Source organism: Notolepis coatsorum, assembly GCF_963971535.1.
Source record: "Notolepis coatsorum genome assembly, chromosome: 19".
Classification (NCBI taxonomy): domain Eukaryota; kingdom Metazoa; phylum Chordata; class Actinopteri; order Aulopiformes; family Paralepididae; genus Notolepis; species Notolepis coatsorum.
In genome coordinates this window covers 47,125,592-47,197,680 of record NC_140183.1, presented here as the reverse complement: position 1 = coordinate 47,197,680, position 72,089 = coordinate 47,125,592, and the positions used below count along the sequence as shown (strand labels likewise).

The 72,089-nt window shown below is 45.2% G+C and overlaps 2 protein-coding genes across 4 annotated transcripts; both read right to left on the bottom strand.

Moving 5' to 3' along the window:
* Positions 1-25,165: 25,165 nt before the first annotated feature.
* Positions 25,166-26,305, bottom strand: irgq2 (immunity-related GTPase family, q2; the record flags this gene model as incomplete). Its single annotated transcript, XM_084336963.1, is given in 2 exon segments — positions 25,166-25,483; positions 25,487-26,305. Coding segments are annotated over 2 exon segments (1,137 nt in total).
* Positions 26,306-41,825: 15,520 nt separating this feature from the next.
* Positions 41,826-68,936, bottom strand: mag (myelin associated glycoprotein). Of its 3 annotated transcripts, XM_084336050.1 has the most exons (13): positions 68,812-68,936; positions 63,600-63,710; positions 61,251-61,373; positions 60,467-60,542; positions 58,818-59,186; positions 57,492-57,788; positions 53,463-53,720; positions 52,774-53,034; positions 50,871-51,173; positions 45,520-45,619; positions 44,880-44,982; positions 44,489-44,542; positions 41,826-44,162 (listed from the first exon to the last, which is right to left on the bottom strand). In XM_084336050.1, the coding sequence occupies exons 4-13, from the start codon at positions 60,510-60,512 to the stop codon at positions 44,004-44,006; spliced, it is 1,950 nt and encodes a 649-aa protein (XP_084192176.1). In that variant the 5' UTR covers positions 60,513-60,542; positions 61,251-61,373; positions 63,600-63,710; positions 68,812-68,936; the 3' UTR covers positions 41,826-44,003. The 3 variants fall into 3 exon arrangements, with proteins under 3 accessions (XP_084192176.1, XP_084192177.1, XP_084192178.1); XM_084336051.1 differs by lacking the exon at positions 44,489-44,542; XM_084336052.1 differs by lacking the exons at positions 44,489-44,542; positions 44,880-44,982.
* Between the last annotated feature and the right edge of the window lie 3,153 nt (positions 68,937-72,089).

Sequence of the window (72,089 nt, the reverse complement as noted above, 5' to 3'; positions counted from 1 at the left end):
ATGAGGGAGGAGGGGGTGGGGGGGGGAGTGAGGAGGGAGGACATGGTAGCATGCAGTTTGCGAAGATTCTTGGCAGAGGCCTCGATCCTATGGTGAAAGAAAGAAGCTTTGGCATTAGTAATGGTTTTGGAGAATGTTAACAAGAGGTTGTGATATGTGTCGGCGTGATTTTCTATACTTCCTCTCAGCCGCTCTCAGGACCTGTCTTTGTTCTCTCACTGCATCCGTCAGCCATGGACTGGGTGGGGAACGGCGGGCAGGTTTCTCAACGAGGGGACAGAGCTTGTCAAAGGAGGTTGCAAGGGCTGAGAGGAGGGTGGAGGTTGCCATCTCTGTGGGGAGAGCAGAGAAGGTGTCACTCAAAGGTAGAGCGGATATTATGTCAGAGGAGAGGGTGGAGGGGGATAGGGAGGCCAGGTTACGTCTGAGTGAGACGGTTTGAGTTGGGGTGAAGACCTTTCGGTTAAGCATGAGAGTTAGTGAGAAGGATATGAAGGAATGGTCAGATACATGTAGGGGAGTTACCGTGGTGTTAATGATGCTGGAGTTACGGGAAAATATGAGATCCAAGGAGTTGCCTGCTTTGTGGGTGGGAGGCATGGCAGTGGGAGTCAGGTCAAATTGTTGTAGGAGGGAGACCACTGGGACCGACTGAGATGAGTCAGGCAGGTTGAAGTCGCCCAATAGAAGGAGCGGGGTACCATCTTCTGGTAAGGAGCTTAGAAGCATGTCCAGCTCATCTATGAAGTGATCGAGGGGACCTGGAGGGCGATAGAGTGTAACAATGGTGAGATTGAAAGGATTAGAGACGGATATTGCATGATATTCGAGGGAGGAGAGTGACAGTTCTGGGAGTTGTGTTAGGTTTGTAGCCCATGAAGGAGATGTCATGAGGCCAGTGCCTCCACCCCGTCTGGAGGGTCGAGGTGTGTGAGTGAAGTTATAGTTTGTAGATAATGCTGCAGGTGTTGATGAGTTATTGGGAGTTATCCAGGTCTCAGTTAGAGCCAGGAGCTGCAGATTTAGACTGGGCGTAGGCAGTAATGAAGTCAGCTTTCTTGACTGCTGATTGACAATTCCATAAGCCTCCCCGTACTGTGACAGGTGTATTAGTGGCTGTAGGAGGGTAGGAGAGATTTGCCGGGTTGCTAGCAAACTGGCGTGGATGGGTAGAGTCAGTTCTGGAGGAGCAGATTGTGGATATAGGTATGAGGCACATTGTGGTGTCAAGAGTGGCAGGGAGAAGGTTGTAGGGAGGAAGCGAGATAGTAGGGAAATAGCAGAGTGGGAGGGAAATATAGGATTATGGTGTGCTTAGCACACCATTGTTTAAGGAACAAAAGCTAAGACATTCTGTTTGCATGGTGAAGGAAAATAAATACCAAGTAAAGCTGCCTGCATGTATCATTGGGACAAGGGACTGTTTGGTATCAGACCAGACAAATAGAACGGCGCGTCAGCCAGTCCATCTACGGGATCAAACTGCTCAGTAGCTCCGTATAGACGGGAGCTCCTTTAATAACCGGCTGGACTGATCTGGTCCGGCGCGACCAGAACGAGTCCTGGGTCCCCAACGCTAAACCGGTTACCGGTGGGGGAGATGCACGTTTTGATCAAAAACCACAGGGGGCGCCACCGAGAACGGACTGTAAAAACAGCTCCACGGTGGCCCACCCGTTGGGTGTGAAGCCCCCCTGTGATGCTTGATCTTGCCCCGTCATTTCCCCCCGGAAATGTAGGGAGCCTTCAAGCTACAGATACATTGCACGAGCAAAGCCCGACTGCCACTTGGCAGAGATAAACTCCCTCCTGGCTGACCGCATAAACGCCGTTATGCTGCTCGGACAGACTAGGGCGCGCCGGTCCCTAAGATGGCTAGTTCAAATTTGAAAAATGCCCGGGACCAGACGCTGATATCGGTCCCTAAAGACCAGGTGCTGATATCGAAGGACAGGGAACAGACCCTTACATTATGCCATTCAATGGGCTGTAACTGTCCCGGTTCGAAAAAAGGAAAGAACGATCTCTCCCTGGCCGGGGCTCATAGCCGTGGCCCCGATAACGCTAGGTTCGTAAAACCCGAGAACGGTGTTGGGTGAGTTTCAATAAGAAAAAACCCCAACCCATTGTCTCTCCCCCCCATTCGGGTAAAAGGAGGGAGACCGGTCCTCGCAAGGACCCTTGACACGGGATTTATACACAGAACCTGGGGAAAAAACCACCCGTCATTACCACCTCGAGAGGGGGAAGACACCTGTTTATCCTGCAGAGACCTCATTTGACAGCGTGAGTTGGGATCTGGACTACGCAGGCCCCAATTCACGGGCATACCCCTCAGGGCAATTAAAAACTTGAACCCTGTGATGTCGTTATGTCAGGGGATGGAGGGAAGGGGACCCACAGATGGTTTAGGCTCGGTCCCATGCCCATCAGCTCCTGCCACGGGACACGTCCCATCATATGGGGGTCCCCGGGGCTTTAAAAAACTCTAAGGAGGAGGCTCTGAAACTCTGAGGAGGCTCTCTCACTGAGGGGGAGGCTCTGAACTCCCTGAGGAGGAGGCTCCCCACGCTTATAATGTCATAATCCTGTGGGGTCATAATCTCGTGGGGTCGGGGTTTCGAATCCTGACTCCGCCAGTGAGCTGACTCTGCCACAAACCATGACTCTGCCAGCGAGCTTGCATCTCGTGGGGTCGAGGTTCAGAGAAGGATTTTGATATAATTGACAAATGCCATAACCTTGTGGGGTCCTAATCTCGTGGGGTCAGGGTTTCGAACCCTGACTCTGCCAGCGAGCTGACTCTGCCACGAACCCTGACTCTGCCAGCGAGCTTGCATCTCGTGGGGTCGAGGTTCAGAGAAGGATTTTGATATAATTGACAAATGCCATAACCTTGTGGGGTCCTAATCTCGTGGGGTCAGGGTTTCGAACCCTGACTCTGCCAGCGAGCTGACTCTGCCACGAACCCTGACTCTGCCAGCGAGCTTGCATCTCGTGGGGTCGAGGTTCAGAGAAGGATTTTGACATAATTGACAAATGCCATAACCTTGTGGGGTCATAATCTCATGGGGTCTGGGTTTCGAACCCTGACTCTGCCAGCGAGCTGACTCTGCCACAAACCCTGACTCTGCCAGCGAGCTTTGTATCTTGTGGGGTTGGGGTTCAGAGGAGGACTTTGACATAATTGACAAATGTCATAACCTCGTGGGGTCATAATCTCGTGGGGTCGGGGTTTCGAACCCTGACTCTGCCAGCGAGCTGACTCTGCCACAAACCCTGACTCTGCCAGCGAGCTTTGTATCTTGTGGGGTTGGGGTTCAGAGGAGGACTTTGACATAATTGACAAATGTCATAACCTCGTGGGGTCATAATCTCATGGGGTCGGGGTTTCGAACCCTGACTCTGCCAGCGAGCTGACTCTGCTACGAACCCTGACTCTGCCAGCGAGCTTGCATCTCGTGGGGTCAAGGTTCAGAGAAGGATTTTGACATAATTGACAAATGCCATAACCTTGTGGGGTCATAATCTCATGGGGTCGGGGTTTCGAACCCTGACTCTGCCAGCGAGCTGACTCTACTACGAACCCTGAATCTGCCAGCGAGCTTTGCATCTCGTGGGGTCGGGGTTCACAGGAGGGATTTGACATAATTGACACAAGCAGTGTTAGCCCCGTGATGTTTACAATGTTTATCGTTTTGAAAACCCCACACGAACCACCACGGCTCCACTTCATAAGATAGACAATCGCATACTTGTCATGAACTCATATAACTAGGGTTATAGGATAACCCTCGTTATATTCCGTTTCGGGTACACGTTTAAACATATTTGAGTGACATCACTGCATGTTTGTTTCAACCAAAAAAAACGACCTGGGTATCAGCCTCTGTCATGAGAAGTGACATGTCGGGCTGCTTACGCTTCCCCACAGGAATAGTAACACGGCCCAACGGCAGAGGGGGAACAGAGCCCTTATTTTAGTATCGCATACGAGGGGGTGAACAGAGAGCTTTGCTAGACACAGTGAGATGATGGCGTCGGTCTACTCCCCGGGGGGAGCCACGCACTTCAAATTCGCCTGCACCTACGCCAGGGTGTCTCGGGCAGGGGTCACAAGGCCACTGGTCGGGGGTCTCGCAGAAGCCGCTGACGAGACAATACTATCACCTCTGGCTGTAAGGTGTGGCGCGGCATGGGGGCCTGCTATAGGCTGCCGGCGCCTCCGTTGACAAACCAAAAGGTTCATCCTCTGAGAGGGGGGCCCTCCTCCTCCAGGGGAGACTGCTCCAACCACAGATGTCTGTGCATCAATGTTGAAAGCGTCATCCCTTTCCCGGCTTGCAGCTGTGTTAGATGCTGCATAACCTCGAAACCCTGCGCGAGGGTCTTGGCGTCGTACGGCCCCAAGACCCCACCGCCTGACACCATTTTTGACAGAAAAACAGCTAACTGAGCAATGTTAGTTGTTGCTGCCAGGTTCTGTACTGCGGCGGTATAGGCCTCGTCGGCCCACTCAGCCATCTGCCGGGCCGACTCGCCCCTCGGCGTCTGCTTCCGGTCGGGGTGCCACTCTACCATATCTAGGCAAAGGACAGAGGCAAGTGGCTTATCTAAGCGCGGCATGCCGGTCCTAAGCCCCCCCACCAGGCCGTCTACCTGTGTAAAAGGTATATAAGCCTCGGTTAGGCCCTTAACACTAGACACCATCTGTCCTTCAGCGATATAAGGGTTAATCGGGGGAAACCCCGGACACAGCCGGCCGGCCCGCTGCTTGGGTCCCCCCTGACACACGGGAGTGGAACCCCATTAGCTGCGGCCGCGAACGCCATGATACTGGGAAAAACACGCAATAACATTGCTTGTTGTCTGCGTTCACCCGAGTACAAACCCCACTGCGCTGTGCACATGCCGCCCGGTTGCCTCACGGGGCAATGGGCGACAATGACAGCGTCAACGCCGCGTGTTGCCGTTGCCGGCCCTACCTGAACACGGCTCGGTTCGACTACCGCGTGACGTTCTCCAGTCCTCTGCCAAGCTGGTGACGGGAATCTGAAGAAAATCCAGCGTCAGGCATCCAGCGATAATCTGGACGCACTGGGGAAGTCCTGGCGGTAGTCCAATGTTCTTTATCTTCTCTTTTCTCTTCATAACGTCTGTAACAATTCAATGTTCTGATGGCGCATGTGAGCTACCTTTCATGCGTGAAAATAATGAGGAAGGGCGTGGAGGTGACCACGTCCTGTGTTTTAAGGAAACACGGGGCAGGCATGGCCACAGGTGAATGCAGGTGCATGGATGTTTTTTCAACACGCAGGTGCACGAATGACGAATATATCCCAATAAGGCTGAAGCGGAAAACGCTCAGACAGATGAAACATAACTTCATTGCGCAATAGCCTACACCTGTGCCTATATCCAAAAACCCATGCACTCCGCGCTGCCACCCAGTGATGAATTTAACCAACTACAGACATAACACAAAACAATCAAATTGCTCCTACAGGTACGTTAAATCAAATGTAACGTTGTCTGTGGAGTAGGTCATGTTGACAGTTTCCGTTTGATGAACTTTCTACAACATGCTAAAGCCAGCTCAGTGGTATATTCATGGTGATTTAACCTTGAGTGTATCATGAATATACTCACGGTTTAGAACGCTCACGACCAATCACAATGCGTGTTGTATAATTAAGAAATAATACACAAGAACCAGTGGAATATCAGGAATATTGCCACGGCTGTGATGCGCCCGCAGCCACAAGAGCAAAGCTTGAGTGGCGTAGGCATCACAGAGTGGCAATATTCCTGATATTCCACTGGTTCCACTATTATGTTTCGAGACTGGCTACACGTTCTGCTTCGCCTTACTGGACTAGCTCGTTATACATATTGTATACATTGAAAGTATTTCTCATTTAGTTTAGTTTACTCAGTTTATTTGATCAGGGACAGTGCATATCAATCAACAGTTTATACATTTATAAATTAATACAAATTAAAACTAAATTGTAAATATGCCAACATTAGCAGGGTTGCTAGTTGGGGCTAGATGTTTAAGCCAGAAAATAAACAGAAAAATAGAAGGATATTAAAGCTAATATAAAAACAGTTTAAAACATATTCTGTACATTCACTCTCTAGGCATTCGTGCATCTATAAAAAAAAAAAAAAAAAAAATGTACAGGGACAAATCAAAGCTATACATGTATAAACACTGTATAGGCAGGCATACATATGGCAGGCACACATATACATAATCATAATAGGTACAGTCAGGCTAGTAGGCAAGCATACGGGGGCTGGGCAGCTGGACTGCGACGTGACTTGCTAATGGTCATGGTCACAGACCTGATTTTGTAACAGCCATGATTTGAGTGTGTGTGTGTGTGTGTGTGAAGGACCTGAGTGTATTAGTACTGCAGATGTGTGATGGGATGGTGTTCCACTCTGCAGCTCTGATCGAAAAGGCTGATTTGCTAAAATGCGCTTTTTTCTCCCTGGGATGATGAAATTTCCCTCTAGCACTGTTCTGGTGAACCTGCTGCTTTCTTTTTTTAATTTCTTTTTTAATCTTTTTCCCCCTTCTTTTTCCGTTTTTCTCCCATCCCAATGTTAGTCGTTATGCCAATTCCCAATCCCCTTCCTGGTCGTTGCGCACTCTACCCCCTACCGTCGGTCTGGGAGGGCGGAGACTATCACATGCTTCCTCCGACACATGTGTAGCCAGCCCACCGCTTCTTTTCACCTGGCAGCGCAGACTCTCACTGGGAGAGTGTAACGTGTGAAAGGTCACACTACCTCTCCCAGATCCTTCCCTTGCTGTGCAGGCGCCCCGACCGAACTGTAGGAGTCGCTGTTTACAATGACCAGGACCCACCCACGCCGGCTTCCCACCCGCTAACACTGCCAATTGTGTTAGTATGGACAGTCGGCCAAGCTGGAGGCACCACAGCCGGATTCGATCCCACTGGCTCTGTGGTGGTAGACAGACGCTTAGTCCGCTGCGCTACCCGGCCGCCTGAACCTGCTGCTTTCTGTTAAGAACTGTGAGAGAGGTGGTGGGGCTAGACCGTGTTGGATTTTATATATCAGTCTGGCATCTTTTAGTTTCAGCATGTTTTCCCAGCTTAGCAGGGCATGTTTTTGAAGGATGGTACAGTGGTGGTGGCGAAAGGGTTTCTTGTCCAACACCTTCAGGGCCTGTTTATGAACTGAATGAATTGGTGTCAATGTGGTTTTGTAGGTCTCATGCATCTACCCAGCCACGCCCACTCCCGGTCACGTATATAACCTGCAGGGGCGGACCTAGCACATTTGGCGCCCTAGGCGAGATTCACCACTGCGCCGAAATTTTTTGTAATTTTTTTTTTTTATGGCTTTTGCCTCTTCATAGTTCTCTAACGTTAGTCTTTCTTTCCTCAACGCTCAATTCTATAAACACTTTACCCATCAATGCACAGCGCTCTAGCATGTTCTGACTGTGAACACCTAAAGCTGAGGCTCAGACCGACCGACTGTTTTAGATTTTTGGCTCATTTTCCCTTATGTTAGAATTTTTTTATGTAAAAATAATGGTTGCAGATATAGAGGGGGGCGCCAAAACTGCACAGAGAAAAAAAAATTTAAAATTTAAAATTTAAAAAATCAATACAGGGCTAAAAGCACTGCTCCTCAAGGTTCCATTTTCACCTCGTATGTTTTTGCTTTCATGAAATATAAACCCTTTGGGTGTGCTATATCAATTTGGTGAAATCCTGACAAGGGTGCGTGTAATAAGTGAAAGCCAGGTGCGCTCATCACGTAATGACGTATGTACGTGGGATCCCGCCCTGTCAGGATGGACTGACGTCCTCAGCGTCAGAGCAGATATTAACATATCCTGCTCATCTCAGAGGGGGGGGGGGGAGTGTTTCCCCATACCCGCAGACTCGGAAGAGTGGGGTTATGTGTGGGTCGCGCCTAAAATGTTATCACAGGGTCCCAGTTCTGAATTAATCCGAGGGGAGGTTATGCTGGTAAATTGTCGTGCTGCTTAGCTGAAAATCCCAGCTCATGCTGTCAAATGGATCTGGTTCTGTGGGATAAACTAACGTCGTCCCCCTCTTAACCCTTTGGGTGACGTTAACGTAGATCTACGTTTCTGTGCCCCAGCGCTTGAGTGCCAGAAACGTAGATCTAAGTTTTTGCTTCTGTATTTCTTTTATTCACTATTGCCATTCATAATTCAGCGGGGCACCTTGTGCATGCTGTACTGAATGTGTCTGAGCTGGCAGCCGGTCTTATACCGCCGTCTAACGCATTCGGCCACTATTGCACTAGATTAGAAACTATGTAGTTTCTTTTCTCTACCGAGCTGCGGCGTGGGGGCGGGTCCTAAACACTCTGGCAAAACATGCGCTTATAGGGATGGCTTGGACAACTGACCCTGCCCGCCCGTTCTTGTGCAATGCCCCATAACATCGGAGACAGGATCGCTGTGGATAACTGGAATGGCGATCAGATAATTGGAATTTTTTTTTTGCATTACATCAGAGACCAGGTAAAGACTCTATATCCAATCTTGCGTTGATCTGATATTTTTTTCTTCAGCGATTGAGGCTGTCTGTGTGTGTTGTGTGTGGCTGTTTACCGTTGGTGGCGGTAGTGGGGGGGGGGCACGCTATGATATGAGGCCTCGGCCACGGGACCCGAACGCCACAGGGGGGTCTTCCCACCCAACGGGTGGGCCGCCGCGGAACTGCTTTTGAGCAGTCAGCCCCGGTAGCGCCCCCTGTGGTTTACCATCAAACGTTTTATATAATATATATATATTAAATTAGACTAGTAATACGTCATTCGTTTGCGTTGCCAAGCTGGTTGATGGCCTACTCCATTTGAAATTCCATAGCAACGATACATCTTTAGGAAAAATAATTCTACGCCAAGTTCATTGAAATTGATATAAAAGACCCTAGAATTGTCTGTATTGATCCTATATTTTTCCTGACTGTGCAACTTGCTGTATAAAAGCAATAATACACTTGAACCAGTGGAATATCAGGAATATTGCCACACTCAATCTTGTGTATTATTGCTTAAATATCATGACATTATAATGATAAAGTACAAGTAAAGTATTGTAAAAAGGGGTGGGATGCAAGTCCGGAATTCAGCAAAGAGATTGCAATATTATGGGACTTAATGAATACTTGAATCTGTTAGTGGTAATAATAATAATAACTTTATTTGTATAGCACTTTTCATACAGAAGTTGCAGTTCAAAGTGCTTCACAACAGTAAAAAATACAGGCATAAGCGAGCATAAAAAAGATAGAGATGTAGCAAGGTAAGGTAAATCACAGTGTTTCACATTAGGATCTAGCATCCCAATAGGCCTTTGTGTTCACAGTTTCATTCAGTAATACAAATAATTTTTTTTTTAAATGATTCCGTTTAAAAATAGGCTAAAAATGATAAAATAGAACGGACATACAACAGGGTATTTAACATACAACAGAGCAGTGCATCAGTAAGAAGCAAAAAGTGTGATAAAATAGTTCAATTTTGAATTACAACAGAGCAGTGCTCTTAAAATTACAGTGCATAGGAGGTAGTGAGATAAAATTTGCATAGAACCGACACATGAATTTGATAGGAAGTGTATAAAAGTAGGTAGGGTAAGAATAGTGCAGGTAAAGTACAATTTGTGTCAGGATATCCCTGATGTTTCATTTAAATGCGTGAGCAAAGAGATAGGTTTTAAGCTGTCTTTTGAAGATGTCTAGTGAGTTGGCTTCCCTGATGTTTTGGGGTAGTTTGTTCCATAGTTTTGGGGCATAGATGATAAAGGCTGCATTACCGATCGTCTTTTGACTGTTTCTGGGAGCCTCTAGTAGTCCAGCAGCTGATGATCGCAGTGTTCTTGCTGGCCTGTAATTTATTAGTGAGTGTTGGCGATGTAGCTAGGTCCCTGTCAATTTAGAGCTTTGTATATAAGGAGAAGGACCTTGAAGTACATTTTAAATGTTACAGGAAGCCAGTGTAGAGCAGCTAAGACTGGACTAATGTGCTCTCTCCTTTTGGTTCTAGTAAGCAGTCGGGCTGCAGAGTTTTGGATTAGCTGAAGCCTTTCTGTGGTTTTCTTAGGGAGACCTGTAAAAAGTACACTACAGTCTAACCGGCTAGATATGAATGCATGAATTAGCTTCTCAGCATCGTTTTGATTAATAAATGGTCGTACTTTTGCTATATTTCTGAGAATGATGTTTTGGTCACTTTGTTAATATGAGAATTAGAAGTTGTTAAATAGAAGTAGTTTTTTAATCCTGTATTATAGTCTTATCTTTCCTTACATATCGTATTGTAACATAATTTGGGCTAGCACTCATCCATCTCATCTTCAAAAAGTTATTTTACTTCAAAAAAGATTTGTTAGACTGGCAACCCTCTCGGATCGATTTGAACCATCTGCTCCTCTTTTCAAGAAATTAAACATTCTGACTGTCTGAGGTTAATTCTTTACAGATATGTATATTTGTGTACAAATGCATTCATGATCACAATCTACCAAATGGTTTTAATAGTTTTTTTTCTTTTAATTCATTCATATGCTACACGTCAGTCCAGCGACCTGCATATACCTTATTGTGGTACTTCACTTAGGCAGTTCTCAGTGAGGTATAGAGGGTCCAATCTTTGGAATGCAGCTGATCCTATGCTGAGGAAATCTCCATCTCTGCTTATTTTTTAAAGCAAACTACAAAAAAATTCTCATCCAAAAGTAGTAGATAGATAACAGGTCATACATGTAGGTATGTATTTGGTTATGTGGGTGGGTAGGTTTGTAGGCAGGTGGGTGGGTTGTTATATATTATTATGTACACAGTATATGCATGTATGTACCGTGTGTATGTATGTTTGTATTAACACAAATCTTTTAATGTATTCTGGTATTTTATAATATGCATATTTTTGTATTTTTGTATGTTTGATTTTATAAAACAGGGGACGTTCTTGATAAGCCTCTAGGCTTCTAACTTCTCCTTCACAATCGTTATAACTTATTATGTATTGTTTTTACTTCTGTTTAACTGTGTTAATAAACAAACAAACAAACAAAGTTCAGTTCTGAATCTATGATAACTCCGAGACTTGTGACCTCAGATTTGATCCAAGGAGTCAGTCCTCCCAGGTTTTTTATTAACGTTTCTTTTTTTGTTTTGGGGCCGATAATTAGAATTTCAGTTTTGTTCTCGTTTAGTTTCAGGAAGTTCTAACTCATCCATTTATTTATTGCCAATAAGCAGTCTGTGATGGAGTTAATAGCTGTATCATTTGGTTCAGCAGATATGTACAGTTGTGTATCATCCGCATTGCTATGGAAACCTACATTATGTTCTCTGATGATATCACCCAGCGGTAACATGTAAAGGGAGAAGAGTAAAGGACCTAAGCAACTCCCTTGTGCAACTCCATAGTTGTTGTCATATATCTCAGACATGTGGCCTCCTAGTTTAACATAGAATTTCCTCCCTCTGATGTATGTTTTAAACCAGCTTAGCACATAGTCTGAGAAACCGACAAGGTTTTCAAGACGATTGATTAGAATATCGCGATCGATTGTATCGAATGCTGCACTGAGATCTAGCAGGATAAGGATGGAGACCTTATTCTTGTCAGTGTTTAGTCTGAGGTCACTGATTATTTTGGTGAGGGCAGTTTCAGTGCTATGATATTTTCTGAATCCCGATTGAAATTCTTCTAAGATTTCTTCAAGAAAGGAATTCATTTGACCTGAAACTATCTTTTCAAGTACTTTACTAATGAATGGTAGGTTAGATATTGGTCGATTGTTTGACAGTACATTACTATCCAAGTTTGGTTTTTTAGTAATGGCTTTACAACTGCTGTTTTAAAGGCATCTGGGAAAATACCAGTTCTAAGGGAAGTGTTGATGATATCTAGCACAGGGCTTGAGACACTATTAAACACCCGTTTGAAGAAAGCTGTAGGTATTTCTCCAACGGACTTACGACAAAAAGGGCTTTCTCTTAGGGCCATTTGAGACATTTTCGGCCAAGACATGAATATAGACAATATATTATAATATAATATTAATTATATATGTTTTATTGGGATGGTTGGTGAATCCCAAAACCGACCCGAAAAGGTCTCAAATGGCCCTAAGAGAAAGCCATTTTTGTCGTAAGTCCTTGGTGAATGAGACCAATGTCTGATGTATGACAAATAATAAAGAAACTTGAGGTGGAGGAGTTACATTCTGAGACAGTTTTGCAGAGTTCATCTAATGTGATGCATGTGAATCTTCTCATGGTTACATTGCGCGGTTTGCCATAATCAGCTTTATTTCCATCATGAGTAATGCTGGCCCTGATCAAGGTTATTTTGTTGTTAAAGAATAGTGCAAGTTCTTCACACTTAACCGTTTATGTAATGACTGAGGAGGTGTAGGGGCAGTGTTGAGTATAGTAGATTAATAGTGGAAAAAAGGATTCTGGAGTTGCCAGCGTTTTCTGTAATGATTTTAGAGAAGTAGTATTTCCTTGCTAAGTGGACGGTTTTATTATAGGCAGTTAAAGCATCTTTGTATATATCACAGTAGATAGTGCTTTTTGTTTTTCTCAATTTTTTCTCAGCTGCACAACATTTATTTTTTTCTTTGTAGACCGCATTATAGTTCAATCAGGGGGAGGGAGGCTCTGGTTTTCTTCTTTTTCGTTTTTAGTGGGGCGACAGAATTTAATACAGATGCCAGTGCATCATTGCGATTTTCTACCATTTTATTTAGAGAGCTGTCATGATTGTGTGGTTCATGTCTGATACGATGAATGAACTAATATGTCTATAGTGAGCCGGATGACAGCGATAGGAAGGTACTGTATGGCATAATGGATGGTCACCGGCAGATAGGGTGGAGCTGGTGCCATGAAATGGATCTGGTAGGGAGGATTCCTCTGTGACTTTGCTACATACAGTACATCATTTATTTACAGTAATTTATATATTCCCATAATTGAACCCTTGAGATGAAGAACCTTATGTCCTTGTGTTTTGACATTTCTTTGGAGAGCTCATGTATTTGCTGTCAATCAATCCAAATCACTTGGGAGTGTGAATGTGTTCCATCATCTGAACATACACAACCTCTACTGTCTTTAACTATGAATGTGTACGACGCTACAACTTACCACCTTTAGATAATGAAAATAAAAATACTGTTCATCTGAAAACCTAAAATGGACTTGTATGGTTCTTTGTCTGAGCTCTACAGTTGTGCATTACATGTTATTTCGTTCCCCCAGTTTCTCCGAAGGACACCTCAGCTGAGGTTCTGGAGCTCTCTCGTCAGGGGCCAGGGGATAGCTCTGTGACGCTGCGCTGCAGCAGCAAGGCTAACCCGCCAGTGGAAACCTACATCTGGTACAGAGTCGATGGAAATCATGTAACGTTGGTGGGGTTCAGGATGACTTGCACCACTGAAGTCACAAAACACGACAGCCAGTTTTACTGCGAGGCCCACAACCAACTTGGTAAACAACAGTCATCCGTCATCCAAGTACTGGAAGACACACAGTGTAAGTGCAGACACAGCAAATCTTTGATATCTCTTTGGTAGTTACTCTAATGTACAATATTAGGGTTGGGGGGAAAAATATATACAGCAATATATCGCAAGATTTTTTGTGCTGATATTATATCAATACAGTGATGTCAAGTATCGATATTGTTTTTTGGGGGGGGAGCTGACAATCCCATTTTACTGGAACGGAAATTATTGGAATGAGGTGAACAGACTGAAAACATTATCTTATTAGATAAAACATGATTTTTATTGCAGATGGCAATACAGTTTTCCGTTGAGGACATAATTAATAGTTAATAATAATCAAGTTGCAGTCAGTGTGTGTTAAAGAGGCACCGCAATTTGTTGTACATTGTTGTCAGTTTGTGATGCACACTAAAGAATGCTTTCATGTCAATTCTGTGAATAAATACATAATTTTTGCTTTTTGCCTTTTTATGGGTATTGTTTCTTCTTCAGTTACAGATATCGTGATATACTGTATTTAAGCATTACATCACGCGCAGGAGTGGTTTGTGAACAATAAACCATGCCTAGGGGTGGTCGTTAGACCCCCCTAGGCATGGTTTATTGTTCACAAATCACGACTGCAAGTGGTGTAAAGCTTTTATACAACTGCCACATTCATCCAACCTTATTTCTATACAATAAACACACATTAATCGAAGATTTATTGAAAAAACCATCCGCCAGAAAAAGTTGTTCCCACAACTACAAAAAAGACAATTTGCCTCCATGTGGAAGCAGATCGGAAGTGCATCCAACCAACTAACACATCCAACTGTGTATTATTGGAATGATTGAGAGAAGTTGCCTCATGTGGAAGCAGCTTGAAGTGCATCCAACCAACTAACACATCCAACTGTGTATTATTGGAATGATTGATTGAAAATTTTATTACCAGATGCAGAATGGGTACAATACAGTACGGCTCAATACACACAATTGTTAAGGGAATGCAGACCTACTTTCCATATAACTTCATTCTTAGATGCTTCTATAGAAAGTAGGTAAAACAAATTAAAACGTTTTCTTTGCCCTATAGGAAAAAAAACGTTTTCTTCGCCCTATTCTTTTATTTATTTTTTTAAACCTACTGTAGAGGGCCTAACTTAACCAGTTGGAAACCAAGCGTACAGTAATAAAATTAGCAATCAATCAATCAATCAATCAACTCAATAGGCCATGCTCACTTAGAACAGCGCAGCACCCAGCTCTCTCTCAGTCTGACTATCCCCCGCGTTGCAGGCAGAGTGTGTGTGTGTGTGTGTGCGTGTGCGTGTGTGTGTGGGGGGGGGGGGGGGGTGGCGGTGGGTGGAGACTAGAGCGAGCGCTGACAGTCGAAAGGAAAAAAAGAAATTGAAAAAAAAATTGAAAATTTTATCAATCAATCAATCCGCGATTTTCTTTTGTTACAGAATGATTCAAGACCCATCAATTACATCATCCAACATTGTTTAAACGACTAAGACATTCGCTGTGACAGAATCGCTTGATATTTAGTCGTTTAGTCGCTATCAACATATCCATTTGTAAAGATTATTGTCCACCTTCTTGTGATCCGGTGGATTGATGTGATGTGATTCGGTTGTGGGCGGGTCCTGGGCCAGCAAGCGTGGACTGATCGCAATACATACGTGTAAATGGACTGTTTCAGCCAATCAGAATCGAGAAATTTGCATGCCGTTGTATAACATAGATGAAATGTTATATCAATGATTGCATATATCGTGTATTGTGATATTATCATCATTGAGGGCCAAATATCAGTATTGTATTGTGAGTTACTCGTATTGTCCCACCTCCATACAATATGTCACTTTTATTCTCACTGTGTTCCATGTTGTTTCGTTTCCCAGATCCTCCTGGGAACACTGTGGTGTCAGTCAGCTCCTTTGGTCCAGTACCAGAAGGTAGTTCTGTGACTCTCACTTGCAGCAGCAAGGGCCGCCCACCAGTCAGCTACACCTGGTACAGTGTTGATGGAGATCGGGTGCTGTTGTCGGGGCACAGGATGACTTTCACCACTGAAGTCACAGAACACAACAGTCTGTTTTACTGCGAGGCCCGCAACCAACTTGGTGAACAACAGTCACCTGTCATCCAAGTAGCCGTGCAGTGTAAGTGCTCTTATAGTTACTATAATATACATACAGGGTGCTATTTTGGGCATTTTGGCCACCCAAGGTACAATGAAGGCTATGAAGGAAAAAATGTCATTGTTGCTTAATTTAATAGCTTGATCTCACACTCAAAATGTGAGAGCCCTCTATCCTTTAATTTAGTGAAAACTGTTCAATATTTTTTTTTCGTGTCCAAAAAACTGTTTTGTGATCTTTACAAAGTAAAACCTTAATTGAAAGAAATATTAATTTAAGATAAATTAATTGTTTATTGATTTAACCCTTTCACTACCACACTATAGAAGGTTTAACCCTTTCACTACCACACACACTACAGTAACCCTTTCACTACCACACTACAGACAGTTAATATATACATAAATATATATATATATTTGAACAATTTAAGATGAACAGTTTAAGAAGCTGATAAACAACACCATTTTTTCACTGCTTTTTTTGTGTCCATATTTAACCAGGGTGCCAATAATTCTCCAGGACACTGCATCACCTTGATTCTCACTTCCATGTTGATTGATTTCCCAGATCCTCCCAGGAACACCTCAGTGTCAGTCAGCTCCTCTGGTCCAGTGGGTGGTTCTGTGACCCTCACATGCAGCAGCAAGGCCAACCCAGTAGTGCAGAACTACACCTGGTACAAAGTCAATGGGAGTGAAATTTACCTGATTGCTGAATCGCAGTCATTGATACTAGAGGAGACCAGCGATTTTGGACTTTTCTGCTGCGAAGCGAAGAATATGTACGGGAGAGACAGATCCGACAGCTTTCTGCACGTGCGTCTTTATTCGTGTGCTGGAGGTACAGGCATTTTTGTTGTTTTGAGGTGGTATGTTATCCTTCCATGGCCTATAACCACACTTGTTGTTATCTACTCCTTGATTAGCTTAGCTGAACTACAAGAAAGCCAAAGGTCGGTCTATTATAACTTTGGTGTGGGTATTTATTCCTCCATTCCGATACACAATTACAATGGCAATCGGCCAGGGTAATGATATCTTTAACATTAGCTGGGATACTTTGGTACAAAACGTAAATGTAGGATATGAGCTCTCCTTCACTCTTCTGTTACTCCAGAACTCTACCAAAAACAAACTAAAAACTCCACCATTCTCGCGTGAGACCCTGTGCCCGTCATACAGCAGTAGAGTATACAGTATCCTTCACAAAGATAATTTCAACATGCTCCTTTGTCCTAGTGTAATGGTCATTACTTTTTGTACGAGATGATAATTGTTTTTATTGGAGGATCTTCTTTGGAGATATGTAACTAGTTACTGGAGAGATCAATTGATCAGTTTTGAAGGTAATCTGTGAACATGTGTCTTTCAGGTGAATCTCGTGTAGCCCTTCCATTTATAATCTGTGGCTTGGTTATTGCTTTGTGGATACTCTCCATTGTCTTTGGAGTCTACAAATACACCAGGTAGGATCTGTTATCAGTAGTCAGTAAAGATATATAAAAATATAGATAATTTACTGTATGCTAGATGAATGTGACAGACACTTTTTCTCTGCCTCATCCTAGATTGTCCAGAAGAGTGAAGGTATGTCTGATCTAAACATTTTGTTACTCTCAGCATGTGTCTATGTTTTGAGGCTGTTTTGCCCAAGGATGATGAGGGTGGTGTGGGGGTGTCTCAAGCTCTGACCTTTCAACACTGTTACCTTTACCAACGCACCCAAGCCAACCTTTTGATGCTCTATTGTTACTACAGGCACAGTATAATAGATTTCTGGTTGTAATTTCTCAGACCAAAGGATGATTAAAGCAGAGCAGAGCCCCATTGATATTTTCCCATGCTACTGACCGTCATGTCTGTCTTATTCTGTGGTCTGTATGTCTGACAAATAAGGGACAGGGAGCCAGAGAGGAGACGTACACCACACTGCAGATCAGCACTGTTACCTCTGAATATGATACCATACATGTGAGTGTGTGAGGTTTACTGACCAGAGATCTGTTTTAAATGTACTGTATTTGGTTGATCTGTGTGTGTGTGTGTGTGTGTGTGTGTGTGTGTGTGTGTGTGTGTGTGTGTGTGTGTGTGTGTGTGTGTGTGTGTGTGTGTGTGTGTGTGTGTGTGTGTGTGTGTGTGTGTGTGTGTGTGTGTGTGTGTGTGTGTGTGTGTGTGTGTGTGTGTGTGTGTGTGTGTGTGTGTGTGTGTGTGTGTGTGTGTGCTTCCAGAGACAAGTAAATGGAGACCAAGGAAGGAGCAGAAATCCCAATGAATATGAGAATGCAGTGTGCTACATGAACGAGGATTATGAGTTGGACTGATGGTTGCTGCTTGGCTGACTATTTGTCAAATAAGTTGATCGTGGCACATACAGTTTATGATAATACAACCTGTTGTGGATTATGGGAAGATTCAAAACAATGGGAGAATAATCAAAACTTTCAAAGTTTTCAAATGTTATAATTTTGATGGTTATGATCTTTCTCTAATCTATTCTGTATGTACATATATATTGGCACTGGTAGTTCTCTGCCATTAATTGTATTTTTGCAAGAGTTTGTACCTACTGTTTTGTTATTTCATATTAGTCATGAAGGCAACTGTATAACTCTATAATGTATTTCGCTATAATGTATTGTAATACACACTAGTAATCAGATTTATTTAAAGCTGAACTGAAATCAAATAAATATGTAATTCAAAAGGCAGAATATAATCTTGTTATGATGGATTTTACTGTAAGAAAACAACAACAACAACATGTACCGTTGTCTCCTCTGTGGCACTGCATCTGTGGAATTTCTCTTCTGTAATATTAAGTATAATCATTACAATAAACTGTAAGTAATCATCAAATCAGACTTGTGACTACATAGCATGAATGAGACGAAAATGCTCCCTATCAAATAAGAGTATGGTGTGAAAAATAGTGCAAAAGAAGAATCTCAGACAGACAGACTGATATGTTAATTGTCAACAGAATGACCACCAACAATGCATTTCTTCTGCTTACAAGTATGGTACATTCAGCCAACACCAGATTATAGCTCGTATCCAGAAGTCATGAAGGGTCATCTAGGCTGTATTTCATAATTTACTACTGCATGTACATACAGTACATCTGAAATACTTGCACATAGACTTATAAATCACTTGCACATACATGCATACTGACTATATATAGACATACATAAATGTATACACAAACTTACATGAAACACACACATACACATTTGGAACAGTGTAGTTACTAGTTAGAGACCATTGACCGGAGGTAGGCGGGAGCGGTTCCCTTTGCCGCAAGGTATGCCAGGTTGAGGGCGTTGAAGCGGATTCGTGCAGCAATGGGGAGCCAGTGCAGGTCCTTAAGAAGTGGGGTGACATGGGCAGACTTTGGTAGGTTTGAGATCAGGCGGGCCGCTGCATTCTGAATGAGTTGAAGAGGCTTGGTGGCAGTGGCCGGGAGGCCAGCAAGCAGTGCGTTGCAGTAGTCGAGGCGGGAGATGACTGTTGATTGGATGAGGAGTTGGGTGGCTTCTTTTGTCAGGAAGGGGCGGATCCTTCTGATGTTGCTCAGGAGGAATCTGCAGGTTCTGGTTATCGCTGCGATGTGAGCAGAGAAGTTCAACTGGTCGTCGAGGAGAACACCAAGGTTCTTGGCGGTCGGGGACGCGGTCACAGCTGCATTCTCGACTATGATGGAAAGGTCGGTCAGGGGGGAGGATTTGGCCGGCAGGTGGAGCAATTCTGTTTTGCTTAGGTTCAGTTTGAGGTGGTTGGTCGTCATCCAGGCGGAGATGTCAGACAGACAGGCCGAGACCCGCTCAGATGGATATGGACATGGATATCTGAGGGAGGGAAGGAGAGGAAGAGTTGAGTATCATCGGCATAACAATGATACGAGAAGCCATGAGACGTGATAATGTTACCCAGTGATTTAGAGAAGAGAAGGGGTCCTAGGACCGAGCCCTGGGGGACACCCGTCCACAGGGGGGCGGGTGGTCGACAGGGTGCCTCTCCATGACACTTGGTAGGAGCGGTCATTGAGGTATGATGTCAGCCATGTCAGCGCAGAGCCAGCCACACCCATTTAACATCAATATGGAGTACAGTTGGAGGGTCAGTTCCGTGTTTGTTGTCAGCTTGACATTGGTATTTTCCACTGATTGCGTTGCAGTGATGGAGTAAAAAGCATTAATTCTGTTCCATTAGCTGTATGCTGACCATCTTTATACCAGGAGATGGAGATACTAGGTCGCCCTCTACTGGAGCAAGTGAGAGTTACAGTGTCTCCTTTTTTCACATTTAGCAAAAGACAACAAAAGACATGCTTAGTATTGATGGAAATATGTTCATTTTACATCAAAAGGTAAGTACAAAAATGAGGCACGTGATTCATTATGACACAGATCAAGAGAATGAACACAAATTAAATTGAACCTTTGCATCGATACAAATTTTAAGATACTTTTATGATTAATTAGTATTGATCAGTGATCAGTGGCTTCGTCCAGCAGTGAAGACTTCACCTTAAAGCATCTGGCGGCCCAGAGAACAGAGTGACACCGAGGCAGAGTCACAAGGTTATTCTGAAGTAGGACTGGAGTACATTGCAGAATATATATGTTTGAATGGCACATACAGTATGTCAAAGGTTGACATGACCCTGCCTTTTTTCCTTATTAATATTGTGGATTTGCCCTGTAGAAACAGGATTATTCTGTGGATTACCCCTTTTTCTACCAGGAATGCTGGCCCAGAAACTAGAGATGGTTGTCTGTGTGATGGTGCATGTGAGCAGCTGTGAGGCATGTGAACTAATCAAGGGGGAGACACATGCTTTCCCCTGAGGATGGGCTGGGCATGAGTCTGGGTCTGCCTCTATTCCCTCCCTCTCTGTTCTTCTAAACTCTCCTATAGGAGCGCAATGATGTCATGGCCCAGCACCTGGTCACAGAATGGGAGAGAAGCTTGGAAATGGCAGACTGGTCCTAGGAGGAGGTCTCATGTGCGCTGTCCATTCCACCTGCTACTGTATCTACAATGTCAGATTCTTCACCACCTGCAACCTGAAATCCATTATCTCCAACCTGACTACTCTACAATTGGATTTGTGAATGGTTTGGGTCCAGCTCCATGTCATCAAAAAAACACATAAGTTGTTAGCATGGCATTTTAGTCAAATGTAGTTACTTTCCTCAGTTTATATTGTGTTTAAGCCACATTATCAGATACAATGGAAGCCAATAAATAACTACCACATTTTTCAGTAACTGTACAAGATTGTTAAAGTTAGAGGTTCTATGTAGGATTGCAAGTAACTGTCTAACTGTATTTAACTGTTTCCACTGGCTGTACATAACTGTTTCCACTAGAGGGCGCTCTAGGCGGAGCCACTAATGCTGCCACCAGGTGGCGAGTATTTAAAGAGATGTCTCCTCCCCCTCTACCTCTTCCCCACCTGCCTCTCACGGAGAGGAGAACTCATGTGCTGCTGCTTTACCATGCAAATAATAAACCACGCTGATTAATGGCTGAAGATAGAAACCATGCCTCTTGACCACATTATTGTCGCCCCATAGCCAGATTCTGTCAACAAAGATTATGAAAAAAGATTTTTTTTTTTTATCAAAGCAAGAATGACTTGGAAGTGAACCCACATGTCAAAAAGACTGATATGGTCCTTTAAGGTTCTGCTGTTCTGTCTCTAAAGCACTGAATGGGCAGGCTCTCCCCTCTTATATGAGAGATCTCCTAAGCCCTTATACCACCTGCAGGTCCCCTAGGTCGTCTGACTTGGGGCTCCTGGCTGTTCCTCGATCAAAATGTAATCTCTCTGTAAGATCTGTCCCCTGTCCCAGCTCAAAACATAGCTGGATCCTCCTGATCTGTCTTTGTTTGCTTGTCTGCTCTGTGTGTTCCCATATTTCTTATGTTTTTGTGGATATCAGTTTCCTCTCTGTGTGTTCAGTAGAAAGCTATCCGGCTGCACAATGAATGGAAGTGGACAGGAGTTGAAGCTAGGCTACCGATACTGTCCGCTTCCATTTATTGTGCTAAGCTGGATAGCGTGCAGCCAAATACTGTAGCTTTCTACTGAACGCACAAAAGAAAACTGGTATCTATAGCACCTTTCTGCTTCACTGGCTAAGCAGATCATATGAGGCACACCCATTAATCACCACACCCTAACACATCCATCCATGTACAATACAGCATATAATATAATATACAGTACAAAAACCGCTTAGTTCATATTAGAACAATAAAAAAAACACCATGTTTCAGCCTCTCTATCTGCCTTCTTCAGGGCATACAAACAAATGAGTGAACTGAGCTATATTCTAAAGGAGGCTGTCCTAATTTCTCTATCAAGCTCAGGTGTGAGCACTTAGTCATCCTGAGCCCTGAGGTCTAGCTGTCATAATTGCATATGCCTCTAGAGCAGGGGTTCTCAACCTTTCTGCTGCCAAGGCACCCCTGTGTTCAATAAAATATTCCAGGGCACCCCTACATACGATAAAGACTTTTCAGGTCCTGTCTTCGTTGCTACAATGATGACAAAAGTGCTTGCTTTCAAAATAATGTTTATTTAAGAAACCGGGAAACACATTTGTGTGTATATGCAGGCTATATAATGCATTATTAACAGGTGTTTCAGGTCTAAATGGCTTAGTACGGTTGACATTACACTGCTTGTAGTAGTAAATCAAATAGCATATTTCTTTAAATAAAATTACAGAAAATTATCACTAAAGTGCTATCTGTTGCACCTGCACTGTTCTCCATAAAAATAGCATATTTGGATAAGCGTGACCATTTCTCAAAAACAGAAAATCGTGTATTTTTTTTAAATACAGAAAAGGATCACCAAGTTACCATTTCTCAAAAAATATAAATAAATACAGAAAATAAGCACTCGTTCACTCAGTGGACATTTCTAGCTCAATGCGAGGTCTGCTGCTGGCTAATAATATACAGTGAATACGTGGGGAGATCTTTGACAAGGCAACACGCATGTCATCCTCAAGGCTCAACTTGGCCCTACATTTTGTTTTCAGAGCTGTCATGGATGAAAAGCCAGCTTCACACAGATATGTGGTGCTGAATGGTATCAACACCTTAACAGCTGCATCATGAGATACTTGGTACTCAGCACCACACTATGAAACTAGCTCTCCAGGTGGTATCAGTTGAGATTTCAATGAGTTCTTTCAAGAGTTTGGATGGAGATGTGTCAGGAAGCTTTGTCTCAATGTTGTCTGTAAGGTTTATTTTATCCAGAGTAACTTGGTGATCCTTTTCTGTGTTTTATTAAATAATGATTTTCAGATTTTGAGAAATGGTCAAACTTATCCAAATATGGTATTTTCATGGAAAACAGTGCAGCTGCAACAGAATTATTTTTGGATTACAGAAAATTATCACTAAACTGCTATCTGTTGCAGCTGCACACTTTTCCATAAAAATAGCATATTTGGATAAGTGTGACTATTTCTCAAAAACTGAAAATCATGTATTTTTTTTTAAATACAGAAAAGGTTCACTAAAACTTTTTTATTTATTTATTTTTTATCTCAAGGCACCCCTGTTGAGAACCGCTGCTCTAGAGGTCCTCTAACATCTAGACTCAAGACCTCCTGCATTATATTGCACTTATACTGCACTTAAATTGGAAGCTATATACACATTTTAAAACTAGAATAGCAAAACACCAACAAAAACAGGTAGAAAAATACTCTCATATTTACAAAAAAGAAACCATATCAATTGTATCATTTATCCCTGGTTAAGACATGGCTATGGCTCTATATCCTGCGACTCTCTATTTGATTCAGTGCTCTCTCTCTATCCCCTCTTCGAGGATTGAGGGGGGCATGGTAAATTCCTAGAGCTGTAAAAGAAATGGAACTGTCAGCATGTTTATCCATATAATGTTTGACCATAGCATAGTTTTGAACCTTGTATGCCCTGAAGAAGGCCGATAGAGAGGCCGAAACATGTTGGTGTTTTTTTATTGTTCTAATTTATTTATTATTAAAGCTTTTTTTATATATGAAGAGTGCCTGGAACTTCTTTGTTTTTTCAACTGGCTCCCCTATATCCAAAGAGCACCCTCTAAACACTGGATTCACACTACAAAGATGCTGCAGCCCTCCTTCTTGTTAAAAAAATATATATATGTACATTGAATGTTTTCGGCTTAAAATTACATTGTTTGTTCTTATTTATTACCAACAACAGATATCCAATATTCCTAATAAAATAAAAAGGAATATATCTTATTTGTTTATTGTTTATTGTTATTTGCACCTACAAACATACATTCTGGAATAAAATAAGTAAAAGAAGAACAGTTAAAAATGTGCAGGAAAGGTAAAAAAAAACCCAAGGGCTTATAAGCGACCTCCCCTCTTAAACCTATATAGGATAACTACACACAACCCCCCCCCCCTCACATTATGCACAAACACACATGCGCATATCCCTCTCTCATACACACAGATACATACAATACAGCATTATACAACTATTATAATGTTGGGGGGGAATCAAAAAGACTTTACACAAATACACATGGATACTATAGACTACAGGATCTGTAGTTCTTTTTTAAGCTTACTTTTAAATATATTTAAAGTGGAACATGTTTCTATTAGATTTTATATCATTCCACATCACTGCACCTTGATAAACAAATGAGAATTTGGCAACAGAGGTCCTACAGAAAGTATTGTATAATTATGCACAGAACATACATTTCTTCATATTTTACATTACAACAATGTACCTGGATGTACAAATTAGCAAACTTTTTCACTTTGAATAAAAGAAAAACGTAATAGTGGTAATAGTACATTTACTTCCCCAAATTGCTCATTCTTACCTCCGGGGAACAACTTGTATAGCAGTCTGCAGCACATCTCACACATCCTGAATGCAGATCAAGAATAAAAGGTGAAGTTGGCTGACTGTGAAAGAATTTGCATGCCCAATCTGTGTTGTGAGTTGATGATGGAGGTGTTAAAGTGTTTGTCCCTTCACTCTGAACTGTACTGCATGTGGAGTCATGTTCCTCTGTTCAATGCTGTCATGCATACCCTAAAAAACACCATACAGCATTCATGAGCAAAGATTTTGATGACTTTTACTTTAGGCCAGGGCAGCTCAATAAGGCCTATGCTGTACAGTAGCTTGGCTTCTCTCGTTGCAGAATTTCTGACTGCCAGTATCAGGCTTCACACTAAAATTATCCTTGTTTTCATGACCTTGCATCATAAAGCAAAAACGATATCCTCATCAGACAGAATTAAAAAGTTATCAATGGGGGGAATGATGATTTATTATATCATAATAATAATAATAATTATTATTATTATCATAAACTCAAAAGCACTGACAAAAGCATGAATAACCTGAAAACAAATGGAAGAAAGAAATATGTCAAAAGAACATAAATAAATGAGTTATGGCTTAAGTCATTTGCCCTCCCCAATAGCAACAGCCACTATCTTCCCAGCATCAGCTACCATCTCATCAATGGCCCTGTTGAGAGCCTGCAACATGGCATTGAAGGAGCGACTGGCATAGCGGGCATGTATGGGCATGGCCATCTCCACCAGCCTTGACGAGGCTGTTGTCAAGTCCTTCTCTGCAGCTGCCAACCGCCTTTTCACTTCACCCTTGGTGACCTCTGCTGAGAGATCGCAAGTCCGCAACATTTTGAGTTTTGCCGGATCCACGGCCCGTCGCCGGGCCAACCTCTCAACTGACTCATCATCCAGACACAGCGATATTCACGCTTTGCTCAAGATCCGCAAACCGACACTGGCATCCACCATGGAAGCCACCAAGGGAAAAGGGATAGCCGATACTCCACCTGAGAGCGAGGCGGCCGCCCATACCAGAGCTTTGAGCGCATCCCTCTTCTGGGTGACCAACGTAGGGGTAAGCGCTGGCAGGGCCAGGAGGAGAGCATTGGCCCTGATCTCTGGGAGGTCCCTGCCCATACACTCCAGCAGGCCAGGGAAGTCCAATTTCTCCAAGGTGGAGGGTCTCACCAGGTAGACCTTAGGTAGGACCACGCCCTGTGCCTTCAGCACCTCCAAACTGGCTTTCCTCTTGGCCTCCAGGCTCTGCTCAGTGTCTTTTTCCGAGGCTAATAGAGTGAAGTACACAGTTTCTCTCTGCAGTGAACGTGCCTCCAAGAACACCGCCACACTGTTGGGCTGAATGGTCTGCGTGAACGTCATGAAGACGGCGTTGTAGCGGAGGAACTTCACGCGGTCCATGTATCCATCGGGCGCGAAGGGAGAAGAGGTAGGAACAGGTGGTAAATCCCACACGCGGAAGTCTGTGTGTTTAGGGTCAGGGTAAACCTCCAGTTTGTCCGACGCAGTAGGGGACGGAGATGGGGCTGCCCCTTCGTCTTCCCGACTGAGGCCACGAAGGGCGTTGATGAAGGAGGCCTTTTCCTCTCTGCGGTCACCTGCTACGGCTAAGTTGATCCTACTGATTAGGAGATCCTCCACTGTGTCTCTGACCTCTGATAATTTGTTGCCCTCTATGGACTCTTTGAGGGTCTCCAGTATGTTTAGGCCTCTCAGAACATCTGCCATTTCTGTAGGAACAATGAAGACTGATCATTCAGAGACAGGAGACGGATAGTATTTTGTCTGCGGTTGAATGCATGTCTCTTCAAAGAGCCGGTCGTTTTTTTTTTATAGATTTTATATATATATATATATATATATTTTTTTTAACAAAGCATCAAATTTAATTTCTTTCAATAAGCTGGCAGGTACAGTAATTCAATGTGGCAGTGCAAATTGAAGTCCTAATATAAACAACCTGGCACAGGCCTACACTGAAGATACCAATAAACTCTCAAGGTTATGAAGGTTAGATCCTTACCTGAGGCCATGAGTGAAAAACAGGAGCCCTAAGGGCAGAGTTTAATGAGAACAAATCCTACTTCTCAGTGGTCGAACTGCAGATTCCTGTTTGGAGGCTTTCAGACGGTGACAGCGTTTCAATCTATTTAAAGGATCTGTCCACTAAGTGCCGTGGAACATTCTAATCCTGTAAAGTCACCCTTAATCCAAAATGAGTGCGCGCACAGACTACATGCTGAGCACACTCATACTGACCATATGCATGTATACAAATATACAGGCACACACACATACACAACCATGTTTTCATGCATTGTGGGGACATTCCATAGACTTCTTTATTCCTAAACGTTACCTTACCCTAACCATAACCCCTCCCTAAAATAGCTCTTTTACCTTGGGGTGACAGTATCTCAGAGGGTAGAGCGGTCGTCCGGTAGATGGAAGGTTCCCGGTTCGAATCCCGCTCCTCCTGGGCATCGTGTCGAAGTGTCCTTGAGCAAAACACTTAACCCCTAATTGCTCCAGATGTGCAGGTTGGCACCTTGCATGGTTGCCATTGGTGTGTGAATGGGTGAATGTGAGGAACAAAAATTGTAAAGTGCTTTAAAAGCACTATATAAATGCACCATTTACCTAGTGTTGGGTCTGGCTAATGTCCAAAAACAATATTGTTTTCTTCAGTTGTGGGGACATTTGGTAGGAAAATAAGGGCACACACACACAACCACACAACCACAATCACACATGCCCATCAGGACAAATCGCATTTTCTGATGAAATCTCTGACCGACACCAGTAATGAATGTTTTATATTTCAATAACAAGGATGATTGGTGTATTGTTATTATGACAATTGTTTTTAAGTTATGAACATATTCCTATCCAAGCAAGCACATGAGGACTCCTTGTTTGACATTCTAATTGGAGGCCACATACACATAGTCGATGAATGGTTCCTCTTTTCCAAGCCTCTTCATGTACAACCAAAAAGAGGATCTTGTAGTGTTTCAGTTCCATGGTAATGTTTTCATTTATTCTATCACTCCTGACTTTAGTGATGATGAGTGGACTTTCATACCGGATGCATTGAAGCCATTTGATTAGATACACCTTCCTTACAACAGAGGAACACAGTGGCCGAAGAGAAGGGGGAATAGTGTCGGTCTACCCTGCACTCTTTAACCACACAGTGGCCGAAGAGAAGGGGGAATAGTGTCGGTCTACCCTGCACTCTTTAACCACACAGTGGCCGAGGAGAAGGGGAATAGTGTAGGTCTACCCTGCACTCTTTAACCACACAGTGGCCGAGGAGAAGGGGAATAGTGTAGGTCTACCCTGCACTCTTTAACCACACAGTGGCCGAGGAGAAGGGGAATAGTGTAGGTCTACCCTGCACTCTTTAACCACACAGTGGCCGAGGAGAAGGGGAATAGTGTAGGTCTACCCTGCACTCTTTAACCACACAGTGGCCGAGGAGAAGGGGAATAGTGTAGGTCTACCGACTCTTTAACCACACAGTGGCCGAGGAGAAGGGGAATAGTGTAGGTCTACCCTGCACTCTTTAACCACACAGTGGCCGAAGAGAAGGGGAATAGTGTGTATGTCTACCCTGCACTCTTTAACCACACAGTGGCCGAAGAGAAGGGGAATAGTGTAGGTCTACCGACTCTTTAACCACACAGTGGCCGAGGAGAAGATTCAAGATTCAAGATTCAAGAGTTTTAATTGTCACGGCATACAGGTATACAATGAAATGCGGCTGGTCTTGCCCGCGACGATGTGCAATACAGTGGTACAACATATAATAGAATCCAATAAAATACAGTGGTACAACATATTAATAGAATCCAATAAAACAGTGCAATAAACAGGTACATGGTGTGCCATCTCGGTATCTGTACATTAGTATTTACAGAGCATATAGGACATGCTAGTTAGCTTTAGTAGTGCAATACACTGTTCCTGATGTTATACTATTTTAAGTGGCCTTTCCTCTGGCCATAAGTGTGCGTGTGTGCGGCATGAGTGTTAAAGTGGCTGCTAGTGTGTGAGCGTGCTCAGCGTGCGTGTCGTGTATGTACTTGTGTGTGGATAGTTCAGTTTCTGTGTCTCTCAATGTTCATTGTTCAAGGCTCTGATGGCCTGGGGGAAGAAGCTTAGCCTAAGCCTCTCCGTCTTAGTCTCTAGAATTCGCAGGCGTCTGCCTGACCTCAGCAGCTGGAACAGGCTGTTATTGGGGTGGTGGGGGTCTTTCATTATCCTGCAGGCTCTGGATTTGCACCTCTTGTTGTATAGAGCCTGCAGGGGAGGTAGCGCAATACCCGTGGTACGCTCGGCTGAGCGCACCACACTCTGTAGGGCCTTCTTGTCCTGTGCCGTGCTGTTCCCATACCAGGCAGTGATGTTTCCGGTCAAGATGCTCTCTACAGCTCCTGAGTAGAAGGACTGAAGTATCTTCCCCGATACTCTGAACTTCCTTAACTGTCTCAGGTGGTAGAGGCGCTGCTTCGCTTTCTTTACTACTGTGCCTATGTGTGTTGACCATGTCAGGTCCTCTGAGATGTGGACCCCCAGGTACTTGAAGCTGCTCACCCTGTCCACGGTAGCCCCGTTAATCCTCAGTGGTGTGTGTGTCTCCCGCTGTCCTCTCCTGTAATCCACGATCAGCTCCTTGGTTTTACCAATGTTCAGGAGCAGGCTGTTGTCCTGGCACCAACGTTCCAGTACCTCAACCTCCTCCCGGTAGGCCTTCTCGTCGTTGTCCGAGATCAGCCCCACCACCACCGTGTCGTCGGCGAACTTCACAATGGAGTTGGAGCTGAACTTGGCCACACAGTCGTGTGTGTAGAGTGAGTACAGCAGGGGGCTTAGAACACAGCCCTGGGGGGACCCGATGCTCAGGGTGATGGTGTTGGAGGTCTGACCCCCCACCCTGACCGCCTGGGGTCTTTCACTCAGAAAGTCCAGTACCCAGGCGCTCAGGGCGGAGCTCAGGCCTAGCTCGATCAGCTTGTCCACCAGTCTGGTGGGGACTATGGTGTTGAACGCTGAGCTGTAGTCAATGAACAACAGTCTCACATAGCCCCCCTTCTGACGGTCAAGGTGGGAGAGAGTGCTGTGCAGTACCTGGGAGACCGCGTCATCAGTGGACCTGTTTGTCCTGTATGCAAATTGCATAGGGTCCATATCACTGGGGAGAGAGGCACAAATGTGGTCCTTGACCAGCCTCTCGAAACATTTCATGACCACAGAGGTGAGTGCCACCGGTCTGTAATCATTTGGACATGTTGGGGAGGGTTTCTTCGGTACAGGGATGATGGTAGACATCTTGAAGCAGGCAGGGACTACTGACTCCGCCAGGGATTGATTAAATATGGCGGTGAACACCGGGGCAAGCTGGTTTGCACAGGACTTAAGTATGCGTCCTGTTATACCATCTGGGCCTGCAGCCTTCCTGGTGTTCAGGAAGTAGTGTAGGTCTACCCTGCACTCTTTAACCACAGTGGCCGAAGAGAAGGGGAATAGTGTAGGTCTACCCTGCACTCTTTAACCACACAGTGGCCGAGGAGAAGGGGAATAGTGTAGGTCTACCCTGCACTCTTTAACCACACAGTGGCCGAAGAGAAGGGGAATAGTGTGTATGTCTACCCTGCACTCTTTAACCACACAGTGGCCGAAGAGAAGGGGAATAGTGTAGGTCTACCGACTCTTTAACCACACAGTGGCCGAGGAGAAGGGGAATAGTGTAGGTCTACCCTGCACTCTTTAACCACACAGTGGCCGAGGAGAAGGGGAATAGTGTAGGTCTACCCTGCACTCTTTAACCACACAGTGGCCGAGGAGAAGGGGAATAGTATAGGTCTACCCTGCACTCTTTAACCACACAGTGGCCGAGGAGAAGGGGAATAGTATAGGTCTACCCTGCACTCTTTAACCACACAGTGGCCGAGGAGAAGGGGAATAGTATAGGTCTACCCTGCACTCTTTAACCACACAGTGGCCGAGGAGAAGGGGAATAGTATAGGTCTACCCTGCACTCTTTAACCACACAGTGGCCGAGGAGAAGGGGAATAGTGTAGGTCTACCCTGCACTCTTTAACCACACAGTGGCCGAGGAGAAGGGGAATAGTGTAGGTCTACCCTGCACTCTTTAACCACACAGTGGCCGAGGAGAAGGGGAATAGTATAGGTCTACCCTGCACTCTTTAACCACACAGTGGCCGAGGAGAAGGGGAATAGTATAGGTCTACCCTGCACTCTTTAACCACACAGTGGCCGAGGAGAAGGGGAATAGTGTAGGTCTACCCAGGGAGTCCTTCTATGTTCTCTTCAGAGGAAACCATGAATGAAACCTCTGACAACCACAACGCAAATTTTAAACATCTCTTCTCCAGTCAAACTCTCACATCCCTCTGGTCTCTTTCATAGCAGAATGTCTGCTGTGTATTGTTTCATTTACAGACGCAGGGCGATCGTACGGTTCAATACGCCGACATTGAATTACAAGTTCAACTCTGCATTAACAGCATATTACAAATTACATACCAAGTGCCATGGTATGCAAGTGGCAGTTCATAAGTCTATAATTATGTCCATAGTTCATTTCTATGATTGACAGGCAACAATTGTGTAGAAGTTTAGAATTCTAGTGCATCGTTGTTTGTACAGTATTCAAATAAAAAAATTGTCAAATAATATGCAAATGGTATACATTAATTATTGCAACCCTAATACTGAAATACTTCACAGTATTTCCTGGTGTGGTCTTGCTGTAATGAGAATTGAGTGGCTCCACCTAGAGGTGTGCAGTAGCATTATTTAGTAGTATTCAACAACCAGTAGATGCAACCAGTCAAGTTCTCTAGAAATGTATTATTTTTATTTAATCAATGCAACTAACACTTTTTCATTGTTGTTATCAATTCTTTGAACAATATATATATTTTTTATAATAATAATAATAATACATCGATACAGTATATTGAAATGACTATTTATCTTTACGATAATAATGATAAAAAAAAATACTCTCAGGTAACAGCAATATTATTTGTAAAATCCAGAAACCAAACATGGCCATTTCATAACATACTGTATATTTCTTTTTGGGAATACATATGCTGTCAGTGCAAATGTTAGTTATATGAATACAGACAGAATTGTGAGGGCTGGTCCAGTACTGCGCGCTTCTCAGTACCAATTACCATCACGCACCTGAGAGGAGTTTCCAATCAGCTCGGCGGGAGCACTCTTATACTCGGTTTGCTGGTCATTTCTGTGTCGGGTCGTTTTGTCACCACCAACTCTACTGCTGTTCCCTCTCGTGTTCCTCCAGTGCGCCCTTGGAGGTTGTTGCTGTGTTCTCTCTCTGCATCCGTGGACCCGTGCCTCGTTTTCCCACTTCGACCTTGCTTCTGGTGAGTTTTTTGGAAGACTATTTTTCTATGAATTGATATCCTCGTTTTTGCCCTGGACTCACTGCCTTTGTCTGTTTTTTGTGTGTTTCCTCAAACACTGAAGAATTGTTGATTGTTTTGTTACTGGACTCTGCCTGGTATTTTCTCCGTTTCTATTTTCCCCGCGAGTGGAATAGCATAAAGCTGCAGAGCCGCAGAGTCAACTCTGCTAAGGGCAGTGCTGCAGAGCCGCAGAGCCCAACTTGGCTAAAGGACATTCTCCTCAAATGGATTAACATTGTGGTTGCACATTTCTGTTTTGTGAAAAATAAATACGCTCTTCGGTTTTGGCTAACTCTGAACTACCTGTCTGTGTCGTGCTGTTGGGGTTGTTTACAAACCATAACATTACGACCCGACCATGTCGACCCCAGCCGACACAGACAGTGTTAGAGTAGCCTTGGCAGGTCAGATCCAGCTGACCAACGCCCACACCCAACAGCTAGAGGTGTAGTGTATTGAGCTATGCGGGTACCCGTACTGGGAGTAACCCGTATGTGGGACGAGAGACGGCATTCTGTATGCATGGAGCTGGAGAAGAGACATTAAATGATGGAGTCGATGTTAAACTAAATCTGGTCGTCCTGTCAAGTTATTTCATAACACAAGACAAACATCACATGGTGTCAGAAGAAACTCGGGAAACTCTGCAAGAATGGCACACTTTAAGCCACCGCCGAATTTGAGTCTGGAGGGGAATCTCGCGGAGAATTGGCGAATGTGGCTGCAGCGTTATGAGCTTTTCTGTGTCGCTACGGGAGTAGCAGAGAAGTCAGAAACAGTGCAGTGCGTGACATTCCTACATGTGGCGGGAGACGAAGCCATAAAAGTGAGTAACACGTTTGTGTTCGCGGAAGGGCAGAGGAACCAGATTGCCATATTGAAACGGAAGTTCAAAGAATACTGTGAGCCTCGGAAGAATATGCCATACATAAGGCACATGTTTTTCACCCGTGTACAAGGTCCGTCAGAAACTATAGATGCATATGTCACAGACCTGAAAAAGAAAGCAAGAGACTGTGAATTTGGCAACCTATACAACTCATTGATACGTGACAGAATTGTCTGTGGGATACGTGACGATCAAGTAAGAGCCAGATTGCTCAGAGTTAGAAAAAGCTCACAAAATGGAGCAGTCAGATGTAATCATAAGGCAATCTGAGCCAACACAGTGGGTCAACAGCATGGTGGTGACAGTAGTCACGCCCAAGAAGATAAGGATTTGTATGGATCCTAAAGATCTGAACACAGCAATACGAAGAGAACACTATCCACTCCTCACAGTGGAGGAAGTGGTGTCACGCATGCCAAATGCAAAATATTTTTCTGTGTTCGATGCAAACCAAGGATTTTATCAAATAAAACTGGATTAAGAGAGCTCCAAACTGTGCACGTTTAACACACCCATTGGGAGGTACCGTTTCAAGAGGCTTCCCTTTGGCATCTCGTCAGCGAGCGAGGTGTTCCAGAGAGCTGTGGCCCAGATGATTGAGGGGTTAGATGGTGTGGTCAACATCATTGATGATCTGCTGGTGTGGGGGGACACTTTAGAGCAACACGATCAGAGGCTGGTGAAGCTGCTGCAGAGAGCAGATGAGAACGGCCTGAGATTCAATAGAAGCAAGTGCAAGTTCAGGATGACAGAGGTCAAGTACATTGGCCATACACTCAGCGCAGATGGACTAAAGCCTGATGATGAGAAGATAAGAGCCATTGTACAAATACCTCCACCTGCTGACAAGCCAGCATTAATGAGGTTCATGGGAATGATTCAATATCTAGCTAAATTCATTCCTAATCTGTCTGAAATCTCTGCACCTCTAAGGACGCTGTTGCAGGGAGAAACAGAATGGCACTGGGAGGAGCCTCAACGTCAGAGCTTTGAAAAGCTGAAGCAGCTGATCACAGGAGCTCCCACTCTGAAATACTATGATGTAAACAAGGCTGTGACGCTGTCTGTGGATGCCAGCTCGGAGGGCATCGGGGCTGTGATACTGCAGGATGAACAACCTGTGGCATACGGCTCAAGGGCGCTCACAGATTGTCAATGCAGGTACGCGCAGATCGAGAAAGAGCTGCTAGCCATAGTGTACGGATGTGAGAAGTTCCATCAATATCTATATGGCAGAGAGGTCAAGGTCGAAAGCGATCACAAGCCTCTAGAAAGCATTTTCAAGAAGCCACTGCATCAGGCTCCCCTGAGACTGCAAAGAATGCTGCTGCGGCTTCAAAAGTACAACATTGCAGTATCATACAAGCCAGGAAAGGAGCTTCACATTGCAGATGCATTGAGCCGTGCTTATCTACGTGAGCAGAAAGAGGATCTTCTGGAAGAGGAACTGCATGTGAACTGGATCACACCACAGTTGCCCATATCAGAGGAAAAGCAGGAGATGTTCAGGAATGCAACTGCACAAGACCCAGTACTGCAGGAACTAAAGAACATGACAATGCACGGATGGCCTAAGGACAGGTCTGCTGTGTCAGATAAGGTGCAGCCGTTTTGGACATTCAGAGAGGAGATCAGTTTTGCCTCAGGTCTACTGTTCAAATCAGAGAAACTCATTGTACCACAGCAACTGAGACCACAGATGCTTGACAAGATACACGAGTCACACTTGGGAGTGGTCAAATGTAAAGAAAGGGCCAGAGATGTGCTTTATTGGCCAGGCATGTCTGCACAAATTGAACTAGTTGTAGCACAGTGTGCTGTCTGCAATGAGCACAGGAGCAGCAATCAAAAAGAGCCACTGATCTCACATCCACTGCCAAATAGACCATGGGAGAAGGTTGGCACCGACATGTTTCATAGCAAGGGCTCTGAATATCTGCTATGTGTCGACTACTTCTCAAAGTACACAGAGATAATGAGGCTGACCGACACCACCAGTAAGTGTTATAACTGCCATGAAGTCCATATTTGCCAGGCACGGGATTCCAGATATTCTGGTCAGTGACAATGCCCCTCAGTACGCCAGTGCAGAATTCCAGAGCTTTGCAGAGAGCTGGGAGTTCAGTCATGTCACCTCAAGTCCACACTATGCTCAGTCAAATGGACAGGCAGAAAAAGCTGTGCAAACTGTTAAAGTCTGGTGACCCTTACATAGCGCTTCTGGAATACAGAAATACACCACTGGAAGGTGTGGGCCTGTAACCTGCCCAGATGCTGATGGGGTGTCGGTTGAAGTCAAAACTGCCAGCGTCCACCTCACTGCTCACCCCTGAAGGTGTACTTAATGTTCACAACAAGTTGAAAGAAAAGCAAGTTAAACAAAAAAGCTACTATGATCGCCACGCTAAACACCTACCTGTGCTGCGTGCTGGAGAGAATGTGAGGATGCAGTCTGGAGACACTTGGAAGCCAGCTGTAGTTCTGAGGGAGCACGAACAACAACGTTCCTATGTGGTACGTACACCTGAAGGAAGGATGTTCAGAAGGAACAGGAGACATCTCAGGGAGACTGCTGAGAGAGAGTTTCCATCTGCTGCTAAGGAGCAAGATGTGAATGGGGATATGAACTGTGACAACCCAAGGTTTGTTGATCAGGACAGTTCACACGCACAGACCCCAGCGCACACTCCACAGGGAAACAGTGACACTACTGACTCTATCGCACAACCTTTTCGCACTAGATCAGGGAGACTGGTCAAAACTCCAACAAGGTTTAGAGAGTAGGGAAACAAAAAGTGGACTCTGCTCATTTATGTTGCACTGTAACTGATTCATTTAATGTTCACTGCATGACTTTGTGGTTACAAAAACTACAGTTTGTGTTGTTTTAAATGCAGGAGGCACCTTTGGTTGTTTGTGTGCCGTATAGGCCCACAGTGCTTAGTTTTATTATTTTCTTTCCAAGAACTATTTCTCACTATGTTCTGTGATTATTCAGCTGTTGACAACGTGTTAAAAAAAAATAAAAAAATTAACTGTGAAGAATGTGGAACTTAAGAAGGGAGATGTAGTGTATTGAGCTATGCGGGTACCCGTACTGGGAGTAACCCGGATGTGGGACGAGAGACGGCATTCTGTATGCATGGAGCTGGAGAAGAGACATTAAATGATGGAGTCGATGTTAAACTAAATCTGGTCGTCCTGTCAAGTTATTTCATAACACAAGACAAACATCACAAGAGGCGGCTGCTGTGCAGGGCCTCCGGGCCCAGGTCCAGCCACTCCAGACTTCTCTGGACATACTAACCACCCAGCAGACTGCGCAGGGTAATCAGCAGGCAGATATTCTACACCAGCTGCAGACTCTCAGCATTTAACACCCTGCTTTTAAACCCACCATTGGCAGGAGTCCCAGCCGGACCACCTCCCGCCGCCGCAGCTGACCCTACACCTCCCAACCCCGCTCCCCGGGAGCCCCATCTCTCCAGCCTGCAACTGTTTGACGGTAACTTTGAGGACTGTGCCACGTTCATCATGCAGTGTGAGTTAGTTTTCATTCATCAACCCAGCAGATTCACGACGGAGGCAGCCCAGGTGGCTTACATGACTAACCTGCTCACAGGCCGAGCAGCACAGTGGGTTACTGCATGAGGGCTAACTTCTGTTTTTCCTACCCAGATTTTGTGGCAGAGCTCCGAAGGGTTTTCCACCACCCAGCTTGTGGCCAGGATCCTGGAGCCCGGTTGGGCACCTTCCAGCAGGGCAGTGGCAGTGTCACTGACTACGCGCTGGAGTTCAGACTGGCTGCAACCGAGAGTGGTTGGAACGACCGGGCGCTTCGTCTCACTTTTCTGAAGGGTCTCAACGAGGCTGTGAGAGACCAGCGTGCCACCTGGGAGGAGCCCGATTAGCTCGATGCCCTAATCAGCCTCGCCATCCGCATTGATGGACGCCTCCGGGTGAGAAGGCGCGAGCGAGCCAGACTAGGACCCCCCCAACCGTCCCCCAGATCTCCCGCACTCGTGACTGGACTGCTGCTCGTCCTGCCTCCTCCGCGACTGGTAGCCCCTTCACCTCCCGGCCTGTGACCAGGGAGGAACCCATGCAGCTGGGACGCACACACCTTAGCCCAGCCGAACGGGAGTCCCGGCTCAGGTCCGGCCTTTGCCTCTACTGCGGCCTTGTGGGACACCGTGTCTACAATTGTCCTACCCGGCCAAAAGACTAGGCTTGCTGGGACCCCGGGAGATCCTGGTGAGCCGTTTTTCCTGTTCCCACACCCCTGCACCACCAAACCACCTGACAAGCGTCACCCTGGCCTGGGCGGACCAGCGGGCGACGGTGGGTGCACTCGTTGACTCGGGGGGCTGATGAGAGCTTCCTTGATTTTGAGTTTGCCACCCAGGCTAACATTCCGCTTGAGAACCTCGAGAGGCCCTTGGAGGTCTTCGCGTTGGATCAGCACCGCCTGGCCGACATCACTCAACGCACCTGTCCTGTCCTCCTCACCATTGCTGGTAATCACGTTGAGAGACTCCAGTTCTTTATTACCAGGTCCCCTTCAGTCCCAGTAGTTCTGGGTCGTCCCTGGCTCGCGCTGCATGAGCCCCACATCGCCTGGTCCTCCGGCACCATCATGGGGTGGAGCTCCTCCTGTCATGCCCAGTGTCTTCAGGCTGCGTCCAGTCCGTCACCCCGGAGTTCCCCTAGTGTGCCGCCCCCAGACCTCTCTACTATCCCCCCTGATTACCACAATCTCAGGGAGGTTTTCAGCAAGTCCCGGGCTCAGGCCCTTCCTCCTCATCGGCCTTACGACTGTGCAATCGACCTCCGCTCTGGGGCTCCCCTTCCCGGCAGCCGCCTTTTTTTTTTAAACTTTGGCCATTTCCCTGGCTCTTTTATACGTTTATCGCATTTATACTTGGTCAAGTTCGACCGACAGAAGCAGGCTGAAAGGGTTCAGATGGGGGGGAAGACACTCTGGGAAAGGCACGGCTGCAGTCCGGGATTCGAACTCGCTCAGCCCCAGATCCGTGACGAGCGCGGTTGTCCACGGCGCTGAAATAGCACTCGCGGTACGTGGTGAGCTACTGGAGCTCCCCCTCCCAGCAGCCGCCTTTACAGTCTGACCGTCCCAGAAAAGGCAGCGATGGAGGAGTACATCTCCGAGTCTTTGACAGCAGGCCTCATTCGGCCCTCGTCCTTCCCGGTGGCGGCCGGATTCTTTTTTGTTAAGAAGAAGGACGGAGGTCTCCGGCCCTGCATTGACTATCGCCAACTCAACGAGATCACCATCAAGAACAAGTATCCTCTTCCTCTCATGAACTCCACCTTTGAGCCATCTTCACTAAACTGGATCTCCGGAGTGCCTACCATCTGGTCCGGATCCGAGAGGGCGACGAGTGGAAGACCGCCTTCAAGACTCCCAGGGGTCATTACGAGTATCTGGTAATGCCGTTCGGCCTCAACAACGCTCCGGCGGTATCCCAGGTGCTCATGAACGATGTCCTTTGTGACATGCTCGATGAGTTTGTGGTGGTCTACCTTGACGACATCCTCATCTTCTCCAAGACTCTCGAGGAACATGTCCATCATGTCCACCGAGTACTTGAGCGCCTTCTCCGCAACCGGCTCTTTGTTAAGGCAGAGAAGTGCCGTTTCCACTCCGACTCCGTCGATTACCTTGGCTTCATTGTGGAGAGTGGCCAGACCCGAGCCGACCCCCGCAAGATCCAGGCCGTGGTAGAGTGGCCGGAGCCCTCTTCTCGGAAGGAGCTACAGAGCTTCCTCTGTTTTGCAAACTTTTACTGGGGGTTCATCCGGAACTACAGCCAAGTGGCGGAACCACTTACCAAGCTGACCTCTCCCTGCCTGCCATTTGACTGGTCTCCAGCGGCCTGCGCTGCGTTCCATTCCCTCAAGAACAGATTCACCACCGCCCCGGTCTTGCTCCACCCAGACCCCAAGAGGCAGTTCATTGTGGAGGTGGACGCCTCGGATACTGGACTAGGGGCTATCCTGTCTCAGCGGTCAGCGACGGACCAGAAGGTCCATCCATGCGCCTTCTACTCTCGTCGTTTCCTTCCTGCTGAGATGAACTACGACATAGGGAATCGGGAGCTGTTGGCAGTGGTAGCTGCCTTGGAGGAATGGCGTCATTGGCTGGAGGGGGCCGAGGAACCGTTCACCATTTGGACTGACCATAAGAACTTGACGTACATCCAAGCGCCTCAACGGCCGGCAAGCAAGGTGGGTCAGCTTCCTCAGTCGGTTTGACTTCTCTTTGACTTTTCACTCTGGGTCCCGCAACACAAAGGCTGACTCTCTGTCCCGGTTACACTCCAAGGGGGATCCAACTACTGAGGATCCGACTCCCATTCTCCCTGAGGTCAGGGTGGTGGGAGTGGTCACCTGGGGCATCGAGACCGTGGTCAAGCGTGCCTTACGTTTCCATCCCGCTCCGAGCAACGTACCTTTTCTTCGTCCCCGACTCTGTCCGGTCCCGGGTTCTCCAGTGGGGCCACACCAGCCGGTTTGCCTGCCACCCTGGCGTCCACCGCACCTTCTCCTTACTGGCTCGTCGGTTCTGGTGGCCCACCATGAGGAACGACGTCAGGGAGTTTGTGTTGGCCTGCACGGTCTGCGCCCGCAGCAAGGCCTCTCACCAGGCACCCGCCGGTCTACTGCAGCCACTTCCCATTCCGTGCCGCACTTGGTCCCATGTGGCGTTGGACTTCGTCATTCTGACGGTGGTGGATCGCTTCAGCAAGGGGGTCCATCTCGTGGCCCTTCCCAAGCTTCCATCTGCTCCCGAGACAGCGGACCTCCTGACGAGCCACGTGTTCCGCCTCCATGGTTTCCCCAGGACGTCGTCTCGGACCGGGGGCCCCAGTTCACTTCCCAGGTATGGCGGGCCTTTTGTAAGGGATTGGGGGCCACTGTTAGCCTTTCATCTGGTTACCATCCACAGACTAACGGGCAGACGGAGAGAATGAACCAGAGCGTGGAATCTGCTCTCCGGTGTGTTGCCGCCAAGAGGCCTGCATCTTGGAGCCGGTTCCTCCCCTGGGTCGAGTACGCCATCAACTCCCTGGTCAGCTCCGCCACCGGCCTCTCGCCGTTCGAGGCATCTCTGGGCTACCAACCCCCTCTTTTCTCTGCACAGGAGTCGGAAGTGGCAGTTCCCTCCATGCAGGTTCATCTCGACCGGGAGATCACCAGGACTGCGCTGCTCCGGGCATCGGAGCGCGCCAGTCGGGGAGCTAACCGACGCCGGATCCCTGCACCGACTTACCATCCAGGGCAGAGGGTATGGTTATCCTCCAAGGATCTCCCGCTTCAATCCACCGCCAAGAAGCTGAACCCCCGGTTCGTCGGCCCTTTCGAGATCCGGAAGGTGCTCAGTCCCACGGCGGTGAGTCTCAAGCTTCCAGCATCCATGCGCATTCATCCTGTGTTTCATGTGTCCCGAGTAAAGCCTGTCTCTCTCAGTCCCCTGATGCCTCCTGCCCCAGATCCGCCTCCCCCTGAGATGGTGGATGGACACCCCCAGTGGAGGGTCCACCGGCTCATGGACATCCGACGCCGAGGACGGGGGTTTCAGTCTCTGGTGGACTGGGAGGGATATGGTCCTGAGGAACGGAGCTGGGTCTCCCGCCAGCTCATCATGAACCCCGCCCTGATCACCGACTTCCATTGTTCCCATCCGGAGAAGCCGAGGAGCTCCCGTGGAGGGGGGGGGGGGTACTGTGAGGGCTGGTCCAGTACTGCGCGCTTCTCAGTGCCAATTACCATCACGCACCTGAGAGGAGTTTCCAATCAGCTCGGCGGGAGCACTCTTATACATCCAGCTAGCCAAATAGCTTCTTGTTAGCCAGGTTAGGCACACCAACACAAGTACTGTGACGACGAGCTGTGTCTTTGCCCATTTCCGCATCGAACAGCCTGCAAACTACCTGGCGTTCTATCGCCCTGCTCTAAGACAAACTCTAACCTTAACCAACTTTGAAAGAGTGCCTAAGCTTAACCGTCGAAAGAACTTGCCTAACCTTAACCAACTTCGAAGAGTAACTAGCCTAACCAGTGTAGAAACTGCCGTCGGCCAATCAGAGAGCGTCTCCGAGAAATGCGGCTAGAGCGTCTCCGAGAAATGCGGCTACGGAAAGTATAGACGCTGCTTGCTTAGATGATATAGATTGCTTGAAAACGCGCCCGGCTTCCATCATATTTCAACGCACAGTGCGTTACGTGCGTTGACCTATTTGATTGGCTGCGAGGATACAGCGATGAAACCAGTGCACGCCCTGCTGTGCGCGATATGTCTCGCCCCGGCCTGAGAGGTAGTTACTAGTGACTTCCTGTGAATGAAAAACTATTATTTATATTTGATATATTAACGTTATATTGTGCATTGGAAACAAACATACTTAAAATGAGTAAATATTATTCATTTTAAACATGTTTATTTTATTTCTAGGGCTCAAAAGAAAAAAATCTTCTTCTTCTCTCTTTTAACCAGGGAGGGCGGCGCTCTAGCGCCCACTATCGGCCGGCCGCCACTGCCCGACAGCCTTTAGAGAAGGGAGGGAGGGTCAATGAGGGAGGGAGGGAGGGAGGGAGGGAGAAGGAGAAAGGGAGGGAGGGAGGGAGAGAGAGGGAGAGGATACATTTATTGAAAATGCCTAGGGGGTCATGTGACCCCTTGTCGGCTGTGCTAGTGTTGTATGGCATGGCATGGCACTTACTGGGGACATCATACCTGTGTATAGATGTGGTACCACTTTTTAGAAACACTGGAAAGTGAGTGAGAAAGTGAAAGTGATCAATAATAATTTCAATGAATCATTTTCCTTCTTTTTTCCACCCACTTTATTTATCTTTGCATGGAATTGAAGACAGGTGGATTTGCTTTATGCATGAGGACTTCAACTTTCAAAATAAAAGAGCGAGTAAACGACATCACCAAGTAAATCTTGTTGTCATTAAGTAATAACAGTGCTAATTCTGCAGAGAGATCGCAAAATCCTGATCGGAATTATTGTGTCAATGATATAGAAAAAAAGGAAATCTTCATAATAATAATAATTATGATCACCACAAAGTATAGAACGTACAAATTTGCTTTACAACACATTAAGTGGCAAATGATTAGATAAGACAAAATTGCTACTTGTCCATTGTGCACCCTGGTTTACAAAAACCCCTGTGAGGCATTCAAATAAATAAGTTGTTATTGACTGGCCATATTGTCAGAATGCGGGGTAACATATCTTGAATCCTCCAGTTGACAAAACAGTGTCTTAACTATTAGCTAATACAAAAGATGGCATATGCAGTCATAGTAGCTGGTTGACACTTGTGAACTCTTGCAAACAAAGAGTCCAAGGTCTGGGTTGGCATGATGCACGCTATTTAGATCGTATTGATATTTTCTAACATCAGCTACTATGACCGGCTATAACATAATCAAAGCTAATATTAAGGCAGCGATCACAGAGGTTGTGTACAATGTATTGGCATGGACCATTGCAACTGAGTTTTTACCACAGATCACTTACTGTACCTATAGGCCTATGCCTGCTAGAAAAAAAAGTCATGCAGGGTATTTACATACTGGCATCCCTTTACCCATCCACGTACATCTTATTAATATATTATTAACCAAAGGTATTCATTATCTAGTTAGACCATTAGTGAGCTTTGATATTACATCACACAAGTCAATCAAGTATGTTTGAACAGCACAACCAACTGGCCAGTCAGCGTTACTGCGTGTCACTCAAACATCTGATGCAACCCCGTAAAAATAAGCATCAACGTCACACTTCACAAACAGTTTGAGAAGCAGTCTCAGGGAAAGTGATACTCCAACACCCTTAAGATCCCAGTGATCAGTGTCCTCTGACCTTTCAGCACTGTTTGAATACACACACACGCTCACGCACACACATTGTCTCAACAAGATACACTTTGGCCAGTTGCGCAAGTACTTCACTGGTGTATGTCGTGGTCTAATTCAGTATTTCCTATAAACTGTTTTTGGGAGAGTGTCAAACACAGAGTAGAAAAAAGAGGGTGAGGGTAATGAAAACATTCTGTATTGCTTGTGGTGTAACTCCCTAAATCACAACACATTCTATGCTCTACTGGAAAATGTTGGAAAATGAACTGTTAACATTCTTCCAAACAGCCATTTTCTTGAACAGGCACTGAAGTTCTGTGTTCCAGACAGTACATCACTTGAAGTAATACCAAACCTCTTCATTTATAATCATACAAAAATGACGGTGACAAATTCCCAAACTCATTTATCATCAGAGGCTACCGGGTCACAGCACACACGCCAAAAAGAGAATTAAGTGGAAACTAAACAAGGCAGAGACGGGTGGCTTCAGCGGAGTGCATACCAGGCCCTCACCTTTTAACAACCATCTTCTTGGGATATAAATAACCACTGGGTTGAGAGGAGAGGCGAACCCCTTTCCTCTCAGCCCAGAGCCCCAGAGACAGGAAAACAAAAGACGCAGTCGACCCCATTCCCTGACGCTTCGACTGGCAGCAGACACAGTGACTATTACAACAGGCGGACGGAGAGTAAATAGTGAGGATGGTGCAGCACAAGGGAACCCCTGATATCGCCTGCCTGATGGCAACAACAACACCAACAACAACGATCAACAATCAAGGCGGAGATAAGAGCGAGCAACGGATGCGGTAGCTAATGCTGCATCCGTTAGAGGACTGTTGAGGCCGGGTACCACAAGAGTTGGTCGACTGATAAGGAAAATTCAAAGAAACGTTTTATTACATTGTCCACTGGGGTCGTGCTCCAACCCAGAAAGTATCGGTTGTTCGAGACGACAAGGTTGTGACCGAGTGTCCGGTGATGGAAGGGGAGTTGGCTTCGTCGTTGCACTGAGGGGCTTACATCATGGAACCGGAGAGATGAGATCATATCCGAGGGGAAGGTTGGATCAGACAGTTTATGGGGGCGAAGGATGTGAAGGTGGGTGCAGGGGGCGTGTCTGCCACTGCGTCTCGCATAGCCGATGGGTCAGGGAAGGATCGCGATTCATTTGGCTTTGATTTCAGTATAGTCGCTGCCATCATCCCCTCTCCCTGAGGCCCCATCCCTGGGCCTGACCCCGATGAACTCCAGAGCGGCGTAGTTCAGCTCTTGCCTCTCCAGCTCTGCCAGAGTGCCCACGGGTTGATAGTCCCCGTCTTCTCCCTGCGGAGACAGAGAGAAAGACTGGATGAACCGACGAGTTCTGAGACACCACAGCGTCTGTCCCCGTTACCTTTTTAGAGGCGATTGGAACGGATGATACCATAGATGACATTAGTGGTTATCGTTCCATATATTGTAGGCTCTTACAAGAACAGTGAGGTTTCCTGTTAGTTTAGCATCTCCGGTTAGCACTAACGCAGCCATGCAGCAGCAGTTTTGGAAAAATGTAAGGCAAATACAGATCAAAGAAGCCGATATGTAGAGGGATGCTGTCTTATCATTGAGACTTGCACTTTTAAGGGGGAGTTGTGTCTTAGGAACCTTACCGTGGTCTCCTCTAGAATGGAGTTAAACTTTGAGCCCAACAGCTCTGTCTTAAGCTGTGCGAGAGTTAGGGAAGAGAAACAGAGACAGAAAAATGCAGAGAAGCGATGAAAGCGAGAAAACAGTGTTTTGAAAGGTAATGGTTAAAGCTACTTGATTGGTAGTGGGAGAGATTGGTTGTAGGATTAAAGAGAACTATGATTTTCTCACTTTCAGAAGTCACATGGGGTTTCATAACATAAAACTAGCCCCAATAGTATGGCCAAAAAAAGACATATTAACTCAGATGGACTGCACTTAACATAAGATGATATATCATTTGTAACAATCCGAGACTGGTCCAAGCCATCCTCCATCATAGTAATCATAATCATTGACATCAACGTGTCTCACCACTTTCTTCCTCAGATTTTGTTTCTCCTTCTTGACTGCGCTGTAGTACAAAGCTGGGTTCTCCAGTTTAGAGACCAGGTCCTGCCCAGGGTTGCCACTCTCTCTGGGGGACGGAGTCACATAATCAAGACTCTGTCTCACTGCCACTAATGAACGGCGACACTCCAAGCCTGGGCATCCATTTCAAAACAACAAGCGCTATGAGGTTATGCTCGAGGCCAACTGTGGCTATGGTCGACGTGGTTATTTCATGGGTTTAGTTTTGGTCCAAATGTGCCTTGGAGCTAAAATGAAGCACCTTGGTTAAGAGGGCTGCCTGGGTTGTATAGCATAGCAGGATCAAGGATACAAAGCAGTGTATGGTTAGTCCAGCTCGCTGACCCACTCCACAAGGCATGTGGATCTCCAAGGATTTCAAATAGGGACTTGTGACGGCAAATAAACTGAAGTCTCTCTGGAGTCGTGACTCTCGATTCTTCACGTCCATCGATGCAACACTCAACTCATGTGTACACAGTGTGTTTCAGAATGGATGACTAGGCTTAAGTGTTTCCTTGAATTCAAAGAAAGTCTAGAGCAGAAAGGACTACCTGTCCCACACCTTGCGTTGCCCCCTCTATTGGAGGAACACAATACTCACTTCTTATTGTTGTGGCCCACGTATCTCACCGCCGCGATGATGAAGGCGATCACTGCCACTCCTCCGATGGTGCCGACTATAACTGCCATCATGTACTTTTCTGAAAAGGAAAAGGAATGTGAAAGAATGGTGAAAGAAGTACACAGTTACTATTCTTAAAAGGTCAAATCTTCCACCAAACAGCAACATCTAAGCATAGCTATTGTACTTTGCTTACAGTTTTTTGTTTTGGTCTGTGAGTTGTTTTGTTTTGGTTTTGGTCTGAGTTGGAATTTAGTAACTTATTATATGGTGAATTTCTCCAGATCTCTCTTGGCAGAACCTGAGGCTGGGAAAAGCAACCCTTCCCCTATCCCCACTCAATCCCAACCAACGCATCAGACCAGAACAAGAAATGTAAACAAAGTGCAATACAAAGCTGAAGTGTGTTGTGATGCAATATCTGTGACTTTACTTGAAGTAATAACAATCTCAGAGATCTCCGTTTTGTTCTCTTTGGCGGCACCTATAGGCGATTAGCGGCACTTGCTCACTCTTCTTTTCCTTGTTCTATGGCTGACGGATGTTTTCATTTTATTTTTCCTTGGATTTGGAGTTTTTGAAGTTTGATGATATGTAGGCATCGATCTTTCCTTTGTGTGTGTGGCCATAGTAACAGAGACCGGGAAAAGGCTTTTATTTCAATATACTTTATTTATACAGAAATTAACTGTACTGTATTCTGGCATAGGCCTACATTTCTTTCGCAGTTGTAGTTATCACAAACACATGATAGACTAACAGACGAAGCACTAAACTACTTATAACCACTGGCGGACTCAGGGGGGGGGGCGACCACGGTCGAAAAACACGCGCTTAAGTGCCCTTTTGAGTGAAAGAAATTAGAGGATGTGCCCTATTGGTGCCCCCACGGTCGAAAAACGCGTGCTTAAGTGCCCTTTTGAGTGAAAGAAATTAGAGGATGTGCCCTATTGGTGCCCCCACGGTTGAAAAACGCGCGCTAAAGTGCCCTTTTGAGTGAAAGAAATTAGAGGATGTGCCCTATTGGTGCCCCCACGGTCGAAAAACACGCGCTTAAGTGCCCTTTTGAGTGAAAGAAATTAGAGGATGTGCCCTATTGGTGCCCCCACGGTTGAAAAACGCTCGTTTAAGTGCCCTTTTGAGTGAACGAAATTAGAGGATGTGCCCTATTGGTGCCCCCACGGTCAAAAAACGCGCGCTTAAGTGCCCTTTTGAGTGAAAGAAATTAGAGGATGTGCCCCATTGGTTCCCCCACGGTTGAAAAACGCACGCTAAAGTGCCCTTTTGAGTGAAAGAAATTAGACGATGTGCCCTATTGGTGCCCCCACGGTTGAAAAACACGCACTTAAGTGCCCTTTTGAGTGAAAGAAATTAGAGGATGTGCCCTATTGGTGCCCCCACGGTTGAAAAATGCGCGCTAAAGTGCCCTTTTGAGTGGCGAAAAATTAGAAGGTGTGCCCTATTGGTGCTCTTCCAATGGTCTAAACTTGACCATGTGCCCCACGGTTAAATAATATCACGCAAAAGTGCCCTTTTGAGTGAAAGAAATTGGAGGACGTGCCCTATTGGTGCTCCTCTAATGGTTAAACGTGAACATTTATGCTAAATATGGGGTATGCTTGGGGATAACTATATATAAAACGTTATACACTGTTATCTTCATTTTAAGGGTAAATTGGTTTTGCGGCTCCAGATGAATTTTAGTTTGTGGGAGGGGGGGGGGGGGGGGGGTGGCTCTTTTGATAGTAAAGGTTGCTGACCCCTGCCTAGAGCATAGCCCAGGGAGTGCTTAGTGTGGGGTTTTTTGTTTCACTTCAGGTGCATAAGCAAATAAACAAACTTGAAACTTGCATCTGCACCTGCATCTGGGTCTCTGGGCAGAATAGTCAGCCAGGCTGGGGTCAAAGCCAGACACACACACACACGCACGCACACATGCATTAACCTGTTCATTTCTGCAACTAGGGTGGATGGTACTGTAGGGCTGGGCGATTCTTGCTCAAATGTGAATCACGATTTTTCTCTCTAAGAATTGAGATCACGATTCTCTCACACGATTCTTATTTTTTCAATAAAATAATTGATTGCACTCTTTCTTAAACAGACAACATAACATATCAAAGTGCTTGACTTAAACTTAAACAGAACATATATGAAAGTGCTTGACTTAAACTTAAAAGTCTATTGTAACATACAAAATAACTCAAGTCAGAATCGTCATCATTTAAAAAAGTTAACTTAACTTTTTTTAATCTTTTTTAATAAAAAATATCTTCATAATTTAGAAATGAGATTGCATAGGTCTATGAATCGAGATCGCGATTTTATTTCGATTAATTGCCCAGCCATAGTGGATGGCGTGACACTTTTATGCCACACGCTTAATAGTGATTTTTGAAAAAAATAAATATATATGGATTATTGTAACGTGAGTCAAAGATGTGATACTGAGATACTTTCCTGGCATATACATAAAATATAGCCAACGCTATCCACAAACACACATGAAACAAAGGCTATTTGCAGAGAATTGCGACAAGGGTGACTGGAGGGTTACGTTTTAGACACACCCACTCTTGAATGTTCAGATGCCAGATGGCTGTAACCCTGCATCCTACTGCTGTGTGAGGTGGTAGGTAATAAAGCAAGCTTTCTTTGAAGTTGCAAAGATTGAGTTTGTTTTACCAATTATGCATTACTAAATACTAATGTATGTAGGCCTACACTGCAAGTGTTTTTATTGATGGCAGTATGTTTTAGCCTAGGCTATTGTAGGCTATAGCTTTATTACTACTGTAGCTAGCTAACTAAACAGGTACCTTGCTTAGCTGATTATATGCTATAATGCTAACCTGTGTTCTCAATTTAGAAATAAAGTGTACACATTACTTTAGGATAGTTTGCACAAAATATACCCATAGCACTTTAAAGTTCAGTGTGGATTGCTTTTTAAGGTTAATTTAAGAGTGGTAGTAAACTTAAAAGTGGGTTTAGCATTGGCCTATATTCTATGATTACAGAATGCCAAGGAGAGAGAGAAATCGGAAGAATGTTAAAAAGCATCTGAGAAATGCTGCGAGAGGCAGCTTCTCTTTGAAGAATTGGGTCCAAAGCAATAATAGTAAGGGAGGAGATAATAAGGATACAGGTAGCCTATGTATTTGTAAGTCCTCACTACTACATGTACAAGCTGCTTGTCTCACAGAGCCATAGTTTGGATTATAACTGAGAATCTGGTGCTAACATGGTCAATAATGCTTATTTTGGACAGAAAAATGTGTCTTAAACATTTAAATTGACCAACCATAGACCGTTTTTATTCCAATCAAGGCAAGAAGGCTAGTGGTAGTGCTATATGACATATTATTTTATAATACAACATTGTAGGCTACAGTACAAATATTATATACAGTACAATTATATTACTATTATAAAACTAATATTATTTGCTCCACCTTAGATAAAGACAGTACAGACAATGAAGATGGAGATATTCACAAGGGAAATGGTGAAGAAGTGGAGGAAGGAGAAAATGCAGATGATTGTATGGAGAGAAACGGTGAAGAAGTGGAGGAAAGAGAGAATGCAGATAATGATATTGAGAGAAATGATGGTGACACAACAACAAATAACTTGAATGCTCTCTTGTTGCCATTAAAATATCCCACTGATCCAGCCCATGTTCAGAAGCACAGCATAGACCACCACTCTGATAGATTTGTTGAGTTTTGTTGCTCTATTCTGAAGAAAGGGAGGGGGAGGGAGAGAAAGAGAGGGAGAGAAGGAGAGGACAGGAGGAGAGGACAGGATGAGAGAAGGAGAGTAAAGGACAGGAGGAGAGAAGGAGAGGACAGGAGGAGAGAAGGAGAGGACAGGAGGAGAGAAGGAGTGGACAGGAGGAGAGAAGGAGTGGACAGGAGGAGAGAAGGGGAGTACAGTAGGAGAGAAGGGGAGTATAGGAGGAGAGAAGGGGAGTACAGGAGGAGAGTAGGGGAGTATAGGAGGAGAGAAGGGGAGTACAGGAGGAGAGTAGGGGAGTATAGGAGGAGAGTAGGGGAGTATAGGAGGATAGAAGGGGAGGAGAGGACAGGAGGAGAGAATGAGAGGAGAGGGGGAGTACAGGAGGAGAGATGGGGAGGAGAGAGAAAGGAAGAAGCTCAACGGCACTCGAATTAACTTTAACTGTTAAACTGTTTTATGAAATAAAAATGTTAAAGGTGTATTGTTCCCTGTGTGTTTTTACTCTTTGAGCATAGGTGGCCTTGGCTATGCTTCACCAGTTTCAACTGAAATGAGCCCCACTCGCTAGCAGGGCCCCGGATTGACACACCCTGTATTGATGAACCAATGTGGCCAGTGCCAATGTGGATAACTGATGCACGGTGGAAACGCTTGAATCACCAACACAGAAAGATGTTTACCGACAGCTTTCACCTTGTAGAAGAAACCTTGTTCCTGACATAAACCAAGTGCACAGTGGTTACAGTAGCTTCCCATCATATGTGTAAATTTGCCTAAAATATTATATTTTCATTGTGTGATTCCGGATGAGTTATATATAATGCATCATATCTTCAGAAACTTTAGAATTTGCTATTTGATTATGCTGTAAGATTTTAGGTTTGGATAGTAAGCAGAAAATGTCTCTTGTGTGTGCGCAGGCTCTCTCCATTTGATTGCACCCCACACAGGGTTAATATAAGATAAGGGCCCCATATTTGATCTTGAAATGGGCCCCTTGAACCTTAAGGCCGCCTATGTCTTTGAGTGAGATGTAATTAATAGCTTCCATGTCGGAGACAAAGACACTGAAAATTGTTGTTTTGTTTGTTTAAGTATTTACTCTTATTTTCCCAGTTAGTAATACTGTAAATGCAAGGGCTTTCATCACTGGGCGATAGGCTCAAGTGTGTCATCTCAATGGTGATTGAGGCATAGATAGTAACTAACAGACATTTATTTAAATGAAAATCTTTGCGATTATTACTTTAAGTCAAAGAAGATAATTATTTGATATCGAACATACTTAAGTATCAAAAGTACATATTTGTGTATTCCAGTACTTGGGAGCATTGACCTCTAAAGGTTATGTTAGAGTGGCATGTGGTTCAGTTATATTGCCTCAGATGACATCTTCTTAAAGTTGGCAGGCTTCAAACTTTAAACAACATTATCTTCATCTTCATACATTTTCCCCATGTTTTTAATGCAAACCGTCTGTAGTGTGGCAGTGAAAGGGTTAACCGTCTGTAGTGTGGCAGTGAAAGGGTTAAGCACAGTGCTTCAGTAAAAACACTTGGATGTTGCATGTGATGCAGCGTGTCACTCACTCTCTTGCTGCAGTTCCAGATGAACGCTCTCTGTGCCGTACGTGTTGCTAATGGTGCAGTGGACGTTGACAGCGCCGTTGCCCATGCGCTCGCCCTTCTCCCTCAGCTTGATCATGCCTGTGGAGGTGTGTCCGTCCGTGTGCGTGTAGTAGTTGTATCGGCCGTCCGTGTCGTTGATGGTGATGTTCACGTCGGGGAGGTAGAACTCGATGGTGGGCTCGGGGTTCCCAGTCGCCATGCAAACGCACTGGACGCCCTCCCTCACCACCGTACACTTGGACTCTTCCAGGAAGACAGGGCCATCTGGTGAGGCAGACGGCACAATGAAAAGCCTGGGATATCATAGCGTGGCTTAGCCTGATACAGTTTGTTACAGTGCGGTACAAAACAGTATAGCGGTGTCGTAGAGAATAATAGGCTATATGATTCAGGCTTTCCCTATCACCTTCAAGGAAACTATAAAAGAAGGAAAGTTCATCACGTCACTGTGTAGCGCGTGAACGCACATTGGTGCCAAGTGTGGAACATTTCAGTTTGGCCAACATTGAGTTGAATGGGATCACCATTTAAACAGGCTATAACCGTGCGTGTCAGAATCATCTGCAACTTGTTGCATTGTTAACTATCTAACGTTTGATATATTGCTTGATGTATATTTCCTCAGATAGCTTGTATATTTAGAATTTGAATACAGGCTTCAATAGAATTGGCACCAAAGTCTGACATCAAGCAGAACATAGAACACTGGTATTCTGACGTGATGACCCTTCCTTCTTTTATAGTTTTCTCGGTGACATTACTATATAAACAGAACATCACAAGGATTCTAAAGATAGTCAATGGAGAATGTAGCTGTGGCTCCGTCCCCAATTGCCAAGAACCTAAGTGTAGTCCTTGATGACCGGCTGAACTTCTCTGCTCACATCGCCTCAACAACCAGCACATTCTTCCTGAGCAACATCAGAAGGATCCGCCCCTGTCATGTCTGGCCTCGACTACAGCAGTGCACTGCTAGCTGGTTACAGGCCACGGCCACCAAGGCACTCATACAGAATGCAGCGTCCCGCCTGATCTCCAATCTACCAAAAGTACCCCACTTCTTAGAGAGTTGCGCTGGCTTCTCATTGACGCACAAATCCGCTTCAAGGTCCTTGACCTGGCCTACCATGCAGCGAAGGGAACAGCTCCCTCCTACCTCTGGTCAATGGGCTAACTACACACCCTCAAGACCCCTATGCTCTCCATGCATCTTCTGGCCGCCTCAGACCCACTCCTATCCGAGCTCCTGGGGGGGTCATCAAAGCGAAGCAGTCTATTCTCAGTCCTCGCTCCACAATGGTGGAACGAACTCCCCACCACAGTCAGGACAACTGAAACCCGGCCAATTTTCCACCATCAACATTTACTCACACAACTGCAATATGCGTTCTGTTTTGTAGCTGCTAACATACATCAGTAGTAACATTCTAGTGGTAATGTCATGGGGAAATAGGACAATTGCAGCATATTGCACATTTTGTTCTTGACTGGTATTAGCCAGAATTACTTGATATATTTTTGTCCTGTTCAGAATAAGACATTAGGTTTTTCTGTAGGGGGCTTTTTGTGTCCATATGAAAAGCATTTTTGTACATTTATTGGGCAAATAAAACAAAACCTTGTTTATAATGTATATAATAAAGAGACAGTCTCACATTAATGTTGGATATCCTGTATACAATCCGACTGCCTGCATTCTTTTCTATTTTCTACCCTGGATGTCTGGGGGCAGAAATATCACAAATCCAGGGGCATTTTATGAACCTTGAGGCCTAGTTCCTTGAACCTAGTTCCTTTGCACTAAGCCCCTTTAAATTCCCCTCCCTGTCTTTATAATTTGTGCGGTAATGTGTGAACCACTCACACTCTACAGTGATGTTGAGGGAGCTGCTGGCTCGGCCATGCTCATTCTCTGCCAGGCAGCGGTACTGCCCTTCTCCATGCGGGGTGATCTCTATGATCTCCAGCACCGACAGCTCATCGGCTGTGATGGTGCCCACCAGCTCCCCGTCCTTCAGCCAGGTCAGGGTGGGGGCAGGGCTGCCCTGTGTGCTACAGTGCAGGGACAACGTGGAGCCGTCCTGGACCGTCATGGAGTCATTTACCATGGGCTCACGAGGAGGGTCTGCAGAGAGAGAGAAAGAGAACAGAGAGAGGTTGGTAGATAGAGAAACACGGTTGAGATATTAGGGGCAGGGGCGTAGCAAGAGGGGGGAATAGGGTAACTGACTACAGAGGTCCCTAAGCTGTTAAAAAAAATTAAGTTACATGAAGTTTGCATTAATCGTGTCTCAAAATTAGATAGCCCTCTGCTAAAGCTAAGCTTAGGAGGCATGGGAGGGGAGGGGGACCCAGAGACACATCATGTGTACAAGGCCCAGAATTCCTCACTACACCGCTGATTAGGGGAAAGTAACAGGGAGACAGAGGTTTGGGAAGGCGATTGGTCCAAGTTCAGAAAAGGTAAATGAGACACGAACAAGATCATCGGATCAAAGTCCTACCCAACATGACCCCAAACATACCTCCCGATGCTCATTTCTGGAGACTTACACTTGATAGCCAGGTACATGGAAGTGTTCATGAAACCGTAGCCGTTGTCCCCGACGCAGGTGTAGATGCCCTCCTGGGCAGGCGTCAGGTCGTCCAGGGAGAGGGAGGCGTTGCTGGCCGTGTCCCACAGCAGCTCCTGGTCCCCGAACATCCAGGAGATCCTGGGGGGAGGGTTGCTGTCCACCTCGCAGTGCAGTGTTACTGAGGTTCCCTCCATCACCTCCGCGGAGACGTTCACCCACACTGAGCGAGGGGCATCTGCGGGAGGGAATAGTGGGGGAGATGTATGGTGTGTGTAATTGACATTCTAAGTTTGTCCCCTTTAAATTATTATTGTATCCTTTTTTACCTTTACTTACTCAGGGTAGGTTCACTGAGCATGGATGCTCTTCCTCAGCCCTGCTTCACATCCACAGTTACATACATTCACATCTGGGAGCTGCCCAGTACAACCACAGTCTGACACTGTTCGCCACTGAACAGCTGAGCAGTTGAGGGTTAAGTCCCTTGCTCAAGGGCACTTCAGCGGGGGGAAGCGAGAGCGTTATTCTTTCACTACCCTGCCCAGATTTCTTCCTGCTGGTCCGGGGGGGATCGAACACGCGACCTTCCGAACACAAGCCGCTTCTCTAACCTTTAGGCCAACACGGCCCCATGATGATGCTGTTACAGTGTTACATTGTGTAACACTGTGGCGTGCTCTCAGTCCTAGATTCACCACTACTAGAGAAGATGCCCACATGCAATTCAGGTCTTTTGTTTTGTCATATTTAGTTGTATTCAGAGCTTGACGTTGACACCTGCCCACCTGCCCAGGGCTAGTGAAAATGCTGAGTGGCTAGTGACTTTGGAAAACCACTAGCCACAGTGGCTAGTGAGCCAAAAAGTTTACGTCAAGCCCTGCATAGGTGTGTCAATGATAATGTTCACGGCGTTTGGAGCAATAATATAATTGCTAGGTTCAACACAGCCAAGGCATAGGTGTGTCAATGATAATGTTTACGGCGTTTGGAGCAACAATGTCATTTCTAGGTTCAACACAACTCTTCCACATCTACACCCTCCATCTTGTCCCAGTCAGCCGTTGCCCCAACTGGAGTCACTGGTCGCAGGCAGTAGTAAACAATGGAGTCAACAGTCAGAAGCACAGTTGTACAGTTGGCGTGTAGCAGTATGATTACAATGATACTGTCCCCAGCAGGGGTTAGTGAAGAAGAAATGACCTATATTTATTACTTTTTGGGTGGGGGCGCGAGTGCGGGGATTTTTGGCTAGTGAAAATGCTGAGTGGCTAGTGACTTTGGAAAACCACTAGCCACAGTGGCTAGTGAGCCAAAAAGTTAACGTCAAGCCATGGTTGTATTACAGTACAACATTATATATGGTTTAAAATTCCTGAATGGATGTGTGGGTAATATGAAGAATAATGATGAGAGCGTGGCACCTATCTGTTTACACAGGAGTCTGAACATGAACCCTCTCTCCTGTTGTTAGAGCAGTATTTCTTCTACACAAGATGTGTGAGTCTGTAAAAACAGCAGTAAACAAATGCATCTTGTCAGCTATAAATGGCTATCGCAACAGAAGACCCTCTCCGCTCTGTTTTTAGCTGGGATTTGCTAGGTGACCTCTGAACCATAACCAACAATGTGACCTTATTGTTGTTGCTTGTGGTACTCCTCTAATCGTGTTCACAAACGTCATCCTGCCCATGCTACATCTTCATTGGCTTGAGGAGTTCCAGTGTGTCATCGGCCGGTTTCTATTTAGCTTTCCACACAGCGCTGTGCTGTCAGAAAGAGGAAGTAGTAAACACTTGGATCCCTAGAGGTCGCATGTAGAGGAGCCTGGTGGTCAGATGTGAGGTCCACAGAAATGTACTTGTAGGTTGTAATTCTGCAATTTACCATATTGATTGATTGATTAATTAATAATTGACCACTGTGAGAGTCCTGTTTTTTTTTTTTTTTCTTCTCCAGTGCTTTTGATACCATACGGCCCATAGGCTGCTGGGTGAGAAGTTGGAGGCGATGCAGGTAGAGGCCCCCCTGGTTTCCTGGGTTGTTGACTATCTGATGGGCAGACCACAGTACAGTGTGTGCCTACGGAGCTGTGTGTCAGACAGACTGGTCAGCAACACCGGGGCCCCGCAGGGGACAGTCCTCTCTCCCTTCCTCTTCACCGTCTACAACACCAACGACTTCCACTATCGGTCAGAGTCCTGCCACCTTCAGGAAGTTCTCTGATGACTCTGCGATAGTGGGATGTATTAAGGACGGTGATGAGAGAGAATACCGGGCACTGGTAGTGGACTTCGTCACATGGTGCGATAGAAACCACCTGCAGCTAAATGTGGCGAAGACCAGGGAACTGGTTGTAGATCTGGGAAGGAGGAGGAGTGCACCTGTGACCCCCATTTCCATCAGGGGAGTCGATGTGGACATGGTTGAGGATTACAAATACCTCGGTGTGCACATCGACAACAAACTGAACAGGTCAAAACATGCAGAGGCACTCTACAAGGGCCAGAGCCGACTCTACTTCCTCAGAAGGCTGAGATCCTTCAATGTCTGTACAAGGATGTTGAGGATGTTCTATGAGTCGGTGGTGGCGGGCGCCTTCTTGCACGCTGTGACCTGCTGGGGCAGCGGACTGAGAGCGGGGGACGCAAACAGGCTGGATAAGCTGGTCAGGAAGGCCAGTAACGTGGTAGCGGTAGAGCTGGACTCTCTAGCGGTGGTGGTGGAGAGGAGGAGCCTTGCTAAGCTCCATGCCATCAGGGACAACCCCTCCCACCCACTATACACAGACTTAGTTGGTTGACAGGAGGAGCATGTTCAATGCTAGACTAACACTCTCAAGATGTAGCACTGAACGGCACAGGAAGTCATTCATTCCGACAGCCATCAGACTTTACAATTCATCACTGTGCCTCACTGCATCACTGAGCACAGGGTGACAGTTACCATCTTCCTGGACTTTTACTTTTAAAACAACATTGTTCAATATTACACTTACTGTACACTTACTCTAGACTTCTGTATATTTTTACTGTATATTTTATACTAGAATGTATATATATAACATACGAAATGTGAATCCCGGACTGTACTTTATTATTATTATCGTATTCTTAGGCCTATTTTATTCTTTACTCTTAGGCAATTTCTTTTGTTATTCTTATTTGTGACTTTGTTCTGTCTACCTAAATGTTTACTGTGAGCGATTTGTAGTGCCAAATTTCCCTCGGGATGATTAAAGTATTTCTATTCTATTCTATTCTATTCAAGGTGGGAACAGGGTGGAAAGAAATCCCGACCTGAGCATGAATTTAAAACAAAATAGCCGCTGTGTAAATGTGGTCAGTAGTTGACGTTTTTCTTGGATTTGACCTGATTCTTGGATCTGTTTTCTGTTTTCTGAGTTTTAAGTAATGAGCTCTCAAATCAATAAAAAAGTGCAAATGCAGTGCGATGACACCATCAAATTGATTTGCTTGAGATGGTAGAAAGAAGACAGTGTTGATTTCCAACATGTAGAATTATTTCGAAAACCATGTTGTTGGCGAGTAGTTTCACTGTATGTAATTCAGCTAATAGTTTAACTACATGTTTCAGTAGCTTGCATAGAGATTGTAGTTGTTAATTACTTTGCAATAAATTCAATTCAAATTCAATTGAGTGGTATAGTCATTATATATATAACCTTTCATGTGGATTTGATATTTTTTCTTTTGTAGCTTTAGTTAACCACACTATATCTTTCCAGTGGGAAGTAATTGGTAGCTTGTACAACTATGCTCTCAGAGTAGCTTTGCTAACACTGCATTTAACATAGGCACAGGAACATGACTGTCCGTATGATTTTCATTCGACTCAATGCGGCATTACAATTTGATGCAATTTGATCACGTTTTGAGAGCTCAAAACAAAAGATATTGGCAATATGTAGGAACATTTCTACATTTGCAGAATTACACCCCAAAACTGTGGTAGAATTCCTCTTTAATGTGAGGCGCTCATCACGTACATTTGACGTCCAGTGAGATGAGCCTCTCGTAGGCTAGGGTGGTGTTGGGGTAGTACACCCTGCAGCCCAGCAGCTGTCCGTTGTGCATGGGCCTGGGCGTGAAGGTGAGCGTGTTGGACATCACCGCCGTGTTGCTCTCCTCCACGTAGTCGCTGGTGAACTCCGGGTCGGGCAGGTAGTCAGTGTACATCCACTGGATTTCCGGGGTCATATCTGGGCAGTTGTCCGGAGCGTAGCAGGTCAACTCCAGACTCTCATCACTAACGATCTCCTCAGGAACGTCGATGGTGGGTTGTACTGGATGGCGGTGGGAAGACGATAATATTGCATTACTTCAAAGGATGATAAAAATTGCAAGATATGACTGTTAACTATTGTACTTTATTGCATGCAAGCAACTTTGTTGCATGTCAATTTCAGCCATAAGAAGTATTCTTCTGCACATTAAATAAACGGAGGGGCATGACAGAGAAAGAACCGTTTTTATTGAAGGACAATGTATCTCTGCTATAAACGTGAGGGAGATCCTTCGGGATAAAAAATGTATCTTTAAAAAAAAAAGTTTAGTTGTAGTTCTCTCTTTGTCATGAAAGTAAATTTGACTGCTGAAAAACAACGGCCTCTCAGACCTCCCCACTCCTATGCAGAGCTGTCTCCACGTCTGTACTGTACATCACAGCCTGCTAAACAGCTCTGCCCAAGAGAGCCAAAATCTGTACCAAATCCAAACATCCGCAACCAAATTAGTTTGAAAGAAACTGCGGCTATAACTTTGAATTGGGTGTATACAGAGTATCATAAATAACAAACTACTTGTCTGTAAATCTATGAGTTATCCAGTGATGTAGTTATCAGAAAAGGAAATCATACAAGGCTGCTGAAATTTAATTATTTAAAACAAAAATCGGTTCCGATTTATAAAAGAGACAAAAGAATTATGGGGGGAACGATAATATAATATAATATTATTTATTCAATATGTTACAGGAAAATAATATGAGTATAGGTAGCACCAGTTAGTTTACTTAATTTTACCCAGAACTTTGAGCTCAGAGAAGTCTTGGTAGGTATAAATGTTAGCACCCCCTAAATCAGTGTGGAATAGTTATTTAACTTTTTTAAACTCATTTTCGGTTCTTATTTATAAAAGAGACTAAAAGGTATAATAATAAAAAATATTATATTATTTATTCAATATGTTACAGGAAAATAATATTATTATGTAACACCGGTTCGTTTTCTTCCTCTTGGGCAGAGATGTTTGACATTGGGACATCGTCCAACTCTCTACATAGGAGAACGAGCCCTCCCCTCCAGTGGACTCACCCAGAACTTTGAGCTCAGAAAAGTCTTGGTAGGTATAAATGTTGGCGCCCCCTAAATCAGCGCGGAAGTAGTATCTTCCTGAGTGCTCTGTGCCAATGTTGTTGATGAGCAAAGTGCAGTTCCTCTGATGCAGGTCACCCAACAGTTTGGTACGGCCCTTGTAGCTCTCGTGCACGATTTCTGTGCGCGACTTGAAGACCACGGGAGGGAAGAGCTGCGGGTAGGGCTGGCCGAAGTACCAGATCCCGTGGATGCCTCGGTACGGCCTGACACCAGATGGATACATGAAGGTGCAGGGGATGACCACGCAGGAGTTAGTCATGGCCGAGATGTCCCGAGGTACCCATACGTTCCACTGGGACCTGACATCTGAGAGAAGAGACAAGCATCCAGTTAGACATGTCGCTGGACCAAAGCGGACCGTAAAGAGCATTGCATAACAGTGAACCACTATTAGCTTTCTCCCCCAAAAAACAACAAAATCACTTAAAAGAGTTGACTTAATCTTAGGTTTAAACTGCAAGGCAAGGCACTAATCAAATGATGGCCAGTGAAATCAATGACAGGGAGGGAGCACAGAGGGAGGGAGAATAGTGGAGGTTGTCCAAGAGATGTTTCCACGGGGGGTATGGGTAGAGGGTCCCATGGAGGAAGCATATGTCTACCATGTGATCAGTAGCACCTCTGTCTGAGTCAGCGAGAGGAACAAGGTTGAGCCAAAATGAAGGCAGCACATCCTGTGGCACTGGAACAGCACGCTAGTATACCTAGTTTGAACAGGCAAATCTGTTGTAAGTAAGTAAGTAAGTATTTATAAAGCACCTTTCATACATGTCATGTAGCTCAAAGTGCTGTACACAAATATAGGCATATATAACGATAAAAGCAATAAAGTCACAGTGATCAGTTAAGATCAATGTTTAAAAAATAATAATAATAATAATAGTAACGTAAAAATGAAAATAACGTAAAAACAGTCATTTGCTTACCAGTTTGGGAGAACAGGTCCGCACAAACATGTCCGCTCAGTAGCAACCGGAAGTGCACTAAACCAATGCACTTGTATGGTAGGTAGCAATGTTTAGCTCTTATAACGCTAGTGTAGTTACGTTTTTATCAGTGGTCATAGTTGGGTCCATAGTGCTTTACCAAGTCCCATGGATCCATCAGTGGCCGTGTATTGTGTGCGTATGTACCCGTTCCCTCATGTGGTCAGTGGCCAGAGTTTGGGTCCATAGTGCTTTACCAAGTCCCATGGACCCATCAGTGGCCGCGTCTTGTGTGCGTATGTACCCGTTCCCTCATCTAAAGAGTTGGGTCCACAAGACTTTTCCAAGCCTTACGGATCCATCAGTGGTCGTGTATTGTGTGCGTATGTACACGTTCCTTCATCTAAAAAGTTGGGTCCACAAGGTTTATCCTAGCCTCATGGATCCATCAGGTTTTTCCAAGCCATAACTATTTGTAAGCTAGACTGTATAGGTACGTTTTTAATTTTCCTTTAAAAATGTGTATTGTGCCGCTGCAAGTGTAGGCTGTGCCTTTCGGTCGAATATTGATCAGACAGACGGTGTCAGTCAGCGGTGGTCCCTGCTGTCGCCATCAAGAGGACAGTGAGGAGAGAATAGAATAGGATATGAACCCGTTACCTTTGATGATTAGCAACAGTGGCAAAAGCAGCTCCAAACACCACATGGTCCCTGGTTAGCGCTGTACCATAGACCTCTGCAACAGATAATGTACGTTCAGTTTACAATTACATATAATACCATACATGTACTGTATGATGAGGCACGCTTTCATTTACAGTTTTGGACACAATGACATTACAGCATTTCCTTCGTAATTATTTTGTAGCAGTGGTGGTTGGGGAGGGGGGGGGGGGGTATTCTGTGTTTTGTTTCGTTTAGGTTCTATAGTGCAGGAATAATATTTTCCTATAAGAATACTTATTCTGTGCCTTTTAAGGACAATTGAACCATAATGTTTTGTGGATATCTAATTTTGTCATTGTGTGCTATAGTCACCCTCCACTGCGGAGCGACGGTAGAGGGAAACACTGTGTTAGTAAACTCTTTCATCAAAATCACTCTGCTGAGTCTGCTAGGACAATTTTAGCACGTTGACGTTCTGGGATCGGGTTTTCCAAGAGTGAAATAGAACATAGCAGCACAGGTTCATGATTCTGTGTTCATGAACTGTAGTTCATATTTCTCCTGCAACCACACTGTGTTCCATGCTGCTAAAACATAGCATTGAATGTTATATGTAGAGTGATGTGCGTCTAACTGTCTACCGTATGTCTCCCACTCTCCTGTGAGATTCTACAGTCCTTGTACATGTGTGTCAGTAAGTAGGCTACGATTGCTGCACCAGTGACACCAAGACAAATTCCTCAACACTTTATTGTAGGTATAAATAAAAAAATTCCACCTTGATTCCACCTTGAAATGCTGATTGGGAGGAATAGGCAAGATCTATAGGACAGATTGGCAGCAGCTCCACTAGCGGGTGCTCAATCACATCCAGACAGTTTGACAGCCGTCACCCTTTACTCTGCAAAGGGAGAAGAAAAAAACAAGTGACATCAGCATCCTCAGGCGATGACATCAGTCTGGTCAGCAATGCATAGGCCCTTCACTCACACACACACGTGCCTATACAAACATACATACACACATGCACACACACACACACACACACACACACACACACACACACACACACACACACACACACACACACACACACTCACTCACTCACTCACTCACTCACTCACTCACTCACTCACTCACTCACTCACTCACTCACTCACTCACTCACTCACTCACTCACTCACTCACTCACTCACTCAACAGCACCTGCTTGCGCACCACTCAGTAAGAATCGCTCATTATGGCAGTCATGACATAATGACAGACAGCCTCTGTTAGTTCTCCTCTCTTCACCATGACACTCTAGGCCAGACACCATCCCTTCACATCATGTCATCACCTTCACGTCATAATTAGCCAACTGGTTGTTTTTCAACTCCATCTACCAGTTAGTGTGTCTCCCCCTTTGTGTCCTACAGTAGCTGCACGCTAGCAGTGGCAGTGAAAGGCTTCAGGACGCCTGCCGGAGCAGACGGTGGGGTGCAGATGGCAGGCCTGCCAGTGGACTGTGTTCCAGAACTGTGTGATTAACACATCACAACATCCCAGACAGTAGTGAGCGATATATAAGCCCTGTTGATACACGGAGAACAAGGACAAAGCCTGTTTGTTTCATGGGGTATGTCATCACGAAAGTGGGTTGGTTCCTTTGGACTAAGACGATCGCGATTCTCAAATAATCACACATTTACTAAATGTAACGTCTCCTTGGTTAAAATGTAAGAGACATTTTACCATGTTTCACTGTCTTTACTCTCTCTCCCTCTGGCCTGGGCAGTGTGTCCAGGCTGAGAGCTGGGCAGTGTGTCCAGGCTGAGAGCTGGGCAGTGCGTCCAGGCTGAGAGGCTGAGAGCTGGGCAGTGCATCCAGGCTGAGAGGCCAGGCGCTGGGCAGTGTGTCCAGGCTGTGAGCTGGGCAGTGCGTCCAGGCTGAGAGGCTGAGAGCTGGGCAGTGCATCCAGGCTGAGAGGCCAGGCGCTGGGCAGTGTGTCCAGGCTGAGAGGTCAAGAGCTGGGCAGTGCGTCCAGGCTGAGAGGCCAGGCGCTGGGCAGTGCGTCCAGGCTGAGAGGCCAAGAGCTGGGCAGTGTGTCCAGGCTGAGAGGCCAAGAGCTGGGCAGTGCGTCCAGGCTGAGAGGCCACACAGCACTAACAGCAAAGGAGAACAGTGCCAAGAAGCCAGGAAGGACCACTGACACCACCACCAACTACAACAACAGCACCATTGACTGGGGCAGACAAATGACCAGCACAGAGTGGGCACACGCATGTGCACATACATACACATATGCACGCACACACACGCATACCCCCCCCCCTAGACACACACACACACACACACACACACACACACACACACACACACACACACACACACACACACACACACACACACACACACACACACACACACACACACACACACACACACACACACACACACACACACACACACACACACACACACACACTTGACTCATACCCAGTGTTGGGGAGTAGCTTCACAACAAAGTAGTAGTTTAACTACACTTTGCAGTAGCTTGCTAGTTGTTAAAATTTGCTTAAGTTATTGTAGTTGCTAATTACTTTTATTTTTGCAGGTAACTACTTAAACTACAAATGATTTATTTATCCATCAAATAAAGGAACAAGAACTTTGAGAGCTTGCCCCTGTGTCATACAACTCTAGGGAACAGAGTCGCTTCATTTTACACCTTAAATGGCCGCTTCGCCAAAAACAATGCTGATTAGTTTTGCTCATAATCTCACACACATCCAAAAACTCTAAACAGTTTTGCAAACATTGATTTAGTTTAACAGTTATTGAGAGTAAATGAGTTTGAATATGGCCACCAGTGATTGAATCCTTGTGCTGTGTTAATTACAGCTCAATAGCAAGGTATTGCTATTTTTCATAATTTCATGAAAAATGTCATAATTTCATGGAGCTGCAATTAACACAATACAAGGATTCAATGTCCTTGTTGCCACACTGGTGGCCATATTCAAACTCTAAGGAAACGTATTTCTCCAGAGGGTAGCTTTGTTGTAGCTCAACTTCTTCCAGTGTGAATTAATTGGTAGCTTGAAAAAGTATGCTTTCAGAGTAGCCTCCCCAACACTGCTCATACCAGCACCAGGCTCCAGTTCCCTCTCGATTCTGGTTTCGCTCTGCTGCTCGGCTTGAGGGCGAGTTGGCTCCCCCACTCTCCACAGTCCAAAGGAATCCTGGATGTCAGGTTCTAATGGGGAGGATTGGACACAGGGAGAACATTTTAGATCGAGAAGGAGACAGAGAGAGAGAGAGAGACTGTGTGTGAGCTGGGGTATATGTGAATATGTGTCGTGGGCAGTTCTGAATATGCATTGAGACATTTCTGGCCCTGTTCCTAGGCCCACTCTGTGCATTCCTCCTCCTCTGTCCCCTGTTTGCTGCCCTGGACGGCGTGTCTCGGGGGCCACGGGCCCGCATGGCTCTTCACTATGAATTGAAAATGGGGGACCCTGATGTAAACAAGACAAACGTCTTTCTCTGGTCTGGATCCCCTTAACAATTGTGTGTATTGAGCCGTACTGTATTGTACCCATTCTGCAATCTGTTAAATAAAGTTTTCATTCATTCATTCATCATTCAGCCATTATCTCAGGTCAAACAAAAAGGATGCTAAGTTAACGTTAGCTAATGTCTCCTGCTTGGACCTCATGCGGAGTGATACGCTGAGTCAGTGTCACAGTGCCACAGCCCTGGCTCCAGCACACTTAAACGGAATAGAACCATCATTGTTATTGATTCCACCTGCCTTTACCCTGCGATGACATGACAAAATTACTGCTGCGAAAAGGGCCTAGCTTCATTATCATGATAAGATTTACCCTGTCACTTCTGGTTTTCCTGCCCCCCCGGCATGGGATTTGTTTTGATGCTGAGAGAGGGTGAACAGAACTGAACATGGAGTTATTTTTGTTGTTGCTACAGAAAGCTTCCTTTGCACTGTAATGCCTTCAGCAAATCTCCTGTGAATCTGACCCGGTCACACATGATATCAAGATAGAGGATTAATTTAATTTCAAGCCTTTATTTTCCCCCCCCAGAAGACATTAGGTTTCCCTCATTCGCAACGCTGTCTAGATTACAGGGTAAGAAAAACACAAAATAAAGATAAAGGAAAAGAAAATCATTTTAGATAATTAGACAAATTAGACAAAAACGCAGGTGAAATCTTTATTTAATTTTTTATAAAGAAAGAAATTTAAAACAGTTACAAACTGAAGCATGGATATTTGTAATCATGTTTCATGATTCATGTGCCCATAGTATTAAGTATTGATTTTTAGTGTGAGTTGAAGATCATTCCAACAAGCTGGGGCATTAAAACAGAATTTCCAAGTCAGTTGTATTTCATTCTCATCGGTCTCATCATGTTTCTGCAGTAATCCTGCCAAGGTACAGTATGGCCATTGAATTTACAACGATATATTGATATCAAAATACTCCTGTAGGCCTTTAAGTCCAAACTGCAAGCTCCAAAAAATCTACCAATGATACATGTTTCACAAATTGGTGTGTGTTATAGAATTAACTATTTAATGTGTCCGTTCTTGTCATTTTCTTTTTGCAGAGTTATATTTCTGAAAGTATTGCCATTGTTACATCACCATTGGATTCTAATCTTACGAGTGAGCGTAAGAGATGGTTTCAGGCATCCCTGTTGATCTTTCAGATCATACAAATCAAATGTTTTCCTAGCCAAGGCATGTCTGTGGGTGTACATACTACATACGCCGCCGGTTGGATCCGACTGCACTGTACAAAGGTCCTCCTACTTTACATCAACGTAACAAAGAAATGTTGTCTGTCCAAGTGGAACTGTTTTTTTTTCTTTTCTTTTCCTCATTATAACATGTAGGGGTGAGTCACTGTCTCCAGTGCCATTATGCCACATTAGGCTGCTGGCCAAGTGATGGCATCAACCGAACCATGGCAGTTCTCCAGGGAATCCCTCAGACATAACCAAAGGGGACTCTTGAGAATAGCTATAAAAAAGAAAAGTGAATAATGACGAGGGGGTTGGCAGGAAGAATGCTTCATTGACAGTCTGGAGCCATGTACAAAAGCATGCCATAGCCTCTCCCCCACATACACACACACATGCAGCACAAGGCATGCCAACCAACACACTTCTTACTGTAGGGTGCTATGTGACATTCTCCTACCCCCCCCCCCCCCCCCCCCCAGCCACTAGCCCATCCTAGTGTTCTACAGGGACAAAGCCGAGTGTCCCTAGGCCCATGGTGTGTGTGTGTGTGTGTGTGTGTGTGTGTGTGTGTGTGTGTGTGTGTGTGTGTGTGTGTGTGTGTGTGTGTGTGTGTGTGTGTGTGTGTGAAACTCACTGTATGAGTGCATGTACTCTTGAGAGAGAGAAACACACACATACCTGATTGACTTGTCGTCATGGTCTTCAGACCCTTCAACTAATACAAATACAATGCTGCCACACAGTAAAGACAGTAAAGTCAACGCCCACACCTTTATTCTTGCTCCCATCCATTAAATGCGCTCACATTCCATGGGTCACAGTTTACTATCTGGACAATCAACAAGAGCCGAAACAACAAGGCTGTGACACCTTTATATGACTCGTTTTAAATTATTGAAATGACAAACGCAACCCAAACGTCTCCCAACAAACTCCCGACTGTGCCAAGAACATTTGTATTGTTAATATGATATACAATGCATGTATGAGAGCTTGCCAGTCTCTCGGGGGGGGAATAAAGGGAAGCCTGTCCGCAGAACACTGCCCATTGTCAGACTGAGAAACTGGAGGAATTTTTCCGGAACAGGCCCGCTCACAGCTTGCGCTTTGCCGTTTGCCCGTGACGCGCGCCGGTCCACAAGCTCGGGCCCCCACTAAAATACTCGCAGGAGCAGATGGTCTTAAAACACACCCGCTCTCCCTCCTACACATGTCCCACCGAGACTGCGAGAGGGCCGACATACTGTGCACACACACACACACACACACATGCACACAGAAGTGCCAATATTCAGTCCCAGATACCACAGAGAACACTGGCAGAATGTGGCATAATATAGGCAAGCATTTTAAGAGGTCAAAGTATACGAGGAGCAGACTGCAATGGTTTTACAGGAAGATGGTTTATGATATAGATGGAGAGAACAAGAAGAAGGAATTCAAGATATTGACCCTAATAAGATTTAATATGTGTACATATCAGATCTCTAGGCATGTCTATGTGTGTGTGTTGTGGTGAGAGTGTGTGTTAAAGTCTGTCTGTGTATGTATGTATGTGTGTGTAACTGTGCATCTGTGTTTGTTTGCACGAGCACAACAGTGTGTACGCGTGCCGGGCCAGGGTGCATCCATGCGTGTGCATAATATATGTTTGCTTATGCGCCTGTGTGTATTCTCTGCCTGGCAACCCCTGTGTCTCTGGACCAGCTCAGTGAGTCCCTGGCACAGTGGGCAGATGGCGAGCCGCGGGCCCCCTCTCTCATTAGAGCACTCTCGCTTCCGCCCCGAACAGTAGGGGGCGACAAACCACGCAAGTCACCCACTCCGCCAAGCGGACACAAGGCCAAGATACTGACCATCTGAAAACACGTTCCCAACACTCAGTCCTTCTTGTGCATCTCTAGACTTCTCCTTTTACATCCCAACAAAAAGGACGAGGTCAATACAACTTAGATCTCTTAATAGGCATAGGTTCAACCACAGAATGAGAGCTACTAACAGTCTCATTAAAGAAACATAACAGCTATTTTGTTCAAACTACAATCATCTTATGCAATTAATAAAATCACTCTAAAGTACCCCTTAGTTCAGGGGCGCCCCAGTGGCGAACCACATAGCGCGCTCAGCCGCGACACGGCCGACCCGGGTTCGACTCCCGAACCCGTCGTTATTTGCCGAATGTCTTCCCCCCACTCTGTCTCCCATTACTCCTCTGTCTCTCTCTACTGGACTGCCCAGTAGCGTTAAAGCGATAAAACGCCAAAAAATAAACCTTTAAAGTACCCCTTAGTTCAATATCTATCTATAGTATCGGGAGGGAAATTAGCAATGTGGAAATTGTTGAAGGTCAATGAAGGACAATTGACACACAATTGTAAGTATTCAATCATAGGCCAGTCAAAATGAACAACTGTAAATTGAGAACTAGGTACTCCTAACTGTACTTGTATCAACCAATCCACTTCATGAAGTACTCAACACTCCTATTGATCCTAATTCGTATAGAGAGGCAGCCCCTCCCCTTCCGCTGTCCCCCAAAGGGGGGGGGGGGAATGCACGGTAGTCAGCGGTAAAATGGTGCATTTTATATAGCGCTTTATCCAAAGCACTTTATGCCTCACATTCACCCATTCACTCACACATTCATACACCGACAGTGGAGGCAACCATGCAAGGTGCCAACCTGCTCATCGGGAGCAATTAGGGGTTAAGTGTCTTGCTCAAGGACACTTCGACACGCTGCCTGGGAACCTTCCGATTACCAGACGACCGCTCTACCTCCTGAGCCACTGTCACCCCCAATGGCGAGAGACAAATAATCTTTTGATCCCGTTACAATTGTTCCATGAATTACACATTATGACGTTTTTCCATTTAAACGTGTAATTTGTCAGGTAGCTAACGTTGCATTATAGGATCAAAAGCTATTGATAATGTTAGCTAACTTGTCTATCAACTTTCTTGACATGCAAAGCGTTGTTTTAAATTGACAAACATCATCACATGTAATTCGCCTTTCTATTGGTGGACACGCAATGTTTATTTGCCCATCTAAGCCATTCTATATGGCATCAGATCTCTGTTTGGTTGTGGTGATCCACTCTGGCAATTAAAGCTGCTCAGCCCTATGTGGCACAGGCAAGGACATCTGTCCACTAATTATTGGTATGGCTTTTTAGCAGCCCCTGCTCACACAAAGCAATACACACACACGCTATCACTCATGCACGTATGCTCACACACACACACACAAACACACGTACATGCTTACTCATTACCTTATTCAATCATGCTTGTGAACTCACCCATACAATCACTCATTCCCTCACTTCATCATCCACTCTACCATAAACAATGACACAAACAAGCACACATTCACAGTGGCCCTGGAATCCTAAAATGAAATCACAATTTTAAACCACCATCAACAACAGCAATAACACAACCAACATACTTATCTTCCAGAAAAACCAAAGCCTTGAGTGAACAACTTAAGCGGTGTCCATCCAGCCAAAGAAACCCAGCATATGGACTGACAACATCATCTTATAAAGCCATGGACCCGTCGTATAGTATTCCTACTCACCTGTGTAGGTAGGTGAGTGTGATGCACCTCTGACTGTTCAGGAGCTCCTGTATCAGTAGTGCCAGAAGCCCGTCCCCGACACGCACATGCACAACACGCAAAGCGTCACGCCAGTCCGCTGCCAACAAGACCTCTCGCCACTCTCTGTACCATGCCCCAACGGTGGAGAATAAACTGCCCCCACCACCACCAGCACCAGCACCACCACCAGCACCACCACCCCTCCCATATGGAAATCAGCCTCTCAGTGTAGCAGCATTGTTCCAACGCTTCGCCCTGAGGCTCAGCCATTCATAAATATGCACCCCACACTACCCTTGGCCACAATGGGCCGCGCTGTTCTCCGTCGCCCCCCCCCCCCAACAAATATGGATAAGGCGTAGGGCGTTGATCTCAGGCCTTTCCATCCAACGCGTCTACTTGCTTTACACTAGACGGAACTGAGCATATTAGTTTATTTTGGATTGATGGAGTGAACATCCTTGTTTTCCTTTTCCTTTTTTCATGGGTTCACTGCGCCAGAGGGCAGGGGGGGGGGGGGGGGTACGGACTACATGGTGGAAAGGGGTGGTGACGGGGTCTAAATGGTCACGTCAACGCGTCAGACCTCTTTGTTGTTTTTAGATCCGAGAGAACCCACTCTGACCCATCAAGGGCTGGTGAGGTGATGCTCCGTGGCACATGGCATCTTTACCTCCACACCGACCTGCCAACAGGTGCATCCACCACACAGTGATACTGGTCCTTATTCACAAAGCTTCCCAGAGTAGCAGCGCCGATCTGGGACCAGAGAGCAGGAGCGCTCGTCATCGTGACCTTACTCAATCTCGCAGGCCGTCACTGACTCCAGGTCAGTGCTCTAAGAGGCTTAGTGACCTTATTCAATCTCACAGGCCATCACTGACTACAGGTCAGTGCTCTAAAGAGGCTTAATGTCCCATTGTGATCATTTACTTTCATCCATAACTTCAAATCTACATTCAGTGAGGAAGGCCCAGGTAATTTTTCGTTACGTGCAAACCTTCATGTGGTAGGCGGGCTTATGACATGGCAGTCTCTGATGATTACTGCATTCTGCCATGTCATAAGCCTGCCTACCACACCGCATGTAACGAAAAATTACCCGGGCCTTCCTCACAGTCAGCACACTGAAGAAGACCCCTCCCCGATGCTGACCAGACTGAAACATAACTCGCAGGGAGAGCGTGGCCACTGGAGGAAGCTTGAGCGCTGAGACATCAGGAGCCCTCCTAGTGTGGTGAAATAACTGAACTCCTTAACACATAATTGATGGGCACATTTTTCAGAAAACGCCTGAAAATTGCATACCCAAAGTAATCTGCAATTTATTATACTTTATACTTATAGCACATGCATGACTCTGGTCTCTTTTGAAAGTAAACATTCTGAATTTTCATCCACAACAGGAAGAATCACTCTGAGTGCTTTTAAAATGTTGATGTTAAGTTAAGTTAACTTAAGTTTTTACGTTTTCTTTTTACTTCCATTTGAATAATCCTGCAAACAGAGGCCTCTTACAGGTTCCAGCTGATAGGTATGACCTGGAAACCACAATGGGTCCATAGCCTAAAGCCTTATCTAGTACAGGTCCAAAGTTGATAACAATACCGCAGAAAATTAGTGTTTTACTAAACTTTTTATAATGGTATGTCTATGCGTTTTTCCAAAATAGTCTCCAAATACAAGATACAAGATACATGATACAAGATTAATTTATTGCCACACAACCAGGTTGGTGGTATTTGTGATTGGTACAGAGTGTATTGAAGCTCTACAGTACATATAGTACGAACGGTGACAATCTTAGCTTTCAAGCAATGTATTGGTTAATTGGCATAAAAGCATTGGATCGCCACGAGGCCAAAGTGCCGTGAGTGAAAAACGCCACCTGTACGTGCCGGTGACAGTTAAGTGGCTAACTGACAACATAATTAGTCAGTAGGAAATAGGGGGACAGTAGCTCGGGAGGTAGAGCGGTCGTCTGGTAATCCAGAGGTTCCCGGTTCGATTCCCGCTCCTCCCGGGCAGCATGTCGAAGTATCCTTGAGCAAGAAACTGAACCTCTAATTGCTCCCGATGAGCAGGTTGGCACCTTGCATGGTTTCCTCCGCCGTCTGTGTGTGAATGTGTGAGTGAATGGGTAAAATGTGAGGAACAAATTGTAAAGCGATTTGGATAAAAGCGCTATATAAATGCAGTCCATTTACCATTTACCATTTATAATTCTGAACTTCACTAGCAGAGCTAGGCCAGTCCAGAAACCTCCTCATAGCTGACATGAATGCCAAAGCCACTTTATGTATTGTGTGGGCAGTATTCACTCCTGGGATGGGCCTCTCTTTGGGCCCCATAACACCACGGTCCCAGGTCCAGTTGCACCCCCTGTACTATCTTTTTATTTTATTATACATTTCTTTGACCACTTTTGTATTGGTTTTCAAGATAGATGAATAGACAATAACACAAATCATAATACAGAAAACGACAATTAACTACATGACAATGATTAGTGAGGAACAGGGTAAATCACATAATAACAAATAATAATGATCAAATAATTAACCTGTTAAGCTGTAGGCTGTATTTCGCCTAAAGGTACATGCCTAAGTAAATGGAAGATTGCTCCACTTCTGCAAGGTCAATTTGCATGTTCTTGGTATCTAGGAACATCTAGGGACCTGGGGGTATGTATTTCCAGTGTCAGAAATATTGTGTCTGTTACTAGGCTGAGTAAATTGTAATGAAGAAAAGGAGAATATAAATTATGATTTATGATTTTTGCATCTTTGATCATGTTAAATCTGCGGGGCACGAGAAAATGCTCACTGAGCTCATTCACCACCTTATTGAGATCATGTGTACAAAGAATCTAAGGAAATGAACCGCGGGAAGATGATTAAACAGAAGGATTTGTAGATACAGTATTTAATGATAATCGATTTTAATTATAAATTTATATTTGACCTTGAACTTGACCTTGACCTTATTATGGCCAAATGATACATCTATGGATAGGGAAAATGCTCTTCTTTCCAGTGGCAGGGTTGAATCTGGATTTAGTCATTTCCTTTCGGTTTTTACGATAATTAGCATTTTCCGATAAATTCGTATTTCCGATAAATCGTATAAAACATCGGTAAAAATAAAAATATACACTTTGACTACTGTTTTCGATAGGGTTATGGTATTTACTGGTATTTTTTTTAAACATTAACCTCTTAACATCCAAGGGCCCACATGTGGACGATTCTTTGCCG

What these genes read in the sequence shown, in the direction of transcription:
- mag (XM_084336050.1), bottom strand. Translation starts at nt 60,512, where the DNA reads ATGTGGTGTTTGGAGCTGCTTTTGCCACTGTTGCTAATCATCAAAG. An exon ending in CATCTCACTGGACGTCAAAT is followed by an intron (nt 53,721 to 57,491) that starts GTACGTGATGAG and finishes TCCCTCCCGCAG; the next exon opens with ATGCCCCTCGCTCAGTGTGG. An exon ending in AAAATCTGAGGAAGAAAGTG is followed by an intron (nt 44,543 to 44,879) that starts GTGAGACACGTT and finishes ACTCTCGCACAG; the next exon opens with CTTAAGACAGAGCTGTTGGG.